This window comes from Gavia stellata, chromosome 7 (genome assembly GCF_030936135.1).
Source record: "Gavia stellata isolate bGavSte3 chromosome 7, bGavSte3.hap2, whole genome shotgun sequence".
Lineage (NCBI taxonomy): Eukaryota > Metazoa > Chordata > Aves > Gaviiformes > Gaviidae > Gavia > Gavia stellata.
The window spans coordinates 23719376-23791464 of record NC_082600.1 but is presented as its reverse complement, the minus strand read 5'-3'; the positions used below and the strand labels follow the sequence as shown (position 1 = coordinate 23791464).

At 39.8% G+C, this 72089-nt stretch overlaps 1 protein-coding gene across 2 annotated transcripts; it reads right to left on the bottom strand.

Annotated features, from left to right (window-relative positions):
- Positions 1–18767: 18767 nt before the first annotated feature.
- Positions 18768–56192, bottom strand: SEL1L (SEL1L adaptor subunit of SYVN1 ubiquitin ligase). Of its 2 annotated transcripts, none has more exons than XM_059819607.1 (21): positions 56120–56192; positions 48840–48877; positions 48285–48507; positions 44471–44638; positions 43728–43833; positions 41809–41971; positions 39920–39973; positions 39780–39839; positions 39077–39158; positions 38616–38770; positions 37790–37846; positions 36700–36768; positions 33302–33379; positions 32735–32797; positions 31898–31985; positions 31491–31639; positions 30921–31086; positions 29247–29321; positions 27953–28125; positions 24212–24340; positions 18768–22778 (listed from the first exon to the last, which is right to left on the bottom strand). In XM_059819607.1, the coding sequence occupies exons 1-21, from the start codon at positions 56190–56192 to the stop codon at positions 22575–22577; spliced, it is 2373 nt and encodes a 790-aa protein (XP_059675590.1). In that variant the 3' UTR covers positions 18768–22574. The 2 variants fall into 2 exon arrangements, with proteins under 2 accessions (XP_059675590.1, XP_059675591.1); XM_059819608.1 differs by having other exon boundaries at positions 29247–29318.
- Between the last annotated feature and the right edge of the window lie 15897 nt (positions 56193–72089).

Genomic DNA, 72089 nt, shown 5'->3' with positions numbered 1-72089 from the left:
GAGGCAGCAAATCACTCATATTCTATCACACTTTTTTTGTTTTCCCTGAGGAAACTACAAGAGGAGCCACTGCAAGTCTGAGTATCAACAATAGGAAGAAGGACCAGTTGCACCTCACGCTCAATAGCATCAAATAGTTAATATCAATATCAAATAGTTAATACCAACATTATTGAATGGCTTCCATCAGACGCTCATCTTTTAATCTGACACAAATGCCCAGTTACAGAGCATTCAGGGTGTTGACAAATATGCAGTATCATACATTGAAATTCACATGAATCAGCTCCCATGGAGTGTGGCACAGTCCCCGCTTTCATAGTGCTTCGAATGGCTCAAACAGTCATTGCACCAACGCATTTGCGAGGCTATCAGCCACCCCATCATAAAACAGAATGATTAAGATTAAAAAGAAGATGTGGACAGTGGCTAATCACTCAATGGTTGGGGCATTATTGTCAAAGTAAACTGTCAAAACTGGAATAGCAGGGAGTACTGCACATCGGGTACACTGACAGAGCTGTGCAGACACCCTGGGGAGAGGGTTCCCCATAGACCAAACTGTTTGATGGGGAAGCCTATGCAATGGCAGTTCCTCATATGCCTGGCTGAGCCAGTGGTACACAAGTGCTACAGGTATATGTACTTGCACATGGTATACAGAATCTAAAACTAAACAAACTGCTATTTATAGGTCCCTGAAAAAATCTCCAGTTTTCACACAGAAAGAGGAATGTGATTTGATCTTTCAAAATTCCACGTTTTGAGGATACAGAATAATTTAGCTGGCTACACCAAATCAATACTCGAAGGAGAAAAAAAAAAAAAAAGAAAAACCTGCAGTGAGACATTTCACTATTATTTCCTTCTCAGACAACTAACGTTTCAGTTTCAAATAGCAGACATTTGCTTTATCATTAAATCATGTGAAGTTTAACTGCATTAGGTGACCAGCCATTCTATATATCTAGAAGTATGCTCTACTTACCTACACTTTCAAATGATGCATGTGGAAATGCAAAAAGAAAGATGAAAGCCACATGGTAAGACAAGTGAAGTCATGAACATAGTCAGCTCTCAATTAGACTTGGGTAGTGCAATACCTTGCCTCCCAAATTTTTACACAAGAATTTCATTCATGTTACATTTCTGGGTGCTGTCAGACATTGTGTAACCCAAAGGTAATTTTCTTTAAAGGAAGGCATCAGGTCTGGTTTACACATGACCTGTTGTGTGCTATCCATGTGCTTTAGTAGAGCAACAGTGTAAAAAAAAAAAAATAGCCCAACAAAACACAAACCCAAAAACCACCAAAAACCCCCCAACCCCAAAACTCCCTTCCCACCCAAGCCCCCAGAAGTTTAAGACAGGGTTACTGTTGCCTTGAAGACTCTGGAGTCTAGTCAGGAAAATAAAGCAAAAAGAACTTAATGAAGACTTCACTCACTTAATTGAAAAATCAATATAAAGCACTGCAGACACGGAGGTGGACGCTGGGCACTCAGATAATACTGGCAAGGCCTTTCTTCATTAAAAGGTTTGGAATGTGAATATCCTCCTCAATGCAATCCCTCCTCGGTTAAACACTACCACCAGTGCTGCACGTTTGACAGCACGGCTGCTTACTGTGCCTGCTCTGGAAATGGAAGCAATGCAGTCAGGCCACCACACCTCCCCACCCAACCTCACACAGCCATAGGCAACCATGGCTATTCTGCTCCTCAGCCCACGATACATCTCAGTTGCACAGCATAATGATATGTGGAAACACCAGTTCACGGCAACATTCATGCAGTATTAGAGCTCTCTGGGCAGCTCTGGGGAAGCCAAGTCCAGCTAACCTTTGGCAAAGACTGCCTTACTAAGTGGACAGGTTTTGGAAATGGGATGCAGACAAGCAGATTTTAAAATATTTGAGATATTTATCTCCCTCTTTCATAAAGGCACAGACCCACAAAGGGACTGGGACTCTGTTTCTGTTACCAAGACTGGCAGTGACTCACTGTGGCAGAGTTGTAAATTTGACACTGGCGTGATTCACACAGACACAAACAAAAGCATGTTACAAACTACTGAAAATTAGCTGAATTAGAAGAATTTCAGCTTTTTCAAGACAAACTTCCTGAAAAGAAGGGATTAGCACTTGAAAGTTAGTGCCTGTTTCAGTGTCACTGAAGAGCTTAATGCAGCTGTTTGGAGCTGCAGTTCCCAAAGGTCTGTGGTTACCACCCTCAATCAGACTTAGCTCGAAGCATGTTTGTATCAATAGCCTGAATTGAATACAGGGAGAATTTGCAATATTTTCTGGAAAAAGGTGAATTATGGTGCCAAACTCTGAGCACACATGTAGTGTGGTAAACTTATACAGAATCACAGAATGATAGGGGTTGGACCTCTGGAGATCATCTAGTCCAACCCCACCGCCAGAGCAGGTTCACCTAGAGCAGATTGCACAGGAATGCATCCAGGAGAGTTTTGAATGTCTCCAGAGAAGGAGACTCCACAACCTCTCTGGGCAGCTTGTTCCAGTGCTCTGCCACCCTCACAGTAAAGAAGTCCCTCCTCATGTTCAGGTGGAACTTCCTATGACCAAGTTTGTGCCCATTACCTCTTGTGCTGCCACTGGGCACCACTGAAAAAAGACTGGCCCCGTCCTCCTGGCACCCACCCCTCAAGTGTTTGTAAGCATTAGTAAGATCCCCCCTCAGTCTTCTCTTCTCCAGACTAAAAAGACCCAAGTCCCTCAGCCTTTCCTCATAAGAAAGATGTTCCAGTCCCCTAATCATCTTTGTAGCCCTTTGCTGTACCCTCTCCAGCAGCTCCCTGTCCTTCCTGAACCAGGGAGCCCAGAACTGGACACAGTACTCCAGATGGGGCCTCACCAGGGCAGAGTAGAGGGGGAGGATAACCTCCCTTGACCTGCTAGCCACACTCTTCTTGATGCCCCCCAGGATGCCATTGGCCTTCTTGGCCACAAGGGTGCATTGGTGGCTCGTGGTCATCCTGTTGTCCCCCAGGACTCCCAGGTCCCTTTCCACAGAGCTGCTCTCCAGCAGGTCAGCCCCTAACCCGTACTGATGCATGGGCTTATTCCTCCCCAGGTGCGGTACCCTACACTTGCCTTTGTTGAATTTCATAAGGTTCCTCTTTGCCCAACTCTCCAGCCTGTCCAGGTCACACTGAATGGCCTCCATTCACAGCTGGCTCCATTCAGAGATACTTGGATAGTTAAATTGCAGAGGTCAGAGATGAGTTATTTAGGAGGGGAAAGCGCAGATCTGCCCAATGTGTTCCACCTCAGTTTTATGCCCTTCAGTGACATTTTGAGATTCTCAGTGAATACCCCAAAAAAATCCATGCACCTATCAGCTGAAATCTTACTCCTCATGCTGAACTCACGTACCTTGTAATTTGGAATGAGATTTAGGAACATGCACCTGATGTTTCTACCATATATAATTTTTATACATGGGATATAATTTTTAGCCAGGTAAATACTTGAACTCTGGTGAACTGGAAACAACATAGCAAGGATCAGAGAGAAAGGTAGCAAGCTTCTGTCCTCAGGAGCAGCTAGCAATTAAGCAGCAACTAATCATTAAACTTCATAGGCCAAATTCTTCCCTACAGCTGTTCCATTGAAACTACTTCATTAGAAAATAAACTGGCCTTGTGCTGTGGAGCTTGACCAGCTCAAGTTTCAGTTATGCAGCTAGTAATACTTTTTCTCTTCAGAAATGCTCAGTAGTGCTTTTTCCATGTGTCTCCATCACCCACAGAACCGCAAAACCACCATGCAGTTCTGCAAAACGGTACCTTCTGTTCACAAGAGGCCTCTGGTTCAGATAGCAAGAGAATAAAATTACTATATCATATACACACCCCCATTTTCAAAAGTAAATTAAAGAAAATTCTTTCATTTCATTTCACAGCTGGCAAACCCAAGAGCCCACAGAGAGAATTAGTTTCTATAAATATTCATGTCTATAAATGCCAACTAAAACTTGGCCTAAAAGAGCATAATGAAACAAGAAACACAGCTCAGCAAAAAGACATCCTTTCTCTCTAGCTCACCAGGCAGGTCTGCTGCCCTTGGACCAGAAGCTCCGCTTTGAATCCCAGCTCCGGAGCACACTGCCTGCTCTTTGAATATTAGGATAGTTTTATACTACTGGAGCACCTTCACAGGATCCTGAAGCATACCGATCAGTTCTGTCCTGTTTCATGCCAAAGGAATTGTGCCGAGACATTTAGTTCAGTTACTTTAATAAACCAAGATGAATCACATCTCATTTAATTCCGGATGCCCAGTTAGAAATCTGAGATAGTCATCTGATGCTCTGTTGATAGTCAACAGAAGGAACACACCACCTCCAGAGGATCCTTCGTCTGATCTATTTTTGAAAGAGGTGAATCCCCCTCCAGAAAGACTATGGCAACTAACTTAGACTTGCATGTCTTTTTCACACCTAAATTAAGGCAACTGCATCACAGCCAAAAATAATGTTGTACCAATACTCTATTTCCCTTTTCACTGACATGCTGTGTTAGTGTAGATCCTCCCCCCTTCCAGGGAGTCTAATTCCCCAAACTCTACAGCACATACTTCTGATCACACAGGGCTTCTATGCAGGTATTTATTATTATTACTAAATAACCTACACACACTATTTTCCCATGCTGCTTTTTGCCTCCTTCCTTCATTACTTCTAGGGCTGCTATTTGTTTCTTCCAGGACTTTCCTAGGAGTTTCACTTAGTTCTGTCTTCCCAGAGGGAAATGTCTGCAACAAAGCTTAAAAACCACATTTAAAGATGAAATACTTTATATATATAATAAAACGTATCAGTAGGATCACAATCTGTCTATATTCCACGTTCCGGGTCAGTATCAAACACAGAACAACTGTCTTCCTCTGCAAAGAATGAACAAGAGGCACTTCAGCAGTGATTTGTTACTCAGAGATTTATTTCTCATTTCACATGAATGCCCCTGAGCGATAAGAGATGAAATCACCAAGAGCCGATTTGAAGTAATGGCACAACTAATCAAAACGTTCCTATAGCATGACCTCTTCCAATAAATAAAAGTGTAAACTTCAAGGAAGTCTTACACATATTTCTAGACATGTCACTGCAGTGGACTGATTAACCTTAATATATCACTGCTGAGACAATATTTGCAACATTTTGCGAAATATTTACTGTCAGAAAAGCACCTATTGAAGGATTTTTGCGATGGGTGAGGGCAAAAGCTCTTTCATTTTATGGCTCCCTTTCACCAACTGTATCTCTATAGAACTGATGTTTAAGAAACCTATACTTTTCCGTAACCTACTTCCTTTAAGAGTATTTTCTCTTAATAAAGCACTATTTGTTTCTATAGTTATATAAGGGACACATACATTGATGTCTTCTCTTAACTTTCTTAAGATTATGCTATGATGTTTATATTTGCCCTTGTATTTTTTCTGTAAATATATACTGAGGATTATGTTACATTTAAAAAATTGGTAACAAGTTGGTCAAGATGCTACATCCTAAGTTTACACGAGCAAGCAGTATAAAACTTACCAATAGGAGTGGAACTGTAGGGTGAAATACTCGGCATTAAGGGCATAGCTTTCACACTAATTTTTTGCAGCTTTTACTTCCAATTATCTCCAATCCGATCCTGTAGACTGAATTTGCATTAGCACTTGAAGAATATTAAATGAGCTCCTGGAGTTGTTCTGACTCAGTTTTACCCCAAACAAAATCAGTTAATGTGCTCTGAGATGGAAACTGAAGTGCAGTAAGTGCAGATGACGAGGACATTAATTTCAGAAGCGCATTCCTGCTCTAACTAATGCACTAATATATTTGCATCCATAGTTTTTCAAAAAAGAAGGGAATCCTGGAACCTAGATGCTTGTCCCTGGTATGTCCACAGGACTGCATTTTCTCTCTCTTTTTTTTTTTTTTTTCAATCTCTGAAATTTTACACTGTTAAGTTTTGAAAGAAATAGGATCTTCCACACCATCCACCTTATTTGCACATTTAAAAGACAGTGAAAATTGATCGCAGAATTCAATAGGGGATTCATGATCCCTACCTAGGAAGCAATCTTACCCATATAGACACCTTCAAATGGATTTCTGGCCCTGTTCAAGGTCCTGGCAAAACTTTCACTATCTACAGGGTGCAAAGATTTAACCCCTAATGTTTCCAGATGTATAAGCTAAGATTTAAGGCTTCTAATTGTGTTTCCTAAGACTCAAACTCATCTGCTCACAATTACAGCTGTAGTCCTGAAGACAACACATGCTCATACCCAACGCGTAGAAAGACAGGTGTCCATTCCTTCCTTGAGGTTAACCACTTGTGAAGTTATTACACCCATTAGCAGAACTCATAATCCTTTAAGAAACCATCCAGCATGGTTAGAATCACAGAATCACAGAATCACTAAGGTTGGAAAAGACCTGCAAGATCATCAAGTCCAACCTTAAAAAAAAAAAACCACCAAAAAAACAAAAACAACAACAACAAACCACAACACACCAAAAACCAACCCACCCAACACCACACAGCACCATGCCCATCAAGCTACATCCCACAATGCCACATCCACACGCTCCTTGAATACCTCCAGGGAGGGTGACTCCACCACCTCCCTGGGCAGCCTATTCCAATGTTTCACTACTCTCTCAGTAAAGAACTTTTTCCTAATATTCAGCCTGAACCTCCCCTGGCGCAACTTGAGGCCATTTCCTCTAGTCCTGTCACTAGTCACTTGGGAGAAGAGACCAACACCCACCTCTCTGCAACCCCCTTTCAGGTAATTGTAGAGAGTGATGAGGTCTCCCCTCAGCCTCCTCTTCTCCAGACTGAACAACCCCAGTTCCCTCAGCCGCTCCTCATAAGACTTGTGTTCCAGACCCCTCACCAGCTTCGTCGCCCTTCTCTGGACACGCTCCAGCACCTCAATGTCCTTCTTGTAGTGAGGGGCCCAAAACTGAACACAGGATTCGAGGTGCGGCCTCACCAGAGCCGAGTACAGAGGCATGATCACCTCCCTGCTCCTGCTGGCCACACCGTTTCTGATACAAGCCAGGATGCCGTTGGCCTTCTTGGCCAACCTGGGCACACTGCTGGCTCATATTCAGCTGGCTGTCAATCAACACCCCCAGGTCCTTTTCTGCGGGGCAGCTTTCCAGCCACTCGTCCCCAAGCCTGTAGCGTTGCCTGGGGTTGTTGTGGCCAAAGTGTAGAATCTGGCACTTGGCCTTATTGAACTTCATCCGGTTGGCCTCAGCCCATCCATCCAGCCTGTCCAGATCTCTCTGCAGAGCCTTCCTACCCTCAAGCAGATCAACACTCCCACCCAACTTGGTGTCGTCTGCAAACTTGCTGAGGGAGCACTTTTCTCCAAAAGAAAATGTATTAAGAAATCAGAGGACAAAAAAAAAAATCTGGTTTTGCCATTGAGTACTTTATGGATTATTTTTTTTTTTGTAATGCAACTAACAATTCACATAAATTGCTCAAGAATTGCCTTCTGAAGGCTCTCCTTTCCTAGCTGACTGCAGAGTGAGCTAAAGTGATTAGCTTACATACATCCAACTTTCAGATGGCCAAGATTACATTAGAAGATTGCTACCACCACATGAGTCCTTATAGTTCTATAGGTTATTTCCTGATGATTTTTTTTTTAGCTTGCCAACTTTCAAAGAGAAAGCTGACATTGTTACAAAGCTTCTGAGGCTAAAACCCTTACCTTCAGCCTGCCTTTAACAGGGCTTTTCAACAATTCAAAATTCACTTAGTCTGTTAGTTTATTGGCAAAGATCATGACAGGTGCTTTGCACAAAGCCCCAGTGCAATACCTGGGTTAAAAGCTGCATGAAGAAAGGGTACTACCAGGAGCAAAGTGTCAGAGCAGGAGAATCCACAAGCCGTGATCTTGTAGCTGATGCCACCTTGGCAACTGCCTCACTGACTGGAAAAGTCACCACTTCAACAGGGGCAACAGAAGCCTTGCAGAGCAGAACATCTTGAGAGATTTGTAACACACACATACCATTTCTCATCTTCATTTGCTGATGCCAGACTTGAGATAGCTGAAAATTAAGGACTCTATAAACATGATGTATTTTGCCCACTCACAATATGGTTCTAACCCCCACACAGTCTGGGTTTCTCAACCAGGGAACCGTACCAGCTGCCAGTTCTTAACAAGATAGCTGACAAGGTAGCACAAACAAGGACTTGAGATGATGAGTTGGCCACTACTGAGATGTAGCTGTTGCTTTTTTACCTTGCATTCCTTGGACTGTTATCCAAACCAACCACACAGCATAGTATTAATTATGCCACTGATGTAATGAGGGATCCAAGGAACTCGTGTAAAGGACAGATCTGCAGTTAAAGACCAAGGTATGCTGTTAAGTCCTTAATGATAATTAAGGACATGAATCATAAGAGTACAGCTAGTCCGAACTGAGATACAGTGCAACATGTGAGAGAAAAAAAAAATCTGACCTTTTCTCTTATTGGAAAGTTTAATGGTCATGCTCTTTATGACATCCATATTTTAAAAATCATTTAAAAGCTACAACTTTAAAAGAGCAGCGATCACTAAAGTTGCCAGCTGTATTCCTATATCTAAGGAAAAGGATATGTTAGATCTGCTTGAGAGTTATTTCTACTTGCTTTGTACTCCAGATCTCCATAGGAATATATAATGAAAAGCCTTTAATGTTATACAGAAAAAGTTAAAGATTTACCTGACAAAAGCATGATATAACAGATTAAACATAATTCACAGTGAATAGCGCTTTATGTTATAATCAATCAAATCTGAAAATTCTTGGAAAAGAGAGAGTCTAGCCATTTGGAAACTAAGTATTTCGAAAGTCATATGCATTGCATAATCCCATGTAAGACATCTCACTGGAGATGGGGGGAAACTGCTCTTCAAGCTTCTTTATGATAACACAAACTTTGTTTACTAGAATAAACCTGTTTATCTGGAAAATATTAAGGCACAGTCCAGAGCTCACTTGTCTGTGTAACACAAGGTATGTTTCAGTCATCTCAGCAGAAAAAAGAAAAAAGAAATCAGTCACGTGCCACAATTAGTGAAGACAAGCATTTTGCAATCAACCTATAGTTTGAAATTTACTTGCCCAAACTAGTAAGTTTACAAAACGCACGTTTCACAGAAGACATGAATGATTCATAGCTGATTCACAAGTAAAGAAATGCCAATGTTTGCCAAATTTTTGCCTTGACAATACTAAAAAATGCCCTCAAACCAATACGGTGAAGTTATTCTAAGGATAATTCCCAGCGAAAGGCACAACCAAGTACGGGAAGACCTGAGCTGTAAAGCATCGCCTGATCTAGTCAAGCAGTCGAGCATTTAACTCGTTTCTCCCTGAAAAACTGAAGTCTGAAAAAGGATTAAACCACGGGGAAAAAAAAAAGTCAGAAAAGTTGAGTCTGATTACAGCCAATTAGTCAACAAAACAATTAACAAAAATCAACAGAGAAAAGCGGAGCTGCAGTACAGAAAGGCTATTACCACCTGAACTAGGCAAATGTGCAGGGAAAGGGCTGTCTGGACTTATAGCAACATAAAAATCCACATGGAAATATGTAATTTGAGCTTTTTTAACCTATAATTTACATTGTGTATTCAAACGAGATGACAGAAAGATGAGTTGTGATTTTTTTTGCCTTGCAATACCCTAACCACAGAAAAACATTTCAAAAGCACCACAATTCAGTAGACTCAAGAAAGGAAAAATCCAAAACATGAGTAATTGCAGAGAGCAGCTGAGGGGTAGGTGGATACAAGCAGCTTCCACATGCTGCTGCTAATGACTCATTAACCCTTCTACAGACGCAGGGTAATAAACTGCTAGCACTTCGACAGAAACACAGCGTGCATTATTACAAGTAATAGAGGAGGGCACTCATTTGGGAGAAGATGGCGGGGGGGTTGCTAGGCTGCCTGGCATAAACAGTCTTCATCGTAAACAGCCACGAAGGCGGGTAAGGACCAACGGGGGACAGGTGAACCACGGTCCAGATGGTCACGGCTGGGAGCGGTGCCATGAGCCCGGCCAGGGAAAGGGGCTGGAGCGCCGAGGGGAAACTTCGGCTCCATCGGGGCGTGCAGCTGAGGACGTCCCCTCCTCCGAGTCGCAGAGAGGGTAAAGCGGCAGCGAACGCCCCGAGGGGGAGGCAGCAGCCCCAGCTCCGCCAGCGCGGCCACCTGCCTTCGGTTTAGGTTTCTGGATGTCCTCCGCCTGCCTCTGTACTAGCGCTCCCCGCACACCCGAGCCGCGGCACCCCTTCCCCGGCTGTCAGCAAGGGAGAGCACGGGGGCGCGCACCCTCCTCCCCCCGCGGGAGCCGGCCGGGCGGCCCCGGGCACGCAGCTCTCCCCGGCCCGCGCTCGCTGCCGGCTCCGCCGCTCCCCCGAGGCCCCGCGGACCTACCTGCCGGCGGCGGGCGAGGCGCTCCGCAGGTCGACGCCGCCGCCGCCCGCGCTGGCGGACAGCGCGCTGAGGGGAGGCGGCGGCGCGGCCCCCGTCCCGCCCCCCCCAGGGCAGCGGCAGCGCGGAGCCGCCGCCATTGGGCGCTCCCCGGCGGCGCGGGGGGCCGCGGCGCCGCATTGGCCGGGGGCGCCCGCCCCGCCCGGGGCCGGTGGCGGCCCGCGGGGACGGGCTGACCACCCTGTGCGAGCGGCCGCCCCCGAGGGCCGCGGGCGGGACGCGGGAGCTGCGGTTGAGGATGGGGTTGAGTGAAGGGCCGAAAGAAGCGTTTGCTTCCTTATTCCCGCAATTAGCCCATTTCAGTATTTCCAGGGCCTGTTTTTAAATACGGTTCCAAGTCACCGCGCTTTCCTGGCCGAGGGGTAGCCTCCTCTGCAGAAATGCAAAACCAAGTGTAAATGCGTAGGTAAAAAATACAATTAAAAAAAAAAAATCATTCTGCTGGAGGGCATTCACGTGGCCTTCTTAAATACGAAAATATTTATTTGTTACTGACGATTTTGTGTACCCACTTGTAATACAAATTAATAGGTGTCTCAATTCTTTTGTTAGACCCTGATGAATTTCACAGATCAGCAAATATCCCCATATTATGTATTAGGATAAAGTTAACTGCAATGTCTATGAACCAAATTGGTTTTAAGCTATTAAGTTGTAGCTGTATTACAGACCTAATAATATACATGTAAAATACTAATCTTATCTTTAAAGGTTTCAGATCGCAATTTGCATATCCAGATGTTTATGGAAGCCTTAATTTCTAACCCTAATACAATTTCAAGGCTTCTGATGAAATCCAAGTTACGGAAAATGACCATGTGCATCACACATCAAATGTGAGTGCAGATGTGTCTATATAGACCCAGTAGCAGATTCGGAGAATGACTGGAGAGCTGATAAAGTATCAAGTCACCAAAGAGCTTCCTAGAAAATTGAACTTTGCGAGCTGAGAAATGTTAATAACCTTAACATTTGCATTAAACATTATCATAACAGCCTTAATGAGTAGTGCGGACTGACTGAAAAAAAAAAAATTACACAAGTTTAACTCTTCTCCAGGGGAACCAACAGTTGTTAAAGTGCTCTTGTAAAACACTGGGAAAATCTCAAATGAAAAGTGGAAGATCACCACGCAATTATGATAAATAATGTTACGCTGGGCAGTTTAGTATTTCTGGTTCACCTGATTTTTTTCTTGAAGGAGCATTCAAAGAGGTTTGAAGGCTTACTATTGGTACACACTGATCTGGGGACATGCATTAAAAACGTACACTGCCACTCAAACAAAAAACCAAAGCCCTTGTGGTACAAGTTGGGGCTCTCCTCTGGCACAAAATGTCGCACGAGTGCCAGCTAGAGGTGGCTGGGAGAAAGTAACACACAACTCAAACATTTCTGAACAGTATGTGCAGATCATGCATAGTCTTATCCAGCAGTATAAACCGCTCATTTCCCAAACAAAACTAGTCATAAAAAAATATGTTTAGTTGCATATACTGCCCATGGGCCAAGACGGATTTAGGCAGGTAGCCATACTCATGCACATGTGTAAATGTTAACTACAACAAGGACACAGGGTAGTTCTGCTCAGGTCCAACTGGTGCCTTTGTTTCTTCTCAAAATTATTTCATGAGCCAAAAGAACTACAGATTAGTTTCCCAGTTGTTTCCCTCTATCTTCTCCACCTTTAATAAATCCAGGATCCAGAGTAACATCCTTGACCTCTGATGTACTGGCCTGGGAGAGTTCCTGACTAGAAAAATACTCCAAAGCCATCAATCCTTTCCTGGTTTTGGTCAAGTCCTGAACTCCATTTCTTCTTTTTCTTTTTTCCTTGTTTGTTTTCTGAGTAACAGCATCAGGAACAGCCATTATAGAGTAATTTTTCCCAACAGTACTATGAGCCTGTAGTCACAAAGGCAGCTACAAATGCTGTCACAAACAGTCCAACAGTGGCAGTAGTTGCTGTATCTTGCATTGCTAAAACACACAGCGTGAAATTTCATCAATCAGGTTGTAATGAAGATTCAGCACCAGAAATATAAGCTATGTTTTCCATCTTTGCTGTCCTTTTCACCCCCAAGCGTGTTTACAGATAGCCTTTAGATGATTTACAGGTTGAGGAAAGGGATGTTTCTTCATTTAAAAAATCATTAAAAGAAAAAAGGCTTGCATATAATGTCTTGCTCTTTTAGCACTTTCACCTCTTTTATGTAGATTGATTAAGAGGCTTAAGCTGGCTCTAGCAACAATTACTGTTTCTGGTATTAAGTAAATTGAAGTTCCTGTATTCAACATCCTTTTAAAATATATGGGGGAGGGAAGAAGATGATTTAGAACATTTGATTCTCTGAAACTATTAATTCCACCAAAGTTATTACACGATTAGCACAGCATCAGACAACTCTGTTTAATAGCATTATTCTATTTGGACTTGTAAGAAATTTTTACTTTTTTTCATTTCCGAAATACTTTTACTAGTAATATCTAGAATGAAAGGACTAGCACGTAACATACCTCTTACAGGTTCTTATGTTTTCCTGAGTCTTCTCAGAATTAAAGCCACAGAACAGTTTTGGTCAGCCCTGAAGTGGTCAGGCAGTTTGACTAGATGGTTGTTGTAGGTCCTTTCCAGTGAAATGGTCTATTACATCAGAGAATCAGAAATGAAATTACTCCATTTGAATAATTATACATTAAATTTCTGGCTGAAAACTGGTATTCATACAATAGAAAGAGAAGTTAGAACATACTTGAACTTCTTCCCCCCCCAAAGTAAGGAGGAAAAAAAATAATAAAAAACCCACATGCCAGAGAGTCTGGTTTGTCTACTTCAAATAGTTTGGGTTTGAAGAACAAAGATTATGTCCTTCCATTTTTCTAGAATACGACATAATGTTGCATATTAACCATAAAAATACAACATTCTATTGCTGGTATTCTGACTTGTGTTGAAAATGTATTTATGATGAGACTCTACCGGGTTAGAGCATGTGAGATCATAACTATAAACACATGTACTGAATAACTAAAAAGGCTAGAACAATTCCAATTCTAAATTATTCTGAATATACACATCACCTGACTTTTTGTTCTTTCAACTTGACAGATAATTAGGGTTTTTAATGTTAATATTTCATTATAAAGACAATATTAATAATTCATTACATCTTGGGAAACTCTTAATTATGCTATTTTATTCCAATATAAAACAACGATTCTCATGCAAGCTTTACTGCAGATTTAAGTGAATTCATCAGTTAACAGAATTAAATATACTTCATTGTATTAAATGAAGTGAGGAAGTGTGATTTAACCCTTGGTGATATCCAACAGAGGCCCAATTCAGAAGTGTACAGAAGCATTTTGAGAATTTTTTACCCATCTGGACCTGATTCCATGATTAAGTCAGTCTGTACTTCACATACTTCTTTATACCGTATCACAAAGTACAGACTCACAGGAGTGTTTGTTCACGCATGCTCCTCAGCACATGGGTTGATACTGACATGACACAAAGAGCAGTAAGAGAAAATAAATGTGTTTTGCCAAAAGACTGTTTGCTTACCTCGTACACATGTGGATGCATGTGAATGGCCTTTCCTTCAGCTGACACAGGCAAGCCTGAAAGATCATACTTCAGGAGAGACTTGTGTAATTGTATAGCTCAGTTATCGCAAGATTAGTTTAAAACCAATAGCTCTGGAACAAAGGTGCTGTTTCCAGCATTGTAGGCCATCACCTTCATTTCCCATTCATAGACCGGGCATTTTCCCCGAAGGGAAGAAATTGCTCGGGTGTCCAGGCACCTTTGTTTTGCCATGTAACAGCAAACCAAAGTAATCAGTAGCTGCAGAGCATATTCTGCCTGTGATTTGAACAAGTAAAGAGTTTGTAGAATAGCAGTGGAAGAACCTGGAAGCATCAAATGCTTAATATAAGCAGCACAGGGAGAGTTAAAGACTTAAACGTGTTAATTTATGTAATTTGAAAACTTCCTTTTCTGTAGCTGCAAGAAAGTCTTTACTATTTGGCATCTAGCAATCCTGAGGAGACAATGGAAATCACTATTTTATTTGTTGTGTTTAGATAAGGAATAGTATTTTAAATTGACACAGTCTATCTTTTGATCTAGCACCTTTCACAGTACCACAGAGAGAACTAATGAGACACTAGATTTGGAATGTTAAAAAAGGGATTTATTTTTAGTGTACTTTTCTATTGATTTCCAGTATTTACCATGGAGTTTTTCAGTTTTCAGCCAAAGGATTATTTGCAAACTGTTTACTCTAAACACAAGAGCTGTGTTTTATGATGCTGAACTAGTATCACCAGAAACATTTAAACATATTTCCTATCAATCTATCTTTTGGAGCTGAACTAAGAATGACAAATGTAGTGAAGAGCAAACTTCTGGGGGCTTATAAATTCAAACTTAATAATTAGGCCTCAAAACAAAACAATAACAAAGCAATTTTACACATGCAAGAAAAGTAAATATTTTTTGTATCTCTATGGAGCTTTCCACTAAATATGCAAGACACCAGAGCAGGTAAACATAGTTAATATACAGCATTGACTAAAATGTTTGTAAGTTGAGATATAACACATTAATGAAGAAACCCTTCTTTCTTGCTCTGTTTTGAGAAGTTCCTACCTACTTGCACTCTTTGCCTTCCATGGAGTAAAAGATCAGACTCCTAGTAGGAAACTCAGTAAGGATTTGTTTAGCAAAGGGGCAGAAAAAGGCAACACAGCTGCATGCAGTGAGATCACCACATTTATCTCACTGGGTCTGAATTCTCTTACGATAGTCACCTCCCTTCTGTGCAATGTTTCCCAGATTTCAACAGTCAAGTCAGACTCAAAATTATTTGTAAAAGATAGGAAATCCTTTCATTATCCTATTACAGATGAACATTTCACATTACAGTCTGGATTCCACAATAAAATAAATACATAGTTTGGTGTGGCTATTCTTCCTAATGGACTGTCCAGTCCTATAATCAATGTGATGAGAACCAGAGATGAAACTAAATACAACCTGAAAAGAATTACCTCAAGTCCTCTTGATCTCACAGCATCAGTAACAAAGGTAATCAGCTACTAGAAAACTCACCAAATATGTAGATTTTCAGGCCTTTAGCATTTGAATTCAAAGCTGGATGATTCTCCAGGAAGTATCCTTTTTATAATCCAAAGTTATGAGCCTCAAACTGGAACGTGCCACATATTTCTTTGGTAGTTTTAACATCAGCTATACTAATGACTTTAAAGTCTATTTGATTTTTTTCTCCACATGTCCATTTTTAATACTAGCAATGCAAGCAAGCTTTTCCTTTAAAATTGTTGTTGAATAGATCTGGGGAAAATTTCCAAATTAAAAAAAAAAAAATTCTTATTTAGAAGCACCCAAAATGCCATTAATTAATGGAATTTCAGTATATAGCAAAATCCAGAGCTTACCAAACTTTAAAGTAAGATTGGACAGAAACAAATACTGTAAAATATTGTAAAAGAGAGATTTCAAGTTATTTGGATAGCTCAACTATTTCACCAGATGGTCTTAGTGAAAAAGTGATTTTAAAAGAAATCTTCATCACCTGTTTCTAAACATTTTCACTTGCTTCAGTGGGAAAGAATTTACACTCTAAGAAAATCTGGATTTAACATTGCAAAAGTAGCCACTGTCCTCGAAGCTGTGCCCAACTAGTCCACATTTTATCTGTACCTAATATTCCAAAAGATGTTGCAAGACAGATTAGTACAACAGCAGGTTGATGGATATTAAAAAAGCTTTAACGGTCCAGGGAAGGTAATTCTTTACTGGGTCTTCCCAGAAGCTACAGTGATTGTTAATTTTGGACTTTTGCTCTACAGATATGACAGAAATAAGAGTACTGAATTACTTCATTTTGATAAGTAAGTTCCTGAAGCTTCTGCAACCAAACACTCTTTTCTCTCTCACACACACATATGTATGTGTAGATATACACACACATCCTCCATGATGTGACAGTGACTGAAAGTGTGGAAGTTACTTCTTTCCTAATCTTTGAGATATAAAGTATCTTTTAACAAGTCCGAGTAACCGTTTAATATCTGATGCCCCCTTGTGGCTGCAAACACCCCCCCCCCAGGTACATAACTTTTTTGGAGCAAAAGCAATTCATTAGAAGCAATAAAAACAGAAAAAATTTAGTTTGACTCTCGTACAGAAATGGACCCACATTCATAAATAACATATGGGAACTGGAACATCTGATTTTACAGTACAGTTTATGCCTGTGTTTAGGAGGAAGGACGAGTATGAAGAAAAACAACATAGGAAAAAAGTAAGAAAGGAAATACAGAAAATGCCTGATGGCAGAACTGGAGAAATATAATTCAAGTGTTTTGTGACACAAAAATTAATATTCTTCCAAGTTATTTTCAAAAATCTGAAATTGCAACCGTGTTATGTGGAAAGCCCAAAAAGTTGGGTAGCAAAAAAATAAAAATGTGAGCAACCTATCCCTTAAGTGGAGGTCTGCCTGAAGTCTGCTGCACTTAGAAAAGCTTACCAGAATAAGTGGCAGTGGCACCAATACCTTTTGGGGTAAAAACGTTCTGTCTGTGTCTCGCTACAGAATTCACTTACTGTGCTGTGGAAGTTAAATCATATTTACCTCTTGCTACCTGAAATGCAACTACAATGGTGCTTCATCTTCACTTATTTTTCCTCCTGAAAATGAAAATTAAGACTAGATGTTAAAGTATTCATTATCTGGATAGATGGTACACTGCCCTCCCTCAACTTAGCTTTGGAAGAAGTAATTTACAGTTTTCTGAATTATTTTTTTTTTTTTTTTTGCAACAAGTAGACTAGAGTGACTTCCCCCCCCCCCTCCCCCCCCCCAGCAGTTCTTTATAAAAATAGGAATTAAAGTCAGGATTCAGAAATGCCATTAAGCTCATGATCATTTAGAGATGAGGAAGAACATTTTGGCATTATACCAAATAACACATTCTAATGAAACAGGTGTTGCAGGTTTACAAACTATACTTTCTATTAATATTTTAATTTTAAATGAAGTGTTTTCATCTTAGACTGATGAGAATAAAGGAACATAAAGACAAAACCAACCAAGTCAGGAAACCAAAAATATACTAGTTTTCGATGAACATTATTCAGTGGCTCTTTCTTTACGAAAAAAAAACCACAACAAAACACCCACCCAAACACAAACAAAAAACCAAAACACCACCCCCACCCCCCAAACCCTCAATCATTTATATTCCTGGTACTCTATTTGCACCACAGAAAACAACTCCCTATTGACTACAGGCTACAAGTAAAATAAGGTATCTACACTTCTGATCCCATCTCACTTGAGCACATTAGCAATCACATCTCAAGCCACAGGCTTTTTTGGAAGGTGAAGGATAACCTCACTAAGCTTGAGCTACATCAGTCAGACTCAAGCTGGTTTTAGTACCAGCAGTTCTGTCTCCTACCTGCAACAAGTGCTGTTGGCAGCAGCAGGCAACATTGGAAGCCTCCAAATACTTCAGAAAATTACGTAACTTGGGCTGATGCTCGACACACCTATTGTTGCCTTCCACAGCCATTATCATTGCTCCCTCATTCTCCTTACTTTCCTTCTCCCTAATTGTTTTATTCCAAATGAATAAGCACATTGGAAAGCAAACCAACATAATACATTCACGAGGGAGGACTCAAGAGTCTCAAGACATGGAGCCCGAAGGGATGAGTGGGTCAAAAAAGGCCTGAACAAGCAAGCAAACTTGTCAACTTGAAGTAATCCCTCCCCCAGTATCTGTTTCTAGTCACTGTATTATCCCTGTATTAGTATTGAAAATGCAATAGTAATCCTAAAGTTACTGGTCACTATTCTGAAATCACACAGTAGTTCTGTGTCTGCCACACACAGTACAGATGCTGTATACACCGAAGAAAGCATCACACACATACACACACAGAGAGCAAGTTTCTAGCACAGCTGAAGATATAATGCATAATTCTCTATTCCCCTTCCTATGCCCCTCCTAAATTAACAGATATTTTTGTTTTTTTATTTTTTTTAAGAGGAATAGAAGTGAAAGAAGTCTGAGTATCCTTCTAGGAAGGGATGCATTTAGCAGTGGCATAGATCAGTGCATACGACTAACAACTGACATCCTCTGTTATCATAACCACTGTGAACACTGAGGGTAACCACACAGGTGGTATCTTTATTTCACAAGATTAAAGATACAGTACAAAATGAATCTGTACATCTTTCTATTAACAGAACTTGTTTACACAATTATATTACATTTGACCAGCCTTTATACTGATTTTAAATACAAAATAAATTTACAAAACTCCTACAAGACCCTTTAAAGAACTGCAGCTGATAAAAACATAGGGTTCCCCCCAATAGTCCCTATTTGCCATATGCATTTGCAGTAGTTCAAATCAAACTGAATCTTTAGTTTAATATTCTCTGAAACAAAAATATAATTTCAGTTCATTGTTGCCTATCTAAAAAGGAAGCAACTTGCAAAAGTGAGTGTGATCCCCTTTTATAGGCCAAAACTAGCATATAATAGGTGGAAACTAGATAATGCATAGTCTTAAAAGTCCTTTTACAATCCATGTTTTAATGTTCTTCTCCAAAAAGAATAACATTTCATAGCTTTTTTTTTTTACTTTAATAAGAGCAGCTGACTTAATGGAAGATGACTAAAAAGTGAGTAAAACTGTCTTGTAAGAGTCTCATTGGGATGTTTGTATCAAAGGCCTTAACTTCTATTACATTGTTGCATAATGTACAATATAAAGCAAGGAAAATTATTTCAACAGACAGCTCTGTGACAAGTTTCACCAGAGTGATGAACTAGAATCCTGTTTTCTCAACAGTTCAGCGTTTCTTTCAACCAGCGAGAACAGCTAGTGTGTTTGATTAATAATTTGAGATGGAGAACAATGTTTTTCCCCATATCTTTCCACAGTTTTCCTACATATAAGACTCCCACCGACAACAGTTACTACTCTGTAGTTCCATTCTCCATGCAAGGAGAGAAGAGCATGTGTCCGCGAAGGTCAAATGGGCAGGCTCTGGACGTTACTACAGACAAAGAATAAAATTTTTCCATTCAAAGCATGCTGAACATACCCAGAAAGGCTTCTCTTAAATCAAGTTTCCCTTCCAAAATACTCCTGCATAGAAACTGTAAGACAATCTGTGTGCTACCAAAAGGGAATAGTACTTCACTGCAGGAAACTGAGCAACCCAGCTCCCTTATGATAAAAGCTGCTTGATAAACTGCGTGCACAAGAAACATTGCTAGTAAGAGTTAATTAGACCTCCCTCAAATGCAAGTTTCAGAACAGAGTAGCAAGGGATTGTCACAAAAACTTAAGTCATGTTGTAGACAACTGATTTAGAAAACTTACTCATTTCTTTAATCCCTGAGTTAACTTGTCATTACTTGTGGGAAGTACCATTTTACTACTCCCACTTCATTCAAATGAATGTCATCTGAAAAAGTTAGCGGTAGTTAATTTGGTGGAAGGGAAAAAAGCAGGAGAAAGACTTCCTCATTGCTTCTTCAAAAAGCAGTTCTTTAAAGTTAAGTAACTTGCTGATCTTCAATTGTTTTCTTCTACTGATTTCTTGGGTGTAAAAATGCATCAGGTTCAGTGAAGGTCAGCTGTAAGACTGTCACATAGCAGCAATAATGAGAGATTCTCATGCAAATAGGATAGAGCTTTTAGAATTTAGTTCTAGTAGATCACACAAGCAAAATATTTTAATAATGCAGTAATAAAATTGTTAAACATCCTAAGAGACCAATACCAACGAACCAATGGTATTTAACTGAAAAACGTCTTCCATATAATCTTTCATTTATTCATGCCAAGCTAAAAAGAGATATTAAGTGACAGAGGCAAAAATACTTCAGAGGGAGTGTTCAGAAGTCACAGATATCTTAGAAATGCAGCTGGGGAGTGCTGTACATTTTAGACACTACATTAAGTTCAATACTGTTCCATCTGCTAATGATGATTAAGACTGAAGAAGACATTCCTCTATCACATGCTGCAACCCTCCAAACTAAAAGGAAAGATTTATCTTCACATAACCAGTATAAGCATTTTGAAGTACTGACAAGTTCAACCTTATGTTTTAATACTAGTCACCCATGACATTTCTGTTTACAAAAGAGTGGATTGCTTATCTTCTTTCCCAAACTACAGATCTATTGTGCAACAGACTCCTTACAAATGTAGTAAGTATGAAACCATACCAAAAATCTCAATTTTAAATAAAGTGTATTGATATGTTGTTGCCAATTGACTGGAAAAATATTTGCACGAAAGGAAGTCCTTAACCCTTTAAACACAACAGCTTCTGTCAGAAAGCAGCTAAAGCCTCCACAATTGTACTTCATTCAGCTTTAAGACAATATATTCAGAAGGTTTAATGTCAGCACAGAAACAAATATTTAACTGCCATTGGTAAAATGGAACAGAAACTTCCGTATTTCTTGCCTCTAAGCTACTCCCCCACTGCTTCCCACCCCCAAACCCTGAAATTATAGTTCAATGAAAATTGTTACTAAGTGAAGACTCCTCTTGCAGTGTAAAAACATTAGTCCACAGGTCATACATAGTCTTTACACTCATTAAAACGCCTTTGCACTGACCTGGTGGTATCAAGAAGCCATAAACCATTAGTCTTCTTTCTCTTTGGATTTTCTTGTTACAAGGGATCCTCAAGATGGCACAGCCAGAGATGTTATTTTGATTTTCTCATGTATGCCAGGTGCAAGAGAGGTTGGCGACAGCCAGAGCACTGCTGTTATCTAACATACGATTTTTATCAGTCAGCCAAACTTTGGAGTAGCATCATTGGCATAAGCCCATGCCCTTTTGTGAGAGTATGAATCTTTGGGGCCCTTTTTTGTAGACGTATTAAACAGATGTATGCATGAGATACCACATACATTTCCTTCCTGCAGTGCAGATCACTTACAGGATTGTTGAAAATTAAATACAGAACTTCCACCTCTAAAAAAAATAATATTTACGCTAACTCACTGAGATTTCTGGCTCTGTCCTTTTTTCAGCATCCACAATAATACTGGTGCTTTCTGCAAGCTAGACTCGGCCTCTTTGTAAGAGCAAGTTTAAATAATTTAGGAACACTACTGATTTGTTTTTATGTCATGAAGTATTGCAAAGTACACAGGTTCCAAAAATGTTTTCGAAGGATGCAAGATCTGGGCAGTGTGTGGATAGTTCTCAACTGATGAGCTTTACAGACCCAAGCTGTCCCAATCCGCCTCCTGGGCTACATACTGTCTGCTGAGAACTGTCTAGTCTAAGGGGAATGGAAGAAAATACTCAAAACAAAAAAGCACAAATGGAGAGTGGCATGTTTGCTGGCTTAGCTTTACAGAGTTTATAAATAATCCATGTTAAACCATCCAAGACAGCATAAAAGACTAAAGTGTAAGAAATACTAAGCAATAACAAAATAAGGATTGTAGAAATACTGGGATGCAGATCAGAATATAAGTTCCTACAGCTCTAGTCTTTTTAGAGTTTGAATATAGTTCAGCTTCTTGGGACTTAAATTGGCCATAAAATTAATATTATTACTTTTATATAGGGCAACTGCTATCAAGCAGGAAAAAACCTTCCAATGCTAGTCTTCTGCTCTCTCTAGGAGATGAAAAGGACTCAAAACAAAGAGGAACTAGATACAGCAGGCAACATTTTTGTAGTAGCACTCTTGTGTTTCCGTGAAAAAAGCCATAGTGTTATTCCATTGGCACTGAAATAACATTCAAATCAGTTTCAAAAGAATTTTCTTATCCCTGAAAAAAGGCATCATTCTAAGCAGCTTTCAGACTTTTTTTTTTTTAAACTTCTTTGCGCCTCTTTTGGGGGAGGGACCATTGATCCAAAGTCCTAAATCACAATGAAAATTGTTCCTTTTGGAAAAATCCAGTTCTTCCATTGAGGCTCTTGTTGCTATTGCGGTGGTTGATGCTCTGGTGGTGGTTCTTGTTGAGGCACAGCTGGCCGCAGTCCTGCTGGTCTGGGAATTGCCTGATGTTGCCTTTGTCTGTAAGCTATAATTGTTCCCAGAAGCAAGGCGATGATGGTCATAAGGTAAAGGTCCCACTCAGGCCCCAGCAGCTGGTCCATATCAATATGTGAGAATACCTCCCTTATCTAAGAAAGAAGAAGTCCACATCATCATGTCAAAGAGCAAGAATGGGACATTACTTTGATTTTCAATTTGACTTGTAATATTTTTCATGTACAAATACCAGTTTTAAAACTTCGATAGCTCTTGTCCTTTCTGAAAAAATAGTATCACATCAGTGACATTCTTAATTTCCAGGAACTGAATGCCAGTAAGACTAAAAGCCATACTATATAGGATGAGCTAGTCTATTTTCTGTTCTAGAGATAAAGGTTCTCAATATGTAGCTTTGTGGCTTTCATATGCAGAGCATTAAAGTACACAATTCAAAGCAGAACAAGGTATGTGATCATACTAGTTGTCTTAAAGAAAAAGGAGCAAGTACCTCATACACAGAGGCAGTGAACTGATCAGTCCAGCCAAATTGGAAGCCATCAGCAGACTACCATGAATGACAGAACATTAAGCCTCAGGATACTTACGTGGTACAATGCTGAGATTTGTGCAGATAAGGTACAGAGAAATTAAAGTGACTTACTTTCAGTTTTGATTGAACTGTCTTTTTATCAGACCTCCATTCGCATAAGGATTAGCCAACACACACTTTACACTTCACTACTGTATCTGGTGGTACTATAGAGTCATTGTCAATTTCAGTCTGCATCAGCAGACTTACAATTTGGAATATCCGTCTTCTGCATACTAGCTTCTGTGAGTGCTACATGGGTATTTCTTCAATTGATTTTTAGTGTATTTTGACTGTCCACTCCTGAAACTCCCCAGTCTCAAGACTATTAAATTTTGTCAAACTTAACTGGATTGCCTGAACTTGCATTTGCTAAGTGGTAATAACTTCAATACCATTTAAATTTATTAAGTAATCCAAAAAGCAGTAAGATGTCAGAACACTGAGAAATAGTTCAGACGCTATATGGAAAGAATTCACCTAAATTCCAGGCAAATATTTTTTTCAGTGCCATCAATCAGCAGAAACTCTGCACAATAGCTAAATTATCTAATACAAATAATAACTTTTCCCCCTAGAAATCAAACACAACTCAAGTGGGATTGTTACAGCTGAATATAAAATAGCATGAGAATAAGGGCTACAGAAACATAATTGCTGTTCGGGAAAGAAATATGTCATTGTAATCATCTGATTAACTTTGATAGCAGATGGTCATGGATAAGAACAGTCAAACAGGCTAGGGAAATTCTCTTCAAGGGAAGAACAGCACATAAGAGCTCTGGCTGTGCACATTTCAGTTTTACACAATTGCACAAATAAATAGGAATCACAGCTTCAGTAACTTCAATACGCAACATCACAAAACACATCTATAATAAGTTTTCAGAAGGCTCAAGTAAGAATTATACTTAAGTAAGATTACAACTCAAGCTTCTTTTAAAAATGGAAAACCACATTTGTTGTTTTTCCTTTTAATTCTGCGTTACTTACATTGATTTCTCGTACATACTGCAAGGAATAAATCACTCCAAGCTTGCAAAGTGCTAGGAAGACTGGAACCTGAGCATCTGGGCTTGCTTCAGCTGCCATGTCATAGAATCGTTTTGCAAGATGAATATCCTAAAGTTAAGAAAATACAAAGCTCAGTTTTGAAGAACTTGAAGAACTTGAAAAATTAACCATAAAATGTAGAGCTTTTTCTATAGGCTATTGGGTACTATCATTTGAATGCAAGGTTTTTGGTCAAGCTAAATGAAAACCATTCAGTAAAACTTCCCTTTTTTTCCTCTGAGGGATTCACCTTTGAAAAGACAAGTAAAAGGAAGCTTCGATCTGAGGATGAAGCTATCATAACTGATGCTAGAATTAAAGCTCACAAAGAGATTAGTATTAACATATTCAACCCATGCACTGTAAACTAAGGCACATATTTAGGTAACTAGTACACTCTAACATCTCCAACACCACACAAAACATGAAAGACTAAGGAAAACCAGTCAGAGGAGTACACAGCAGCAACTCCTCCCAGTTATGCTACAGTATGCCTGCTGCATAGTGCAGCTTCTAACCATTTCTGCACATACTCCCAAATTAGATTCTACTCCTTATCCAAAATGGACATAACTTGCATTAGTGAGGGCAGCCTGGCAAAAGCATGAGCACAAACATCCAGCAACTTTAGGAATGGCTTAAATTAGTGTTCTCTTCTGTGGTAGTTGGAACAAGAAGGCGACTGTAGCAAGAAGAACAGAGGATACATGTACCTGAATAGTTTAACTTTCCTTGTTTGTTTGTTTGGTTTTTTTGGCTCCGCTTCAGATACATACTGTGCGGTGTTAGGATACTTGGATACAAACTACCTATATTCACTCAGTGATGTGAAGGACAGGCCTGTGTAAGACTTACCTCTGGAAGTGTTCCAAGTTGGACACTTAAAATAAGAGAAATCTCCAGGCCTTCATTCCACATGTTCATTTTATAATTTTATCCTGATTGTGAAATACCATAAAGATTTTCTGCTCACTGATACAGCAAAGCTTAGTTCCATAACACATGTGGAAATAACAGTATGAAAATCAACACATTATGTTAATGAGATGTACTAACTCACATTTTAGTATTTTAATTCAATAGAACAACTCTGAATACTCCTTGAGCCTGGAAAAGCTGTCTTTTGTATAACCATTTAAAAGAGTTTCCTCACCTCCTTTGTACCATGTTAGTATCAGTGTAGAAGCAGATCCTAAATCATGGATTATTTTAATTTCTAATTAGCAAGCACTTCATTCTGCTTATACATTCTTCACTCTTACCTGACAGGCAAGTAAGAACTGTAGGAGTATGAGCTTTAAACACACAAACAGCACTGAAATATCATGCCAAATCTTAAGGGAAGACCATGAGAAAATTAATTCAAGAAAATTAATGTGTTCTTATATTGAGCAGTACATAGGAAGTGTCTTCATTCTGATACGCAGGCTCAGGAATTGCACAACATTAAATCTACGAAAAATGTGTAACAGTGTACATGTGTGAGATTTCTACAAGGGGCTTAATATTTGGCATTGACCTGGCATGAGTCTGAAAATCATCTTTATACAGGAAGTATAGCATAGAATGCTGCATGTAAGAAAGACTATTCATTAAGTAAAGAGGGAATAAAGCAAAAGCTGTTTGGGAAAAAAATCCAGTAAGAAATACTGTATTTATTCAGGATTATCTAGAATGAACAGTGACCTGAATTGAAATTGTGCAGGCCACCTTATTGGATCATTCTCCCTAACTTTAGAGTGCTTGCAATCTTAATGAGGTGGACATAGGTGGGGAGAGAGTAAGAGTACACACCCCTTTCTTCAACAGACTAAATCCCCAATTTGTTAGATACTATAGTCCTAAAATCTTTGTATGTGTCTTCCACAGGCCTTCAGTGGAAGAACAGACTTTAGCAGCAGACATCACCTGCTATGTCAGGAAGCATGATTTTAACTATCAGTCATTTTCAGAGGTGCTCAAAATTCAGCAGTTTCCAGTCTGGAAAAGGAAAGCCAAAATATTTTTTTTGCTTCATTCAAAACTCAGTCTTAGCCATTTTCAGAATATCCTAGCCCCATGCCATCTTAGTCTTATCTAGTCAGTCCTAAATCTCCATCCTCTCATCTTACAGTTGTAAAGTTTTAGGACACAGCAAGCAAAGGACATTACACATCCAGAATTCCTAAGACTGGTTTTATATACAGAATTCCCTTGCTTAGACATTCTCAGTGCTTCTTTCCCATATCTATATTAACTATCTCCATTGCCCTTGCAGTTCAATTCTTCCTTTCATAATGGATCTGTACGAGAGGAAAATACTATTCATCTGCATAAAGCAAGGCTGCATATACTCATCGTGAGCCCCTGTGTACTCATTTCCGCTATCTATGTGTAGCCATCTCTGCTACAAATGATAGCATCAGGACTCATTTTTCAGCATAACTGCTAAGAATTTGAGAACGTGATGTAATAACATTTTCAAAGTTTTTATTACTTGCTCTAAATTGGGTTGTTTTCAAGGCAGAAGCAAAAGAAATATAAAAAAGTCCATGTCTGAAAGGATTTTTTTTTTTTTTTTTAAAAAAAAAAAAAAGAAAACCTCTCAACTTCAGAACAGTTGCTTTTAGCTGCAGGCTCATTTGCAGAAGTTAACTAGTTTTGAGGACTCAGTTAGAAAGAGAAAACAGTCCTAAAATAAAATTTGAAGATAAGCTTTAGAAATAATGCTGTTTGTGTACTGTATTGTCACTTCTGCAGCTAGGTCAGTAATCAGTTTTCAAATGTTGATTGCTTGCTGGTATCAAAGTAAAAATATTGACCTAAGACTTGTCCTTCACTGTTCTGACCTTTTGCCAAGAATTTAGCAAAAATTGGTCTTATAATAGACCAACATAATAATTAAAAGGTGCATACCTCAACAAAACCCAAATGTTGAAGCTCACTGGAAATAAGGAAAATGAAACCATTTCTTACAGTTTCAGGTAACCCAGAAAATATTACTAAATCCATACATTAAATTTCGTGAATTAACCATATTAAGGTAAGGTAGGCTGATCAAAATTAGCATGCAATTATTAATTACATTATTTTAACACATACAAGAACATGTTGCTCTGGATTCCATCAATTTTAGTTAACTCACTGACAGCCAGACACTGTAGGCTTCCTAAGAGAACCAGATATATTGCCTTCTTTTATGCAATGCAGTTTGTAAAGCAAATGGTGGCCTAGCCTAATTTGAAAAACCGTAGCTAATAATCAGATTGTTGTTGGCGCTTATGGTTTGTTACCGAAGATGCACGGAGCTTGTTTTCAAAATGTCATGATAAAGAAAACGAATTAACCAGCATTTCAAAGAATGAGAACAATCTTGTGCTAAAATACTCTGAACCTGGAACTGATTTGCATTTATTTCATTACACTTTCAAGTCTTGAAAACATTACTCAAGCATATGGCATTCTTTTTGCCAACCTTCACAATTTTGGGCAAATAGTTTTTTCCCTATGCCTCATTTCTTCACATAGGTAAGTGTGAAGTGGATATACTTATCCATTTGCTATTGAAGAATGTATTGAGACATATACTAATTCCTACTAAGTAGTTATATAGTGCCCAAAGCCCAGTAGTGGTTATGGACTTCATCTGCTATTAGTAAATGCACCGTAATGAAGCCAACTATCAGCCTACAGCTAACTCACCTGCTTAATGCCCAATCCCTTCTCATGCATGTAGCCCAGATTAAACATTGCTTGGGCACTGTGCTGTTGCTCTGATGCCAGTCGATAGTGAATAAACGCAGTTTCATAATCAACATCAGTACCAAACCCATAAAAATGGTAATCTCCAAGTTTAATTCTTGCAACAGTATACCCTGTAAATCAAGAAACAACAACAAAAAAGATAAAACAGCTAGGCAAAGAAAGCCTTTTAGTTTCATATGAAGATGCAATAAGGGCTTTAGTATTACTTTCCACAGTTTGCATGAACTGTCTCCCTTTTTCCCTCTCTCACATAAACAGCTTTTTGTTTTGTTTTTAATTGGGTTTAGCTAACCAAAACGCAACCGATTTCTATTTTCAGGAAAGTCCTTTTCCCAGTAAACCTACCAACATTTTTATTGCTATTTAGTGGCATCAGTTGAAAAGCTGTATCATGTTGCTCATAGTCACTTATTACAGAAAAACGTTTCATTTTTTATATGGTCATTAAGGACTTCAGATTTGTTTTTAAAACAGAAACACTGAAAACTTGAAAAATAAAGTCTCTCATGATCATTTGGTAATTGAATACTTAACCATTCCTTCCTCTCAATTTCCAACTTTCTACTAAAAGCAAAGTAGGTCTGAAGACAAAACTCTTAGGCTCCATTTGCATGATACACTTGCTCTTAAGTAAAAAGCTCATAGACAGACATTATACAGATGCACCCGTATGAAAGTTAGATACCTCACACTGAGATATTTAATGACTAAGTTTAGTTTTGCTTATTTTAGGATAGGATCACAAGCGCCAGAGTTTAAACTTGGGTTGGTTGGACATCAAGACTGCATTCTTCATCACTAAGCTTTGCTTGCTTTGATTAGTAAATTGCATTTCTTATAAATGATGGCAAGTACCAAAATCCTAAAGGGTACTTTGTATCTATTTTTCCAAGTGGATTTATTTTTAGAAAAGTCAGTGTAAACATTCTTAATGCTGTTTAACACTGCACTGTAATTCCATATGGAATGGCAAAAGAAACACACTGTACATTTGTGTTCTAGTCCTGTTAACCTTCAGGATCTCAGAATGGCTCAGAACTGCAAGTATATTGCAATGACATTATAGCTAACAGTGGAACAAAGAACAGCAACTACCCTATGTGGAATATAACTAATGTTGAACAGACGGAGGTAAGCTTTCCCTCCTTCCCTGTTTTATAGAAAACATGAAATCAAACATTAATGGCTCTACTAAAAATAAACTAATTGGAATTGTGAGGTACGGACATACCTTGAGAAGCTGCTCTATTCCAGTGAAGCAAAGCTCGAGGATAGGTTTCATTTTCTCCTACTATGCTAGCTTCTTCTAGAGAAAAAATGTAATTCAGTTAAATAGGAACATGGTATATGCACACAAGACCACAAAAATGCTTATATTCAGTCTGCTGAAGTGAATTAAAAACTTGAAGTAGTCTGTGCTATAGCACAAACAAGATTCAACCCATCTGAAACTTACAAAAACCCATTTCATTTATATGGTCTTTCCATATATCTGCCCACGTAAGAGCGAGGAACAACCTGTATCATTTAATCCTGAAATATTGCTTACCAAGTGTCTCTCTCATTCCTGTTCTAGGAGATTCTGAAGCATACTTGAGGAACGCCAGAAGATGCAAGTCTTAAGAGCACACAATTCGGGCTCTGATAAAGGTGCACTCAAATACAAGGCTAAATTACAATCTATTTTAGTTTGACCATCTAAAAACCAAGACTAGTCAAGTAAAACAAAGGCTTAAACTCCTTAACAAGCCAGAAACTGCGTATTTTACACAGCAATGCTACAGCTACTTCAGAACAGAAGTTATTTTACTTGTCCATGTCATAAACTGAGGGTTGCTGAAGTATTAGAATCCAGACAGATTTATAACTTTTTTCACTTTACTGTAAGTATGGTTTCAGCTATACTATCTCACAGCTGACATGCAGATTTTCTGTATAAAGCGTATAAAATAATTTTAAATTCATCTCCAGTCGACAAGCAGAATTTTAACCCAGGGAAAGATGCTATTTCTTGCAAGACTGCACTCCCAGCCAAGACCGTCATAGCTGTAGCTTACATAGAAGAGCCACTAAGGCACCTTTAAAAAACATTAACTGGAAATTAAGATGTTAGATTACCCTATCACCCAAACAGCTGATTTTTGTATTAAGATACAAAGCCCTAAAGCTGGTAATGAGACACCTAGATTTCTGGATTTGAGATCCAGAAAGTTTAAAATACTGGATTTTGTAGTTTCAAGAAAGATTTGTCACTTGTACTTCCATTGTTTCCCAATGACCTCAAATGCTAAGAAATCAAATTTCTAGCCACCTAGTTGCAATAAGAGACCTGGGACAAGTTTTTTCAAATCTAACCGAACCAACTGCCCAGCTTTTCATCCCTGCTTCAAGAGTAGTACGAGTAAAGTTACAATAAAACCCTGGGGGGCGGGGCGGGGCGGGGCGGGGCGGGGGGGGGGGGAAGTGCTGAGAAAAGACATTACAAGATAAAGAATAAAGGAAACTGAAGCTTGTATGCATAGTAAAGGCCAAAGGTAAAACTAATGCAATTCTTACTTTATAAACTTAAAAATAAAATGTTAAGGCTGTGTTTAGAAAGTCCAGGGAAGAAGATTTTCAGCACTGTGCAAGTTTCTAAAGCATTCTCTCCCTATCCCATTTTTTAAATCCTGTAAGTCAGAATTTAAGTGTATTCTAACTTTTAGGCCATAAGGCTATCCTCAGAGGTGAAAATTAAAACTGACTGCTTTCCAGTGTGAAGAGCAGGAAAGAGGACAAGAATCTCACTGAAGTTCTAACTGAACAAGAGCTATACAATTATATCCTAGAGCATTCTAGCTTTCTACTAAATGGGCTACTGCAGGCCAACTCTAAAAAAAATTTCAGTACAAATTCAGGTCCTTACTCTGATCAAGTATGAAAGCAGCATTGCTTTGTGCAACTTCGTAACCTTGTTCTGCCAGAAGAAGATATTGAACCACAGCAGAATTTGAATCACCATCTTTATAGCTGTTGTAGGCAGTCATCAGCCTTTCAGACCAACGCCCCCGCTCACATACGTTCTTAAACAACTGGGGAAGAAAAAAACAAAAGGGGGGAGAAGACTGGTTGTCAGGAACTTCAGAGATTTTGGTTTTGCAAGAGGTAAACCTTTAACATTCAAATGCCTGTTCAAAATATTTACATTTCAAAGGAAAAACTTGATAGACGAACTCACTGCTTAAGACAGGCTTACTTTAAGATACAGGTCACTAAGCAAATACATGGCAAGATTCAGATGCTTCCTCAGAATTATTCTTAGTATCAGCTTTTTTGTTACACTTAAACCCATGTCTAAATGAAGAATTCAGTACTTCCAAAATACTGATATTTGCTTTGGTTTTAGCTAAGACAAATTTCCTATACAAGCTGACGTGGTTATATCCAACCTTTTGTAAGTCAGTATTATTTGATCTTTATAAATGGATGACCTTACCTCAACAGCAGTATGACAGGATCGCATCACTCCAGTGCCAGTAGCATGCATCTGAGCCAGATTATAAAAAGCCAGGATGTGGCCACCCTGGGAGGCCAAGTTAAAATATTTCAAAGCTTGTTTATAGTCTCTCTTGACTCCAATGCCATCTAAAAGAAAGAATAAAATCATTACTATTCATTCCTCCTGAAAACCAAAGTTGTATGAAATGCAATATGTACTTACTCTTCAAAATCATTAAAGAAAAGTGTTGTGGAAGTGTTAGAAAAAAGCAGAACAACATATAAATTCAATGCAGTAATACCTCTCTACATGCAGTATATCTACACTTCTAATGCCACCTAGTGAACAGTTACTGAAAGGGCAGATGCTTACACTCGGCAAATCATCATTTTGATGCCACTTACTGTAATACATGGAACCTAGTTGAAGTTGTCCATCAACCCATCCCTGTTCTGCAGCCTTCTGGAAATACTTCAGTGCTAGCTCATAGTTCTGCAGGAAGATTTGGTCCAGTCATTAGAGCCTTGCAATACACCACAATTTAAGTAAAGAAAGAAAATACGCGTGCACGCATGTTTAAGTGCATGGACAGATCTATATTACAGAAAAATTACAGCGAGATGTTTTAGTGCTAAAATATTCACCCGGCCAAAATTTGGAAACAAAAAATAAAATGGCCTACAATGATATTACCATGTCTTAAGTCTGTAGCTATCTCAAAGCTGGCATCCATATACAGCATTGCTATGAATAGTTATGCTTAACAGAACAGATGCCCTGTTCTGTTTCTAGAACAATTATTTAAGTTATTTCCTCAACTTTGGGCTAATTCAACTTTTGAATATCTGTTTGCACAGCTAAATATAAACATTTGACAAGAAACCTTCTTGTGGAAAAAGCAACAAGGCAAATGAACTAACTAAAAGTTTCAGAGTGTTCCTCCATCTCACAAGTTACACAAAATGGGGACAGTTAGGATTTTTATTTCACAAGAAAATGAGAGCCAAGTTCAAAACTCCTACTAAAAATTCACACTGCTATGCATTTCTAACAGCTTCAGCAACATTTTCAAACTTAGTGAAATTTTTTTTATATTACAGATTTCCTCATGGCATTTTCAGTGTTAACAGAAATCTTCACAATTAAGTCTTCTACAGTACTTCACTCCACAGAAAAAGTTTGTTGACAACAAGAAGTTACACAATCACCTACGATTAGGAAGATGACTGTCAAAAGCTTACCACTGGAACACCTCTTCCGTAGAGGTAAGCCATTCCTAATCCACTCTGTCCAACTGGATTACCCTGAAAACACAGGAGAACACTTCTGCAAAGAAAGGCAAAATCTACAGCTACATCTTTCAAATTTGGTATGTCTTTAACATCACTTAAACAAATACTGCTTAAGATAGATTTGCTTTGTAACTTTGCTCCTAGTAAGTAATAGTTATTTAGGGAGAAAATAGCATCTTTGGTAATTTTTATTCAGTGACTACACAGGTTATTAACAGGAAAAAGAATTAACAAAATTGCAGGCTATTTAGGTGGACAGTTATTTCATACTGATGCCAGCATTCATAAGAGTTAGACTCCTTGTGCTGAACACAGCTTCATGAAACACCATGACCAGAACTGGAGGCAGTTTCCAACATCTTAGACAAGCAGGGTTTAATTATGGGCTAATCTGGGACAGAAGTTGGGAGTAGGTGTACGCACATGGAAGTGCACAAAAAGAAGCATGTGCAGCATTTCCAAGCTAATTAACTTTTTAGCGCATATGCTGTATTTCTAGCTTACAGGTAATCATACCATATCAGCGGCTTTCTTGAAATACTGAAGAGCTGTTTCATTGCTCTGAGGTACAACATCACTTCCTTCTGAGTACATCTGAAGGAAAAAGACATCATTGAAGAATAGCTGAAGAAGTTAGTTTAGCATGAAAATCATGAAGCATCTTCACTTTGCATATGAGAGGGAGTCTACTGTACTATTAGACTATTCTGACTATTGCATTACTGAATAATCATTAAAGAACTTGCCCAGAGGCAGAAAACACATGTCTACACTGTAAAATTCGGATTCAGAGGGTTTAACTTTCTAATGGAGAATGAACTATCCATAAAAATCAAAAAGTCTTCATGAAAATACCCTTCAATTTTTGAGTTCCACCAGTGTGCAGTGAAGAACACAATCAGGCAAAAATCTGGTGACACCAGTGGAAGTCAAACTATATTGGCAGTTAAAATACTTCTTGAAAACAAAGCAAAAATTGGTTACTAAACCCTGTTCATTTCAGCATTTATTAGATAGAAAACACTCAAGCAAGAACCTGCAACTTCTCGTGTCAGGTACCTTGACCAACACATTATGCTATTTTTTCATGCTCTAAGAACATGAATTTTGCATCCTGTACTGCAATGACACCCTGAAAAAGATAAGCTAGAGCTGCTGCTTATTGCAGCCTAACCTCAGAAGGTACTCAAATGGAGAAGCAAGAATTTAGCTCCTCACAGTGTGAAGGTAGCCTGCAACCCAGATCTCAGGCAAGTGACCTGAACTCCTTTCTAAGCAGTAACACATTAACATCAGCAATAGCAGCTTGTCAATCATGTTTTAGATTAAAAAAGGACTTAATTTTGAGAAAACTGGTACAGTGGCCCACCTTGCAGATAGACTCAGGGTTTGGTTCAGAGTAGATGCAGACCTATTGGCAACTCTGACTCAGATGCCTCAGTTCTCTACACAGAATAAGAATACAGATGTCGTTCCCCTTTCCTTCCTGAACTTATTTCCCACTGGCAAAATTCTGAGAAGCGTAGCTTTTCCCCCACACACTGTGGCCTACTCTGAGTTTTGAATGCCACCACAGAAAAAGGGCATTTAGGTATTTAACTACTTAATTTAAAAAAAAAAATAATCTATTTAAAGCACTATTTAGAAAAAACAAAAAGTTCCTAAAGTGAAGGAGCAAGTAGAAAGTTTAGACCAGACGTAATATACTACGACACTCAAATCTTGCAGGACAATTCAAAACAGTAGCAAAACAGAAGTACTTAGACTCCAGCATTCAAGTTTTAAGACTGCCTGATATCACAAGGTAGGAAATATCTGCTATTTTTCACTGAAAGGCAGTCAATTTCATAGAATCGCAGAATCATTTAGGGTGGAAAAGACCTTTAAGATCATCAAGTCCAACCGTAAACCTAATGCTGCTAAGTCTACCACTAAACCATGTCCCTAAGCACGTCATCCACTGTCTTCTAAATACCTCCAGGGATGGTGACTCAACCACCTCCCTGGGCAGCCTGGTCCAGTGTCTGACAACCCTTTCAGTGAAGAAGTTTTTCCTAATATCCAGTCTAAACTTCCCCTGATGCAACTTGTGGCCATTTCTTCTTGTCCTATCACTCGTCACTTGGGAGAAGAGGCCAACACCCACCTCTCTGCAACCCCCTTTCAGGTAGTTGTAGAGAGTGATAAGGGCTCCCCTGAGCCTCCTCTTCTCCAGGCTAAACAACCCCAGCTCTCTCAACTGCTCCTCATAAGACTTGTGCTCCAGAACCCTCACCAGCTTTGTCACCCTTCTCTGGACACGCTCCAGCACCTCAATGTCCTCCTTGTAGTGAGGGGCCCAAAACTGAACACAGGATTTGAGGTGCGGCCTCACCAGAGCCGAGAATAGGGGCACGATCACTTCCCTACTCCTGCTGGCCACACTATTCCTAATACAGGCCAGGATGCCATTGGCCTTCTTGGCCACCTGGGCACACTGCTGGCTCATATTCAGAAGGCTATCGACCAACACTCCCAGGTCCTTTTCTGCAGGGCAGCTTTCCAGCCACTCATCCCCAAGACTGTATCATTACATGGGGTTGTTGTGACCCAATTGTAGTACTCAGCACTTGGCTTTGTTGAAACTCATCCAATTGGCCTTGGCCCATCAATCCAGCCTGTCCAGATCCCTCTGCAGAGCCTTCCTACCCTCAAGCTGATCAACACACCTGCCCAACTTGGTGTCATCTGCAAACTTATGAGGGTATACTCAATGCCCTCAAGGAGACCATTGATAAAGATATTATCAGTTGGGCAAAGAGGAACCTTATGAAATTCAACAAAGGCAAGTGTAGGGTAGTGCACCTGGGGCGGAACAACACCATGCGTCAGTACAGGTTAGGGGCTGACCTGCTGGAGAGCAGCTCTGTGGAAAAGGACCTGGGAGTCCTGGGGGACAACAGGATGACCATGAGCCACCAATGTGCCCTTGTGGCCAAGAAGGCCAATGGCATCCTGGGGGGCATCAAGAAGAGTGTGGCTAGCAGGTCAAGGGAGGTTATCATCCCCCTCTACTCTGCCCTGGTGAGGCCGCATCTGGAGTACTGTGTCCAGCTCTGGGCTCCCCGGTTCAGGAAGGACAGGGAGCTGCTGGAGAGGGTACAGCAAAGGGCTACAAAGATGATTAGGGGACTGGAACATCTTTCTTATGAGGAAAGGCTGAGGGACTTGGGTCTTTTTAGTCTGGAGAAGAGAAGACTGAGGGGGGATCTTACTAATGCTTACAAACACTTGAGGGGTGGGTGCCAGGAGGACGGGGCCAGTCTTTTTTCAGTGGTGCCCAGTGGCAGCACAAGAGGTAATGGGCACAGACTTGGTCATAGGAAGTTCCACCTGAACATGAGGAGGAAATTCTTTACTGTGAGGGTGGCAGAGCACTGGAACAAGCTGCCCAGAGAGGTTGTGGAGTCTCCTTCTCTGGAGACATTCAAAACTCTCCTGGATGCATTCCTGTGCAATCTGCTCTAGGTGAACCTGCTCTGGCGGTGGGGTTGGACTAGATGATCTCCAGAGGTCCCTTCCAACTCCTGTGATATTAAACAAAACTGGCCCCAATACTGAGCCCTGGGGAACACTACTTGTGACCGGCCACCAACTGGATTTAACTCCATTCACCACAACCCTTTGGGCTCAGCCATCCAGCCAGTTTTTTTACACAGCGAAGAGTGCGCCCATCCAAGCCGTGAGCAGCCAGTTTCTCCAGAAGAATGCTGTGGGAAACTCTGTCAAAGGCTTCAGTGAAGTCTAGGTAGACTATATCCACAGCCTTTCCATCACCGAAGCGGGTCACTTTGTCATAGAAGGAGATCAGGTTCGTCAGGCAGGACCTGCCTTTCATAAACCCATGCTTAGTTTTGAGAGTGTTCATATCTTACCTTTCCTAGAAAGGCCATGGCATGTGAATTGCCAGCATTAGCTGCTTGATTGAAGTACTCAAATGCTCGCTGCAGGGAAGAAAACAAGTATTTTAGCCACCATGAGTATGATTTGAGTACCTTTTCTTGCAAATGGAGCAGAGGCAAGTAGGCTGTTTGTCAAGCTACCAGGTTTTTCTGGGGATAAGAGTTTTCAATCCCACCTAATTTAATATATGTAACAGGGTTCTCCACTTATAATTGGAGCATTAAGCAGCAATCCCTCTCAACAGTATATTCCAAAAACCAGAGGGAAAAAAATACTACAACAACTGCTACTACACACAAGCTACGTAGGTAAATCTTACTTCCTCATTGTACCTCCAAACCCTGTTTAGAAAAAGAGAGATCTGCCAGTTCCTACTCCAGTTTTACACAGAGCTTGGTTCTATTCATTCTGACCACTTGAGATCACCTCTGAACCCTTACAGAGGAGTCATTTTAAGGTATTTTAAATGTGATGACTATTAAATAATTTCTGGTTGGCAGCTGAGTCTGAAATAATCCTCAGGACTGCACATCCTCAGTTCTCCATTTTTTCAATACATACTTTAAGAAGAGGTTATTTTAACTTCTATAAGCACTAGCTAGGTTGGCTTACATCATCAGAAGTTCTATTTTCAATGCACACTTAATATCCTTAGTATTGAAAGTTGCACTGTTTTGTCTACAGAAGCAAAATATTCTTGCAAGCTGCATAAACTAGACTATCATCGCTAATGCGTGCACAGTGCGTCATGAAGATTCTACTACACGTATGAAAGCCCAGGCAGTTTCAAGTACTACTTGATAAAAACCAGGTCTTTGTTTTTAACTTCCTCATTTCTAAGATGATTAGCCTTGAAATAATTGTGTAAGAAAATCAGCTCCATGTACTAGTCACATAAAGATCAAGCTTTATTGAATCAATTAAGTTTTATTGAACAAGACTATTGAAGTCATTAAATACTTTACAGTGGTACATAAACACTTTTGCTTCACTGTGGTCTCAGCTATACTTTCTCCCGCTCCGCCAAGTGTAATATGCATCAGAGATATACAGAAAGGGTACCTGATGATTTTGCTCTACTCCTCTTCCTCCGTGCAAGTGCAACTGTCCAAGGCCAACCTAAAAATAAATTTTACATTGCAAATAAGCCACTTTTCCCTAGGGACTTTCTTATTCTAGTAATACAGATACCAGTGAGCTAATTACATGCACAAAGGCAGACCATATCAGAGTTAAAGATGCCACAAAGTCTGAAGGCGCAGATTTGCTTCTATGACTATAGTACAGTCCTGTTTTTCACATTAGCCTAAGTGGAAATTTATCCTAAATAAAAGTGACATGACTGTCCTAGATACAAAATAATAATTGTTCATTTGAATTCTGCCTACCAATTCTTAAGTCATATATGACCAAGCTGAATTGTGAGAATTTGCCTGTATTAGTGTTATCCCCTCCTGCACTGTGTGTAGAAGAGGTCCAGCCTGCAGCATGTTGAAGTCATGTAAGAGCAGAAGCAGCAAGCAATTAAGGTCCCCTGCCAGGGCCAGTTCTTTTCACCAAGGCTTCCTCCACAACATCTAAAGCTATCCTTAAACTAGTCTGGCTGGTTCCTAATGAAAGCCAAGATCCTCTTTCCTAAGATACTAAAGTTGTAATGGACTTATTTTCCACAAAAATTTGCATTTTCTGTCCAAATTTTCTGTCCTACTTTAAACACACTAAAATATAACCCTCCTCTCACAAAAACTAATCACAAAAACAGGAAATAGCAACCAGGTTGACTTAGGAGGAAGAAAAAACTGAAACTCCAACGTCTTCCCATATTTCATAAAGCTGTTCCTGTAATTCTTGAAAACCTCTGCATGCCAAAAGGTGAACTTAATCTTACCTGTGCTTGTACATCTCCTTTCTCTGCTAAAAACTGGTAATACTGAATCAAGTCTTCTTCTAGCATCCCACTTGCCATTCCCGGATTTTCTACCTCATCTGCTAGGCGAATTCGCTGAACCACTGTGCCACCAGTCAAGGAAATGTCACTAGCAACTGAAAAACAACATGAATTTTCAGACAGTTTTGTTCAATACAAATATTACACTGCAACTTAGTAAAAACAGATCTCTACAGAGCTTCAAAAAGTTACTCAGAGAGAATGAATTACTTTGACACTTTGACATTTCAATAGAGATAAAAATAGCATATCATGATTCAGAACCAAACAGATAACTTATTAAATAGCAGGAATTCTCTATTTTTATACTATTAGTGTTGATAGTACTTTAGTATCTTCTAGGTGAACGATACAGAAATACATAGAAGGTCAAGAATGTTAGCCTAATAAAAAGTTTTTACCGTGATTAGCTACAAGTCGGTAGTGAGTGAGAGCAGATTCACAACTTTGAAGGACTCCTATCCCAGCCCAATACCGGTAACCCTAGAAAGGAAAATATAGAAATATGGGATTATTGGTTATTTGACAACATACTGTTTGCCAGGTTACAAACTTTTTTCACATTACTTGAGCAAGACTTGATGAGACTATAGGCAAAACAAAGGCCACAAGTACATGGTGTCTGCATTAAAAGCAAGTGACTGATACCATTAAAGGTTAAGCATAGCCAGTATACTTCAGATAGTACTCAGGAAAAAAGCAAATAAGCAGAATGATACTTATGGGTGAAAACCTAAAGCCTTTTACTTACACATGTTGCACTTTATTTGTCTTAAATCTCACAATACTGATTAAAACAGCATCTTCTGTAAAGATCTCCGGCTTTCACAGTTCTCATTAGCCTATTAAAAGTCTGACACTTCTGCTTTAAGTCAAGAGATGTAAACATGGTCCATATAAATTCACAGTGGTATACAACTTAAAATGAGCGGACTTTTCCTTAAGTTAACAAGGAATAGCAGGGAAGATACTATTGCCCACCCAATGCATGCACGATGATCTAATATTTGGACAGTGTATTCACATGAATGCAAGTCTTACATTAAAAATTTAAGAGTGCAAAAAAGTTCTTGCATGTGTAAAGTTATTAACTATCTTACTTACCAAGATCATATGGGCGATCAGATTTCCTCCTAAAGCTCCAAAAGTGTAATACACCAGGGCCTTAAAACAAAATCATTGGTTATTTAACATCTGCCTCCAAGATAAAATACAGGAGTACACACTGAAGATTTCTAAGTTACCTTAGCTTGACTAGAATTGACTCCTAGACCAGATGCATATAGAAATCCAAGAGCCTAGAAATAAATAAAGTTTGTCAGCACATCCTTCGAAAAATCCAGGATCAGTTTTCCTGGAATACATAAGTATAAAGAAGTCAAACAACAATTCAAATAATATGCCAAGCTCTATCTCCACTTTGGTACCTCCTATATGTAGGCTCTTCCCTGCTGCTTTTAAAGTATGAAGTTTCTAAATTATTCAGTTGCCTAGGACACTAACACAAATACATCTCACCAAAATTCACTCTAGTGGATTGAAAGCAAGAAAACAACTACTACTTCCCTGAATACCAAATGCAGATCCAAAGGTCCTGAACAGTACAAGTATGCCAGCTTAAAGACCCTCAAGTGAAGATCAGCAATATCTGTCAGGTTATTCATGTATCCTATTTGTCTCATACATAGTGCAAACATACACGAACCATGACCTTCTCTAGAAGAGTCTTACTGTTTGATTTACTGTCTAACAGATCTTATGAATTTACTATTTTGCATCTGTTCTGCCATGGGTTAGTAGTTGCATTTATCACTATAAATATAAGCCATTAGAATGCACAGAGCTGTTTGGCTGGTTTCTTTTTTCCAAGTTATTTTTATTCTTAAAATTTACATAATTACTGTTCTATCTGTAACACCTGTTACAGCTGTGTGGCTCAGAGGAGAAACTAGTAGCACAGAAGATAACAGTATATATATGAAGGTGTCTATGTTTCACAGTGTTCTAAGACTATTCTAGGCAATTCTGAAAGCACACCAAAAAAAAAAAAAAAAAAAAATCACCTCATGCAGACAGTATTGAATTCTAGACCAAAAAAGTCAAGGTCTCCATTGAGATACAAAGTTTTTACAGAAAACATGTTCCTGCTTTCTATGGTAAATCAACACTCCAACATTAAACAGGGAACAGCAGGAGACTTGTTAGCCAAAGAGCTAAAAGAAACTGGGTAAGTCCTAAAGAAGCTGACACTTCCAAAACAAAAGAGAACTAAACAACAAGCATATGCAGATATTCAGACATTAAAATTGGTAACACCCACCTTTTATGACATTACATGTGAACAATTACATATAAACAATTCTATAATGTTGAAAGGAACATAGACAAAGTGAGTCCCATTCCACTAAACAGCTTTCAAGATTACTAGGAGTTTTTAACTTCCTAGATTATAAACTTGTGTTCGTATATCTACCTATCTCAAAGATAAAACTGCAGATGAAAAGCCACAACAAACCACAAGAAAAAAAAGTAACACAGAGTTTCAGAGAAGATTTGTTGGCTGGAATCACCTGTATCTATCTGTTTTTTGACTTCTACATCCAATCTAGTCAGGCATACAACAGATAAGAAATTACATTAAAAGACCACCACCATACTATATTACTGGTAGTTTAATGCTGTTTTTTTAAACTCAAAGAGAAGACCCTGTTTCTGTGTGTTTATCTTGAGGGTGCAGCTGCCATTTGTCACTGCACCCTCAGTAATGCTAGCAGCATACAGAAGGCAGGTAGAGCAGAAGCATTTGGAGGTCAATCTTTGAACCAAAGCAAGGCACTGGTGAAATTTAAAAAGGTAAAGGCAATGAGTAGTCAGGATTAGGAAATGCTTAGGCAAGCATTAATAAAATACAGATCCTGAATCAGAGCCTGAACCAAATGTTTTACATCAAGTTTTCAAACAGTTTAAAAAAGCAGCACTCTGTCTGCTATCCTTTTTAACTAGACAACTACTTACTGTTCTCATTCTATTCTGGATGCAAAAGCAATCTATAAAACCACCTCAGAATAAATACAATCTATAAAACAATTTATAAACCTATAAAAACTTCTGTAGACTCTAAGGACATACGTACCATTTGTCCTTTAGGAGAACCTTCTTCTGTTAGTTTTTCAAAAAGTTCTTTTGATGACTGGATGTTCTGCTTCAGGTAATCCCCAAACAATAAAGCATAAGACACTTTCTCCATTGCCTTGGTATGATTCATGTCAGCTGCTTTCAGAAGATATTGATATGCTCTTAAAAGAGAAAAATTTCTTAGTCACTTTGAGGCAAAGCAGCAGATTCTATTCATAAACCTGAAGATTCTGGGGAAGTGTTTTGTTCCTTTATTTTAGCCTCTATTTTTTAGAAATGCATCTACCTACAGTCATTTGTTCCAGCTCCAAATCATCCATCTATGCAACAACTCATATGATTTAGCTAACAGACAAAGTGGAGTTTAATGTTCCCTCTACTCCATATGCAAAGTAGTATGCATTTCCTCCCCTGTAAGATACACAGTAAGTTTAAGGTCAAATGATCATGTTTTTGTAGCACCAATTTCAAGTCCAGTACTAGGTATCTAGTAGGACCACTACTCTGACAGCTTCACAGATCATGATAGAAAAAACAAGCCTGAAAAAGACTGTGGAGTCTCTTTGATTTGTTGAGTACAATATCATTCCAATGAAAACACTAAGTGTTGGGTCCAAGACAACTGCATACATGATCAATTTTGTGATGAAACAGTCATGTTAACAATGAGAAAGTTCTCTGGAAACTTTCTTTCTATTTCAGCCTCAGAACTTACAGTAGCCCTCCAAAGTAATTTCACAGCAGCTGGTTTCACAGCAATTTAAAAAACTGTAACCTTAAACATCATAACACAGTACTGTCAAGAATGCTTCAGCTTGATTTCTCATGGACCTTTGATAGCATTCCAAGATTTTTCTTTACCTCTCCTTTCTATTCTTAGACTTGTTTTCTTTCTTTAGGACAGGCTGAGGCACACTTGATTCCTCACATAATTTCATCTTCTAAGAAAGCATAAGGTGTTCAAGAGAACTAAGATCTAATATTGTTTTACAATTCCTACACTATTTTATACAAAAGAATACTAGTCAAAGTCTAACAGATACTGTCTCCCTTTGTCTTTGCCAAGGTGTGATGGACAACCTCTAGCTGTGCTTCAGTTTCCCCGATACATAAATTAGAAATACGCTCCCTTATCTCCACAAACTATTTCAACGTGGTAATAGTGCTCACATAATAATCAGCAGCCTGAAGTCACCACTTACTGATGAAGTTGTCAACATGAGTACCAGGGAGTTCTAAATTAACATAGCTATTCTTAATTGTAGTGGTAAGCTGACAACTATTTCATCAGTAATTTGATATATACAGAGTAGAAAGTAAACAGACCAGAATGAACAGAACACTCATTTAATTCTTTTTTTTTGGTTTCATCTACAAGCATTACCTTTTTCTGTCATACAATGTTAATTACTAAAGTTTTGTTGAGGTTAAGTTTAATACTATTTTTATGGTGACCGAAAACATCAGAAAGCAGGAACAAAAACAGAGCAGGACAAGAAGTGCTGATTTTTCCCACTTCATCTTTGAAGCAGAATGAGAACCATACTGTAAGAAACATTTGAAAAAGGACAATTATCTTGTATCATGTTCTCAGTTTTTTGTGGGCAGTTGCCACATGTAAATTTTAGCTAGAAAACTGCAGCACCATCTTGTATTAAGTCAATGTTTTGACAACATCCACTCTTCAGAAATTAATATTATACAATTTTTAGTGGATTCAGAAGAAAGCAGGCATGAATTTGTTTTTCCAAATAACCTGAAATTACTATTTATTTTTAGTACTATCACTGCATAGTTTGATGCTAAGTCCAACAAAGTGCAAAGTCCCAGGTCAACTCATTTAAGTTATTTTTCAGTTAAGACGGAGTGACGAGCCTTGTCATCCTTCTCTTGTGGGGGTGGAAGAGGTAGACTTACTCTTTCTTCTGAGCCTTTTTACTGCTTTCGTTAAGGATTTTCATTCCGGTCTGATAAACATCCTCAGCTTCTTGCATCTGCCTTCTCTTATTGGACTGCTCTTCAGCTAAAAAAAAAAAAAAGAAAAAAAAAGAAAAGAGTACATTAAGAGCTCCAATTACAAAGCTCAAGGGTATTCTCTCAAAATTCCTATTGGTTCTAAAGGGAAAATACAGCCAGAAATATGTTTCTGAAGACCAATAAACAACCCAAGCAATTACAAAAAGCTGTCTGAAGGAGGTGTTGGATATCTTGGTAGGCAGTTTCTTCTCATGTGAAGTATCTCACATACAACTTTGCTGTTAAAATATTCTTTTCATTGCTCCAAAGCAAGCTGTGCTAGGAAGAAAGGTTCCTCCTTCAAGAGAACATTTCCTAGAGAAGGGTTGTCTTTGTGCAACAAATCAGTGAGTATAACAGGAAACACTGTCAAACCCCTATACTCCTACAGCCTCAGAAACTAAGAGTTTTATAGATGTCTTCACTGCAAGATTTCCCAAATAGCTTTGGGAAGTGGCATTTGCATTATAATATTTTCCATTATGAGAACTTTGCCTTTATAATTACTTGTGTATCACAGTATAAAGTCGCCATTAATATATGACAGGGACTTCTACACCCTGAAATAAAGGGCATTAAGAGGACTGAAAACACTAGCTTAAGAAAGCATTCCTTGGACAAGAACAAGACATCAGGGTACTTACTTTCACAGAAGCCCCACTTTTGATCTTTCTTGTAATCATAGGTTGTTGCACACCAAAGTCTGCCATCTTCCCTCCCGTCTGCAGTGCACTCTGCATACTCCTTCTCCATAAACAAAAAGGGGAAGTGGCAAGGTTCACCATCTGCAGTGCCTCCAATAGCTGTCAAAACTGAAAATACATACCCAGGAATTAGACTGCTTTCCTTTATTCCACAAATAAAAGTCATCTACTACATATAGGAAAGCCCTCCTACGTTGGCTTTAATTTCTATGAACTGCATTTAATCAAGTTTTCAGTAAAATTTCTAATTTACAAAAGCCTGAAAAAGCAATTATTTTTCTAAATAGCACTTGAAAAAAATTATTCTTATTTTTAATTAGGAAATAAAACAGGAATATAAGAAACCACATACCTTCATAGTTCTAAGCAAAGAAAGTATTTTTGTTTAGATTGGAGAAGGCAAATCTCAGTTGCATTTTTATTAACTACCAAAATAAACAGCCCTTCCTTTCACTTTCTTTTCTCTGAACTCCCTTCCTCATGCAAAACACTACGCTCAAAGTGCATTCCAGCACATATATTAATTTTAGCCTCAGGGTTAGAAGTAATCATGACAGAACCACTCACATTGCCAAATGTGATACTGAAATTACTTGAATATCTGCAAGGAGTACACTTAGAACATAAAACTGTAAGAAAAGACCTAAATAAAATCACTATGAGTTCAGTCATTTTCTATTGTTGCATATACATACATTGAAAACTTTGACTTCACCAATATATTTAAGTTGCATTCAAAATTACTTTAAACAGCATGATTTATCATTTCTCATGCGTTAGAATTTCAAATGTTATGATTCCAACACTGCAGTATTTTTAAATAAAAATCAATCTTCTATGAAGACTAAGAATTATCTTTGTTTTTTGAAAATGAAATTATTTCAATTAGCCTTTTATAAAGGTTTTTCTCTTTCACTAAGCTAAATCCAGCAGATGAGTTCAGCTTAATTTTAAGACATTTGCAAAGTCATGCAATTGAAAATGTCAGTTCAGCTTCATTTCAAGACATTTGCAAAGTCATGCAATTGAGAATGTCAATTATATGGTGCTTTTTCAAGTTAAGTTTGTAATTCTTGTGGTTATAAAGAAAGCTTGTTCTTTTTTCTAGTTCTTTTTTCTAGGGTCTATAATTGTAAGGCCTAGAGACCATACTAACTTAAAAATTTCATGTTGATTTTTTGAAGCATAAGGAACTCTCCAGGATTAGTTAGCCTGTTCAAATTGCTCTTCATAATTTGATTCCTTGGCAGATGTTCCACCACACCACTCCAAGTTAATTATCCCATAACACACAAGGAAAAAAGTTTTCAGAAATTGCATTCAAAAATAATGTGTCTAGATGCAATTAGCCTGGAATAATTTTAGACATCTGTTAACCACAGAGTAATGCACAAACTCATGCTAAGGGTACGTATTACTACAACTGATGGGACCTCTTATTACTGTCATTTGAACAAACTCCAGGTCCAGGATACTAACACTACCTGAGAACCTGAAGTTTTACTTGCATTGTTTAGTACCTCGTCTCCTGCATTGAAAGCAATTGAACACAAACCATTTATGCAGTGCTCTGCATGACAGTTAGCTGTACACTAAAGCTATGACATTACTCTGCCCCAGTCCTCCCCCTTGCCTTTTTTTAATTCTAAATTCAATCATAATGCTGTTTATCCCTCCAGATAGTAACAAATACTAACCCATAAAGCAACACAGCAATGTGATCACAGGATAAAATGCTCACCACAGTTATTTTATCATGTACTTAAGGAATGATAAATACAAACAGGCAAATAATTTCCGCAGAGGATAAATTACTTTTTGTCAAATTGAGTGTGCAAGTAGCAATTTACGTGTTTTAGTATTTCTGAATAAAGTAAATGGTATTTTATCATTATATTTTGTCCTTACTTACTTATCTCTTATCTCATACTCTATGCTGCAGGAAACTCAAGTACAGATTACTTATAAATATTGGTTACATTACTGTAAGATTCCTCCAAATAGGAAAACAAATGCAGCAGGAATTGCCTGGTAGTTTTCAGCAAAACTGTTAGTATGGAACGTGATTGTTACTAAGACATACAACACAAAAGATAAATAACCAGAAAATACAATTTTCTTTACACACAAGACCTCCTCACTAATCAGAAGAGAGCAGGACAACTTCTTAGAAGGTTAAAAGCCTTAGTAATACTAATTCTAAATTACTGAAGATGAAATTTTTTTCCTGCTCAATATCCTGCAAAATACATGTGGAAACTTGAAGAATATTATTTTTTTCCATGCAATCTCATGACTATGCACAGGAGCCAAACTGTATTTAGAAAAAGCTTTAAACTCCCTTAATGCAGTCTTGTCACCAGTAACTTGTTCAAGAGATGAAACATCTGTACCTGAGATAGATTTCTGTCCTGCTCAGTTAAAAAAGTTTGCCAGTAAAGTTGTCCTTTAGCAGTTTTTTTCCTGCCAGAATACAAGTACTTTTCCTTCAGAATTGCTTTTTAGATAAAACCAGTAACCCTCTATCCACATCACTTATTTACTTCATAAAAGGTTCAAAAAAATGCGCAAGACTTAAGTTTACGGTTTTTGAAAGTCACTTGCAATATTTTGACAGATGTAGTTAAAAACCTTAGTTGCCAGGGAGCAAGCCATCTGGTTAGATCTTTCTAATATGAGATTAAAATACCTTAAAGTTTACTTTTGAAATAGACTGCACTGACTAAATATGATGCTTAGCTCACCGTTTTGTGACAGCAAGCTATATACCTTTTTCCTGGACAACACCACACCTATCAACAGCAATACTTAATCCTATTACTGAGTTTTTACAAAATGTATACTAGTTTTGCATTAATAAGGAAGGCTTATTAGAAAACAGTGAAAGTTAGTATATAACGGTGCTCTTTTCATAACTCCTGCCTTCTTTTGACATTCAAATCTTAGTTGAGAAGATAGACAAATACTGATATTACCATGTAACTATATTTTTTCAGTGAAGTTGAAGAGTTGAAGTCCTTTTTATGGGCAAGTGAAAAGGAAGTCTTTGCTGCATAGGTTAGGGTATTCAATTGTGTCATCTAGGTTAGGGTACGCAATTGTGTCATCTAATTACCATTCACTACTAACTGCAAGTCAAAAAGCCATATTAAATTTATATTTGTATTAGTAGTAAAAAAGAAATACTAGAATCTCCTGGGAACTTGGGCACAAGGACATAAGGTTTTACCTATATTTAAAAACTTACTGACGTTTACATGCAATAAAGATGTTGCCCTAAGGCTCCCAATGCCATCCTCGGAAGCTTGTCTTTGCACCACAATTTGTTCCTTCTCTGTCAACTAACTCTCCAGGCAAACAGCCAGCAAGCTGAAACACTAATGCAATTTCTCCTTCTATGGTTGGTATACATACACACAGTGTAGTATGTATACTTGAGTCCTATTTGAAGAAATCAGGGCTTTCTCCATTTGATAGTTAAAGCTTTCTAAGAAGATGGAAAACAGTAATAATTATGGAAAGCCCTTTCAAATGCATCTAAAAATATAAATTCAAAAAATTTCAATCACAATATATTTGAAAACTTTCTGATGTTGCTTTCTAAAGAAAAAGGCAGCAATTACCATTCCATTCCAGAAAGGTTAAGACACTAGTTATTTCATATGTTCAAAATTACTATTTGTGTTCATCAACATGACAAAGTTACTCAGACGCATCTTTCTTGCCACTTGTTCAAAAGTCTGTGAGCAGTTACCTGGACTCTGTATTTCTGCATCTTCCAAATCCTTATTTAATAGATCTGACATTTCTAGAGAGTTCAAATCTTCCAGCAAATTCTCTTTCTCCTCCTCTTGACTGTGAAAGTTCTCTTCATCCTCTGATTGAGAGTCTGATTTCCCTGATTCAATGAAGATCTGACCTGCTACCACGCGAGTTCCTGTGGAATGGTCCTTTACCTGGTCCTCTGCAGATAAAGTCTGAAGGAAAGCAGCCACATAATTTAGAAGATTAGAAACTGAACAGCAGCAGCAGGCAAAAAAACCCCATTACTTTTCAAAGATATGATTAATTAACATACTAAGTTTAAACAGTAGCATCAAAAGTAAGTTGAGCTACTGTCAGCTCTTATTGACTCTCTTTCAGTTCTCTGAAAAAAACCTTTTTTTTCAAAGGTAAAGCACAGAAGAAATTAATGAGATAGCAAGAGCTACAGAACAGTTTAAAAAGGAATCAAATCCTAGTTCTGAATTTCAGATCTTTGCTCTCACTCCACAAGAAAAACAGAGTGACTAGAAACTTATTTTCTCACCTTTGACTCCAGTGATTCATCTTGACTTCCCTCTTCATCTAGAATAGATATTATAAGTCAGTAAAAAGCTTCTCCATGAGTAATTTTCTCAAAAATAAAAATAAGTTTAGCTGTAATATTGTACCATGGTTCTGAAATATTCTAGTGTACTAAGTTGACTAATGCACTTCAGAAAGACCTTGTTAGTGTTGTCAGGAAGAATCAAATGTTTCACACATGATCTTCTTCCTTAAATTATGCCAACGCAACTGTGTGTCCAATACTGGAAAAAAGTGTGGAATTTTTATTTTTTATTTTTTTAAAACCAACTCAATCCTCTACATTACTACACAGTCTGAATTATTCCAGTCCAACTAAACTACTTAAAAAGGTACGCATCAAGTGAATAGGGCCTATAGAACCTAAGGTTTTTAGTCACCAAATCAGCTTTAGTGTGAACAGCTTCAGTAGCAACCAGAAAGTTACATTAATACCACCCCACTTACAATGAAACATTGTTCTTTATAAAATGCCAATTAATTTTTCCTGACCAGCATATTCAAACCTTTATATATGCATGTCTCTCTCTTCAGAACTGTGAGAAATTAGTTTGTCTCTAAGATACTGTTCAAGAGCTGCAAGCCTTATTTAACTGTCATCTTTCTTGTCTGAATGGGCTATAATATGATATTGGATTAGAAAGATTGGGAAGGGAAGAAATGGTAAAGAAGAAAGGCTATTAGGCAGAGACCTAAAGACATAGAGGTGAAAAGGAGAGAAAACATAATCAGAAAAGCTTATTTATGACAGTTTTACCATTGTTTTACAGAATTGTGTCTCTTATTTTCTTTGTTCCTGTAACTTAAATGGGCTACACACTGTGCTTTGAACAACTTGGTTTGCACTATCATCTCGACTGGAAGCCTCTAAAATTATCACAGCTGAAATGTTACTGCTCCCAGTCATCAGTATCTGGTACCACCTCATTTAGGTAAACAACCCCCATTGCCCCCTTTTGAAAGAAGATGCTACAGGCCTCCCTCTCTTCAGTACACAATTCACTTAAACCAAAATAAAAGCTCAAAATATAAACAGATGACTAAGGAAAGCTGCCACTAACTCCTACCACATTTAAAAATCCTGCTCCCCTTCTGAGACTCTGGGGTGTGTAATGCCCTGTAGCAGTGGTAAGGAATTGACAGGCTTGAGAGCTGCACTATGACTAGAAAAAGTACCTAAACTGATAGAAGTTAGTGCCCTGTACATGAGATAGGCCATTTAGTATGTTACAGTTAGCTATTGAAGACTACCTGCACAAATAACTGAATGACAACAAAACTCTCCAGAAGTTTACAGAACTCTGCAGACTTTCTGTAAGCATTTGAGGCAAGCAAAACTTGCATACTTTTCATCCTCGTGCAAATAAAGTGTCTTACCAGAGTTCATGTTTTGAAGACTATTACTGTAACAGAACAACTGTGTGTATTTCCAATGAAAGGGCTAATCTTGGAAGCCAGATTCCAGAAAGCAATTTCCACATTGTTATTTGAAGTATAACCTTTGATTAGAACAATTAAGTAAAAAGATAAGGATCAACTTTAAGCTGTAACAGCATAATAGAAATAAAGAAGAAATGCTAAGACTCGTAAGTGAAGCTGCAAAACTAAGGTGATAAGAAGTTTGACAGTGCAACTGAGACAAATAGATAACAGTCTGCTGAGCACACTGAAGAGGATGTAAAGCTCAAAATGTTTGACTGCCAGCAGACACAGGATTAAAAAGGATCTGGAACAGTCAGTGTGGATAAGCAGCTGTACCCTACAGGTCCAAAAATGAAACAATGTAGAGGGCTTCAGAAAAACTAGTGGAGACTGCAAAGAGCACTCCAGATGAAACAGACCCCCCCAAGTAGCAACCAAGACAGCATAAGAACAAACACCAATTTGGAAAAACACCAAAAGAGGCATAAGAAAAAACAAAGCTAGCTGCATTTTTGGCAGAGACCACAGTGGTTATCAGCTTGAGGAATCTAACAGATAAGGCTGATTGCGGTAAGTCATAAGAAGTTCTACTGCTGAAATTCAACACTTCAGATCACCATATAACAGTTGGTTTTTAAATACAGTAAAAGTATGTATGCATTTAGGATACTTGCTGGTCCTTTCTATTTTGAAACAATGAGACAAATTTGAAGTTACCATGTTTCCCACAAATTACATTCTACTATCCTAAATAATTTTGATCTTAAACTAAATGCCACCCCTACAACTTCAAACTCCAGAGCTTGTCAAGAGATTCAGACAGGCATCTGGAGTGGGAGAAAACTAAGACAGAGTTAACCTACCCAGTAGCTTGTATGCCGCTAGTAATATATGCAAAGCACTTATACAGTAGCTGGTACTACAGTAATAAACATGTTATTTTTAACAGCTGTACCAGTTAGGGTGTTTGGTTTTGTCTGCTCAAAATCAGCCTACGTGCCTGAAAGCACTAGACCATTCTAGCTTTTTGGTAAAGGTTTCACTAACTGATTGTACTTTGTGGAAGGTTGACTTTACAACAAAAGACTACACAAGGTCAAAAATAAATAGGGTACACTATCTATGCACGCATATCAAAGAACAATTTTATTGTAACTTCACATGCAAAGCAAAAGTTTTACTAAATTGAAAGGCAAGAGACATCGGAGCAACATAAGGCAGAGCTCATTAAATGTTTGCTCTTCTTCCTTGAAAGTAAATAAACCTATTTCATTTCTATTGCATCATTTAAATTCTCTCTGAAGGAACCTGCTCTGTTATTAAGAAGTTGTACTTGAATAATTGTTTTCAGAACAGTGGTTCCAGAACAGCACTAAAGCAACAACAAAATATTAGTTTAACTGTTCTTAGCTTTGGGACTTCTTTTTAAGTCAGGCAGATGAGGTTGCAGCGATGACCGACAATGTAACTAGAGGAGGGATCACTTGCAGCCTTGTTATTTCACAGAACTGCTGACTAATATGCACCCGCTACTCATAGAAGTGTGTCTACTTCTAAGAAACAGTCAAGAAAACTATTCTGAAAGTGTTAATGAAAGATCTATAGAAGGTCACAGTTTGACCTAAGAACAGCTTGTTAGTCAAGGCTCAACTACTGAACAAAGTCACAGATGTCACGTTTGTGCACCTGCTTCAGAGATTAAAGCTGATAGTTTAGTTTGTTTTTCCACAGTTAAATTAAAAAACCTAAACTTTTTTTTAAAATTTGGGTCTGTTACTAAGGCTGCCTAATTCTATAAATGCCTTCTGAAAAGGCCAACTGGAAATTAATCCTACCATTTGTTAAACAAATTAGGGAGATGCAATGATATATTAAAAGGAAAAAGTAGGCAAAAATACTTGTGGCTGAAACGGGCAGCTGACAACGTTGTACAGAATGCTTCACTTACAAACAGTGCTGACCCACAGACACTGCTGGGTGCTCTCATGCCCAGCTAGGACTCCAGAGCACTTCATACAGCTAAACACTTGTTTCAACCACCCACCAATTCCTATACAATTAACAGCAGCTTTAAAATGTATTATTTTTTCCTCAATTAGAGAGACCAGTGTTCAATCAGTCTATTTAAATACAGCAAAAGTACTCTGGCAGCCTATGCTAGATAAAAAGATCCTACCATTTTGTGAGAATTACCATTTTCAAGAGAGCACTGTGGAGAGAGGGGCAGAAACAAGAAAAGCTATGCAGTGTGATTCAGCAAAAAGAATGTCATTAGCCTGAGGGAGCCCAACAGTTCCAAAGCTTTGCTGTATTAGAAGAACAAATCAACTGACAGCCTATAAAGCTAAATGACTGCTACTACCAGACAAGAAATACTATTAGTTTCAACATTAGAATGGTCATTCACCTTCAGGAAATAGCCAAAAATTCTGTAAGTGCAAGCAGTTGGCAATCTCCCAAAACTCTGATGAATGCCCTAACTGATCACTGTAGTCAGTTTCCTTCCAGTTTTTACCAAGCTCTTCAAGCTTCAAACACTATTACAACAAAGCAACTAGTAAGCGTTTGCATGCTCTAGAGCAGTGATCTCCAAAGTGGGGTATGTACACCCCAGGGGGTGTGCTAGCCAACCCACTGGGGGTGTAGGAAGAAAATACTTTTTGTACCAGTAATAAATAAAAATTTCCTTAATATGGTGTTTGTTTCACCTTTATTTCTTTTTTGTGCACGTTTTATGATGTACATTATGTTAGTACAGTAGTACATACATGTATTTTTTCAATAAGTTAAACATGCATGCTCAAAAATTTTTTTACTGAGAGGGGTGCGTGAACAAAAAAGGTTTGGCAATGGCTGCTTTAGAGCATCAATCAGAGATTTTCTGTGGTAGTTTTAGTTATTTCTTCCAATGTCCTTTTTGTGCAAGTGACTAGTTAAACTTTGAAAGAGAATGCAAACCTGTTTATTCTATTCTTGCAGGAAAAAGGGAAATCATAAGAAAAAGAAGTTACCTCAGATTGCTTCTCATCAATTTTTCAACTCTTAAATTCAGCACAGAAACAGACCACAGCATAGATACTATTCCTATTGCATGAACCTCTAAAACATGCAATGAATTAAGCAAAATCCTTAAGTGGCATCTATTCAGCAAGACTAGTTGCAAAGTATCCTTGGCAGCAAGGAAATTGATCCCAGCTACAGTCTGTGCAGTGTATTCACTTTAGTGCAACTACAAGATTAAGACACAGGTCAACCCTCACCCTGAGTACAAATCTTTTTTCCAGTCACCTTGGAATTGCTGGCTAACTATTTACAAAACTTACTCGCCAGCTGTTCCTCTGTAGGAATTGAGTTTCCCTATCAGGCAACAAGTTTAGGGAACTTTTTTCAGTTAGGTAAGTAAAATCAGAAGGGTCAGGGAAAGTCGTTGAGCTCTGTCTTTTGACAGAATAGGTACAGAAGTTTCCTACAAGTATACGACTGTGCTCATTTGTCCTACCAGTTAATAAGACAGCATGAAAGCCTCTGCCTGTCACTGAAGTTAGCCATGGAAGGTGCAGGATAGTCAGAGGAAGAATCACTTCCTCTCCTCAGGCAGAATGAGAGAATTTCTCTCTCTTAGTCTGTGAACAAGGGGGAAAACCCCCAAGAATCAAATAATATCGGCAATCAGAAAAAAAGTAGGATTTTTTTCAATGTTCTTAATGAATGATCAACAGAAGCAGCAGAAGGCCATCGCTGCTGTGATGAGCGTAAGATAGCCAGCTTCAGCTGGAACACACACAATTACCATTTTTTAGCTGCTTTTGCCAATTCCCCATGGACTCCTTAATATTCTTTCCCCAGCCCCCAATGTTCAATGTTCAACTGTATTAATACTATATCTTTAAAAAAAAATAGCGCCCATTTCTTTAGGCCTGAGTTTTCTTGCATTCACCTCAAGTTTTCAATAAATGTATTTAAGCAAATTTTATGACTATAGAGTTAGGGTTTAAAGCTATAGGTAAAAGAATAACTACAAAAAAAAATCCTCATTAAAAACTTCTTCTGAAGTCAGGAAATGTAATACTTGAATCATTTTTACTCATCCTTCTTAAACCCCCTGCCCCCTTCAATGTACTCACATTCCAGATGACTGTTTCCAGACCAGACATCAGGAATGAACAAGTATTCAAGGAAGCATTTAACACAGTCTCTAGGCTTGTACCAGACTCTACTAGAGAAAGTGGTATGCTACCGTAGGAAATCAAAACATCAATGAAGTGATGACATTTTCTTTCAGAATCATTCTTGACAAAAATTGGAGCAAGAAAGGTCTTCCTGTTATAATGTGCTGCCAAAAGCTGGACTCCAAACACCCTCTCCTAATTAGTTCTGGATATTAATGAACAGTTTTACCTCACAGTAGTGATTTAAGTTTGGCAATAGCTCTTAATCCTTCATGTACTGTACCGTGTGCTTTCTTGTGCCTACCAATTGTATTAGTTCAATTGACTCGAAACATGGTTTTTAAAGGCTGAATTAAGCTATCAGAACTTCATATTCACAAACACAACTTTGTGATAGTGGAAAAGCAGTCAAGACAGAAGAGTTGCATGCTAGCACAGCCACAGATGCACACTTGAACAGCCCTTAATTTTATCACCTAACTTCCATGTATACAACAGATCGTTCATCTGACATGAACAGTCTCATCTCACCTTAGCTTTTTTCTTTATATACACTATCAGCGGGAACACATCATTCAAAGTCTGGGTACATCTCTCTGGCTTCACAGAACTTGTATGTACCTTTTCTACACCTTGGGAAGTGCTCTGCTGGCTTATAACACTACCTACAAAGCTCACGTAACTGTGCTTGATATCTAATCTGAACTCCAGGAACATAACTTAGAATTTTAACTTCCTACTGCATACATGAAAGCGATCCCCAAACCACAGAACTTACCTCTAAAGAAAATGTTGTTACTTTCCTGAAATATCATTGACAGCCTAAAAGCAGATCCCCAGTAGCACTGGATAAGGTTGTCTATTAAAGGAATGCTTTCTGGCTTTAGAAACACTACATAAATAAATGCATTGCACATTCCCCCCACCCACCCATGGTGGAAAGAAGGGTGTGGGAGGTAGAAACCCCAGGAAAGGAAGTAGATGACAACATGAGAAGCACACAAGGCCCAAGCTGCATATTAACAAAAGAAGCAGGGAAAAAAGTATTATAGCGACATAATGCAGGCCCCAGAAACGCTCTCTATATATTTGCATGCAAAAACTGTTCTGATAACGGTAACATCAGCATTATGAGCTACTCAGAAAAAAAAAATATGCGTACTAAGGAAGAAAAAAATGTCTCATGTCGGTTTTGAGCAGAGCAAGCATTACAAAGAAGGCTCCTAATGAGCTGTTTAAAGGCAGCAGCCAGGCTAAACAATGTGTTCACCCCCATCAGGCCTACCGAACAGCCCCCCGTTAGGCAAAGCCAGCAGGCACAGGGTGAGCACTGGGGCCGCCGCCCCTCGGAGAGCCCGGCTCTGCCACCCCCACCACTCGCGGCCACGCAGCTGACAGAAACCCAGCTCCCTTCCTCTCCTCTGCCCTCCGCCGCCTCAGCGCCCCGAGAAGGACGGCGCTGCCCCCACGCACCCCAAAGCCCCAGCGAGGACACAGGATCCCCTCCCCCGTTGCCGCCGCCTCCGCGCGCCGGTGTGGGGGCCCGCAGCACGCCCCGCCTCCCCCACAGCAGGCCATGGGGGGCGAGGCCGCCGCAGAGTTCAGGCCCAGCGGGACGCGGAGAGGTGGAGCTCTAACCGGTGGTACTAACCGGCCACGGCCAGTCCTCCAGCCCAGAGCGCCGCAAGGAACAGCACCAGCCCGAGACGCGCCCGCCGTCCCATCCCGCCGGGCTCCTGAGGGGCCGCCGCCGAGGGGCTCCGAGTCCGGCTTCCTCGCCCCGCCCACCGCCCCGCCACCACCAATGCGCTGGCCGCGCTGACGACCAACTACCGACTGCTGGCTGCAGCAGACGCAGCCCTCCGGGGAACGGCTCGCTCTACATGGCTCTCTCCGATTGGCTCGGGGGAGGTACGGATCGACGGTCACGCCCTCTTCTTGGCCAATGGAAAAGCAAAAGAAAAGCACGTGCCTCAGCGAGCGCGGGCCACGCGAGCGCGCCCTTCCAAAATAACGGCGCCGATTGGCTCGCGCGCCCGTTCCTACAACGCCCACAGTGCCTTGCGAAGACCATCGCGCAGCCGGTGACCAGAGACTGCTAGCGGCCCATGGCGGGGCAGGGACTACGTCACCCACAACCCCCCGCGCCAAACTGCGCAGGGAGCGGCGGTGCCGCCCGCAGCCCGCCGGCGCGGCCGTGAGGTGTTGTGGCCGGCAGCCGCCCCGGGCCGCCCGGAGATCCGTGCTCGGCCCGGAGCTGGGCGCCGGGGTCTGGCCGCGGCGCCGCCTTTCCCATTTGAAGCCTAGAGGCCGGCTGGGGAGCGGGGCGGTGGCTCCGTGCCGGGGGGCCCGTCCTGTAGGCGAGCGGCCTCTCGGTGGCCGTTTTGTAGCGGTCGGAAACGTGGGGGCGTCCGTGGGCGGTGAGGGCCGGGTAGCGTCACCTCCGAACGTGCGGCTTTACCGAGCCGTAGGGGTGTCGTGAGGAGCCGGGCGGGGAGGGAGAAACTCCCTGGCCGTGACTTGCAAACCTGCCTCCCTGGGGTGGGTCTTTGGGCCCGCCGGGCTGGCTGCAGGTTTTCTGACGCAGCGCAGGGCAAAAGTCAGAGCCGTACCTCTGGCCTCTCTTATGGGGCACCTGGAAAGGGAAGCTAAAGGTTTAGCTTGATTTAGTAAGTCTTACTTTTCTTTTCTTAGAACATTTTTATCTTCTGTCAATAGGTTTCTATAGCAACCTTTTTTTCCCCAGTGGAAAACTGTAGGGTTTATGACTTCAGTTTGCTTCTAAAAGCAACAGGGAGCCCTATTTCAGACAACAGAATTCCAGGCAGCTGAACACACTTTCTTGATGAGGTGTATGGGAAGCAGCAGTAAATTCAGTATCTGTCTAAATCCGCACAGCTGAAGCACATGGAACTTGCAAAGGATGTAATTAGTTGAACTTTCTCTTTAGAAAGGTGTCAGCTCTGGGAAAGGACTGAGTACTGTGGGACACAACTCTTCGGTTCTTGTAAGAATCACATCTTTCTGTAGGTCAGTTAAAAAGCAGTAACAAACGAGGAAGGGGAACCAGTGTCCTAACCTGTAATGGGCTGAAACGTGACTGGGGAATAAATGTTACTGCGTCACAGGACCGTGCTATTACACAGTGCTGTGCTGAATTACAAAATGGATTTGGCACACACTGTCTAAATAGCGTTAAGCCATCTCACCCTTACAGCTCTACAGTTGTGGTCTTTGCAGGGCAAGAGTAGCTCCCAGTGGCCATGTTTTTTCCCATGGGAGAGAACCGCAGAAACCGTGGAACATGCCTGTACTGCTTCAGCTAGGGGGATTCTGAGTAGCATGGAAGTGCCTTGCACGGATCTAATACGTAGTTCTGATTCTAATTAGGAGAATGCTCAGTACTAGTCAATTTTTCCCTAGCTACGGTACAGCTGTAATAGCATCCATCTTAGGCAGAGACAAGCTGCGCTAGGCTGCGGGAGCGCTATGGTTTCGGCACAGGCCGGCAGGCTTTCACCGGGGCGCTTCCCTGCGCCTGGATCAGGCCGAGGTTTGACCTCTGACGTGCTCAGTGGCACAGCGTTAAAGCCCGCCTGCTTGTGAACGTCGCTCCCCGGGGCGGGGCGGTGTCGGGGCCGGACCGCCTGGCCCCGAGGGGGCGATACGCTGCCGTACCCCCGCCGGGCGGGGGAGCTCGCGCGGGCCCGCCGCCCGGGGAGGCGAGGCGAAGCGACGCGAGAGCTTCGCCCCAGCGCGGGAGGCCGCTGGTGTCCGCCCTGCTGAGGTAGGGCAGTAGGGTAGAGGTGCGAGGGTGTCCCGGAGGCGCTGGGGCTGGCCCTGGGTGCGGCGGTGCCCGCGTTCCTCTGACTGAGGGGTGTCGGGTGCTGGGGCGGGCTGCCGGAGCCCGTGTGGTGTTCCCAGCCCTGGAGGCGTTCGAGACTTGAGTGACCAAATCCCTCCTCAGGCTGATCTAACCAGCCCTCCTGCGGCCCGCGGTCGGACTAGGTGACCTCTGGAGGTCACTTCTAACCGATTTTATTCTACATCTTAAAGCTGGGGGGCAGGTGTTAAGTGAAATGGAGGAGCAGGAGGAAAAATGTAATGAGGGAAGGAGATACTTCTTTTCTGAACTAATTAATCACCGTCCAAATAAAAGAAATCAGATAATATTGCAGACTAAGTTAGTTCCAATTAATTTACTATATGCTGAACTCTAAGGGTGTGGTAAATTTATTGCTGCCTTTCCATTTATGTGTGCAGCAGCCATAAAATTCCCATTACTTTTCTTAATCAGTTTTGCTTTTTCTTCTATGAAGCTTTGAATGGAAGCCTAGGTATTTTTGCTGTGTTTCTCCTCTCACAGAATCACAGAATCACTAAGGTTGGAAAAGACCTGTAAGATCATCAAGTCCAACCATTACAAAAAAAAAACCCCACAAACCCACACCATACAAAAACCACCCACACCACACAACACCATGCCCATTAAGCCATGTCCCACAATGCCACGTCCACACGCTCGTTGAATACCTCCAGTGAGGGTGACTCCACCATCTCCCTGGGCAGCCTGGTCCAATGCTTCACCACTCTCTCAGTAAAGAAATTTTTCCTAACATCGAGTCTGAACCTCCCCTGGCGCAACCTGAGGCCATTTCCTCTTGTCCTGTCGCTGGTTACTTGGGAGAAGAGACCAACACCCACCTCTCTGCAACCCCCTTTTAGGTAGTTGTAGAGAGCGATGAGGTTTCCCCTCAGCCTCCTCTTCTCCAGACTGAACAACCCCAGCTCCCTCAGCCGCTTCTCATAAGACTTGTGCTCCAGACCCCTCACCAGCTTCGTTGCCCTTCTCTGGACACGCTCCAGCACCTCAATGTCCTTCTTGTAGTGAGGGGCCCAAAACTGAACACAGGATTTGAGGTGCGGCCTCACCAGAGCCGAGTACAGAGGCACAGTCACCTCCCTGCTCCTGGTGGCCACACTATTTCTGATACAGGCCAGGATGCTGTTGGCCTTCTTGGCCACCTGGGCACACTGCTGGCTCATATTCAGCCGGCTGCCAATCAACACCCCCAGGTCCTTTTCTGCGGGGGAGCTTTCCAGCCACTCATCCCCAAGCCTGTAGCGTTGCATGGGGTTGTTGTGGCCAAAGTGCAGAACCCAGCGCTTGGCCTTGTTGAACTTCATCCAATTGGCCTCGGCCCATCGATCCAGCCTGTCCAGATCCCTCTGCAGAGCCTTCCTACCCTCGAGCAGATCAACACTCCCACCCAACTTGGTGTCATCTGCAAACTTGCTGAGGGAGGAGCACTCTATCCCCTCATCCAGATCATCAATAAATATATTAAACAAGACCGGCCCCAAAACTGAGCCCTGGGGGACTCCGCTTGTGACCGGCCGCCAACTGGATTTCCCTCCATTCACCACGACTCTCTGGGCTCAGCCATCCAACCAGTTTTTAACCCAGCGAAGAGTGCACCTGTCTAAGCCACGAGTCGCCAACTTCTCCAGGAGAATACTGTGGGAGACAGTGTCAAAGGCTTTACTAAAGTCCAGGTAGACAACGTTAACAGCCTTTCCCTCACCCACTGGGCGGGTCACCTGGTCATAGAAGGAGATCAGGTTGGTCAAGCAGGACCTGCCTTTCATGAACCCGTGCTGGCTGGGCCTGATCCCTTGGTTATCCTGCACGTGTCCCGTGAGCGCCCTCAAGATGAACCTCTCCATAATCTATTTTATGCCAAAATGTGGTGGGCTTTTATGCACCAGTCCAAGTGACCAGACAAATAGTAAGGGCTCAAATTGCATGCTTTGTGTTTTATGTATACTTAGGTGTAGTTTCCCAAAGTGTTATTTAGTCTAAATTTTCAAGAGGTTTTTGAATTGGACCTGTTTAAATACTGCCTAGTACTTGTATGGCATGATGCAACATCAGTAATTTTCCAGGTAGGAAATCAGGGAAGATGATCAGATATGCTGGCTTTCTGACAGATTTTTCTGACAAAAAGAACACACCTTTCCTTTTTTCTTTTCTTTTTATTAGAGTGCAAAATACATAGTTTTAGACTAATTTTCATAGCTTTTTAATGATTTTTTTGCTTTTCTTTGCTTTATTATGTGTTTTTAAAGTTTCTGGACAGTTATTTCTGAGGAAACAATTACAAGGAGAATAATATTCTGAAATCTCCAGTGTTCATGGCTGTAGGAGGGTTATGATTCTAGCAAGGGCCATACGCAAAGTAAGAGACACAATACAAATGTTAATTAAGCAACGTGAGGGAGCAAAGGTGAAAATGACCAAGCTTAATATTATGTGATCTGTGTTAGTCAAGTGCCCAATCACTGGGAATGTGGGAGAGAGAAGAAGTGATGGAGAGAGGAAGGAACATGCTTCCATTTTGTTAGAAAATAAGTTGTTGGCATGGCTTTTGTGAGAATTCCAGTCAAGAAGAACAAGAAGGATGTAGCTCTAAGAGCTGTCTGCCAGTCTAGACCAGTAACAAATTGTAGAGGTTAATTAGCTGACATCATGAACTACCAACATTCACATAAACAAAAATGCAGATAGCCCAATCCTGTTTCTCCTCTCCAGCTGGTAAGGGCTGAAGCTCATTAGTGAAAACATCCCTTGCTCTCTAGCTTCCCAAATACATCCACATTCACAGATCTCTCTAATATTAGTGTGGGCTCTAACATCCATGCCTAGACCCTTGGCCCTTACCCAATATGCAGGGCCTCCCCTCCTTACCAGGTAGTCTGGCTTGATGTTCAGTAGCAAAACACGTGCACACACTCACGTACTCTTCTCATATGCACCCCTTGCTCCTGCATCCCTCAAATATTAGATCACCAGGTGGTGATCTAATGTGCATGCATAGAACCTATGTCCCTTACCTGGTTACTGACTCAGACCTGGAGTCTTTCCAGATATAGGTCTTCTACTTCCTGGCTAGTCCAGCTTAAGGTTTGCTGGCTAAGTATCTGTATGTGTACACATACATGTACACACAATTAAATTCCCTAGGGAAATACAAACAGTCTGGTCTCTCCAACTGCTGGCGCTTAGACCTACGGGCCCTGTGAGCCACAGTCCCTGCTCCAATGGCTGGCGCTTAGACCCCAACAGCATGCACTGCACTCTCAGTGGTGCAAGATCCCTTCCCCAGTTGCTGGCACCCAGATCTCTGCTGTATTCTGGTCTCTCTATTGTTGGCACCTGGATCTACAGGCCTGGTGAGCCATGGTCTGTTCTCCAGCTGCTGGCAGTTGGACATTGTAGCACTCGCATAGGATAGAGTGAGATTACAAAGGCAAAATCAATAATAGGATTTAATAAGAAGTTAGGATACACTGTCTTGATCAGGCTCAGATGAGTGTCCCATGTTTGTTCCTCTGCTATCTGTCCTTATCCCTCACTTCCCTTGCTTTTGTCACTTCTTCTAAAGATCCCATCATTTTTACATAACCCCACAAGTACTTTCTATTATTCCATGGGTTTGGTACAGTCCCACAACCCCCCTCATGAAAATCATGATTTCCCCCCACCCCAGACTATGCCTGAGTAGTTCCTTTTAACAGCCCATCAATTAGTGACTGAAGAGTTCTGGTCTTTGTCTGCCTTATTACCTGCTCATTAATGTTTGTGTGTCTGTTTACTTTATCGCTTTCCTTGTTGCTTGTTATTTCTATTACACTGCATAGTCCTTAACCAGATAGCTTAATGAACCAGATTCTCTTACATTCTAGGTACTCTTAAATAGTGGCACAGAGAAAAATACTCTTGCTTGTTTCAGGTCCTGGAATCAGGCTGCTTTTTGTATTGGTTCTGGTTTTACCTCTGCTATTGAGTTACTGCTATCACTTGCTTTTTTTACTGCTCGTTTTCTCAAGGGAAGAGCTCCAGTTATCTTCAGTGAGATTTCCTGTAGGTTTTAATGAAAGTTGAGTATTACATGCTTACCAGAGTTGTAACATTACAGTCCCAGGGGCATGAGTTACTTGCTTGTATAGATTTCTTATGTCTTTGAATAGCTAAGAGCTTCAGCTCTCTGCCTAGCGTGGAAACCTTCTGGCAAGCACAGTTGGTGTGCTTGCACTAAAAATAATGTTATCCAGCTGGCTGTGTGCTCAAGGTCCTGTCTTTAGATGACAATGAATAGCAAACACAAATGAGTTTGCAGTGTGTTACAGCATAACAAACACCAGCCTGCTCTAGAGATAAAGGCTAATCTGTGCACAAGTCTGGTGAAGAGTATTTGCGATTTAAAAAACATTTTAATTATTGAAGTAATGCTGTGTAAAATCAGTAGAATTTTATTCTAGCCCCTAAATTTCAGAAGGAGGACAAAAGGAGGAAAATTATTTTTGTTTAGTTTAGTTTAGGTTTTATTTAGAAGAAACGTAGTCTAACAGTTAAGGATCTATAATCGGAAATTGCAAGAGGTAGTCTGTTCCCTTTCTGTACTGATGCACATACATGTGAATTTAGGTATATTAGAGTGTCTTTGACGTGATTTCCTGAGAGGTCTCTCATGATTTGCAGTGCAGATGCAGAAGAAAATTAAAACTAATGCTGTCCACAACCTAAAAGTTTCGTATGCTTTGCACTTCACTTGCACTTACGGATGTGGCAGTGTCAGTTATATTAATGGAAATTTCTAGAGTAACCTGAATTACTTTAAAGTAAGAAAAACTCAAAGGGACTGAAAGCCTTCAAGGTAAAATAGGACAAGATAACTAGTACAGCATGGAGATGGGTTCAGGGGTAAGTGGGACCTGGATGTGATGTTTTCCTTTCCAGCTTGTGAGTCCTGTTCTTGAAACTTTCTGTGCTGACTGCAGGCACAGCACCAAAGCAAGAGCTCTGGTCGGTGATCAGGTGAGCAGGCAAAGATGCATGCAGGATATTCATCATGGCAATAGGGTTGGGTATTAACTGGGAAACATCCCCAGAGCTGTAATTCTGGGGGCAACACAAAGCCAGATAAAGAAGAGTGCATCTCTGAGAACATCTTTATTTTGCTGTATTGTCTGTCCCCTAGCCTTTTGTGAACTTTTGGGTGTCTAATTTGTGTTTACATTGTGGCAACACTGTTACTTCTGGGGCTTTTTTAGAGTTAGCTCGTAAGTATGGCTATTTACTATTCATAACACTTCGCTTAGAAAATTTGAGTCGTTCAGCTGGAAAAACAGAAAACAATTGCAAGGTTTAAACTGTCAATCATAAATAAACAATCTTAGCACTCATTCAGGGCGTAATTTATTCAGAAAAATGAGTCAACAAACCCTTGCAAATACTGAACATGCTTGGGGGAGTAATTTTTTTCTGATGTTATTTGGGAACAGGAAATGGTAAAAACTGATCAGCTGTATATATTTAGAAACACGTATGTAGAAATAACTTACATCTAAAAGAACCTAAGACTTGATAGAGTAAGAGGTCAATATTCAGGGTAGATGTCAGCCCACCCAAGATTGTTTGAAGTGCATTATCAGAGAGCTAACTCAGGGTGTAAAAAATGGGACTGGTAGGAGGTTGGGACTGAGGTGTACAAATTGGGCTCTGCTCCTCAGGAATGGAATAGCAGCACAAGTTTTGCCAAGAGATATTCGGAAGAGTTTTGAGAACACTTCCCAATGCAGGATTAGGCTGTTGACATACCTTGATTCTGTAGCTGCCATGAGTGAGGTGCTGTAACTAGTTGTGTGCCCATGGGGCAGAATGGGCCCCTGGACTTTGAAGAAGGCAAGATGAAAGTCATTGGTTGCTGGCTAGATGTGCAGCCTTATTTCATTTTTTCCGGCAAAGCCTGCACCGGTCTTTCTTACCTTGCCACCAAATGATATTGTCACATTGATTCACACAAACTTTATCCTGTCATCAGGTTGTCTTTCTCTTCCATGTCAGGCCCCTGATGCACTAACAAGCTGGCCTGCTTACAGTATTCAGACGTGATTCTGGTGGTAAAAGCATGTGGTAGGGAGCAGGGAATAAAATCAGGCAGAATGTTACGCTTTTTTATCTTTGTTTTGGCTCTGAAAAATCAATGTTCAGTTTTCTGTAAGCCATTAAAAAGACATTTCTCTGATCAAACATCTGAGACTTGAAGGGAAGCTGGACTGTTGTCCTGGCGGGAAATGGGTTAGTGATCAGATGTCTAGCGAGAGAATAATGGAAGAGTATCAAACCTATTTTATTTTAAATATATTTGCTTTGGTGAAAAGGCTGTTTTCTCTAATGGTTTAGCTGCTCCTGTTTATGGTTTAACTGTAGTTACAAGTGTAATCTGCAGAGAGGGTTTTGCACGCAGTGTGTGAGTGAACTGTGGTTGACGTTATACTGAATTTGACGTTCATGAATTCATATAATGTAATACAGGCCTAAGTGACTTCATTTTCACTGCATGCTGCTCATATGCTTGAAAGATAATTTTACATACTTTTTAATGAAAAAAGTCTCATGGGAGAGAAATAGAAGGCTCAAGGACAAAAGAGAAATCAGTAATTGAACAAGGAGATGAATAAAGGAAACAGTGAGGAAAATGAGAGCAATAATTAAAGTGTTTGGTAAAAGAATGTGGTTGAGGAATGATTGCAAGAGCTGGTACAACATGGGGGGAGATCTCTGTAAAAAGCTGATGTAGCAGAGACTGCCCACTTGTTTCCATGTGCAGATTTGAGGTATTGGTGGGGAAGATAGAGAGGATTTACAGAAGCTTCAGTGTTTCACTGCTTGGCATCAGCAAGGGTGCCACAAACCCCTGTGTTGCATGGCTTGGCTGTAGCCCTACAACAATCTTTGAATTATCTTTGATAGTTCTCTAAATATGTCAGTTCTGTGTTCAGCAACACTAAGGCAGATTGAACATTCAGAATTCCTGGGAAAAGAATAGAACATAAAAGGGAATGTGTGTCCAAATCTTTACACAGTTCTGTTCACCGTATCTTAAAAAAGGATGTAATAGGACTTAAAAGAAGGTACACAAGCATGAGGATGTTCAGAAAGATGGACCAACTTCAGTGTGAGAGGAAACTAAATGGACTGGAACTTTTTGTCTTGGGAAAGAGGCAGTTGAAAAAAATTGTTAAAGGTTTATGAAATCACATGTAGTATGGGGAAGATATGTAGAGAATGATTACTAACCATTTCTAACACAGGAGTTCAGCAGGTACCCAAAGGAATGATGGGCAGGTTTAAAACTAGAGGAGGGAGTCCTTTTTCACCCAGTGTGAAATTGAAGGTTAATGGAAACTTTTTTTCCCCATGAGTTTTTGTGACAAAGTATGAAGAAGATTGTAAAGAGCAGGTCTGTTGTTGGCGATTAAACTTGATGACCTGGATCTGTTCTTCACCATAAATAGTACACACTTCTCTGATCATAGAAGGCTGGAAATGACCAAGAGATGCTCTATTTCTGATACTTCATTCCTTAAGCATTTTGTGCAAGCCATTGCTGAGGATGGGATATTGACCTCCGTGAACAGCTGACCTTGCACAGTATGGTTCTCTGTATATTCTCAGCGTGTTAGTCTGTTCCAGATGATTCTCCTTGACAGGTAAAGATTCTAATGCTGTAGAACCATGTGCACATAACCAAGAGATAAAACCACTAAATGCCTTAGTGAAACACTAGGTGAGGTTGGGGCCTGGGGGTTGGGAGGGTTGAAAGTAGTCACAGGTAGCGTATAAACTGAAAGATTTTAAGTACTGTAAACCTGAGAATGATGAAAGACTTCAGTAATCCCTGTTTGTTTATAATCAGATAGTGCTATAATGACTGTATTTCTCAGTAAATATTGGTCTTAAAGACTTTGAATTGGCAAATTTCTTGAGGTTGATAGCAGTGTGCCCACGCAGAACTTCAGTAACTCTGCAAATGGTAGCTGGGATCAGCATTATAACTACCTTCTGAACAATAAAAGCTGAAAGAGTAACTTGGTAGTGGAATATAGTCCACTACCATGCTGTGGGCTGTGCCACAGGTGCAATGCTTCTCTTTCAGATTATTGCAGTAGATAATGTTTTTGTAACATATGGATCCCAAGCATAACCAAAGCTGGGTATGTATGTTTTTGGTTTTGCATTCATTGGAGTATAGACACACTTAAGAGTTGGTTTGATTTTTATTTTTATTTTTTTTTTTGGGAGGGTTGTTCAGATCCTGCATGGAATGTTCAAACCGGCTTTTGGTGAGACAAGCTGCCAAAAATGCACGACCATAGCTTAAAATTAATGATACTTTAAAAACATAATTGTGGTATCATCGCTACTTGCTTTTTGGCCCTGTGGAATGATTCATAATGTTTTCAAGCTTTGCTGTACAGCTGCTGTGGTTAGAAACTTCAGAAAAATTAAAATAAATTCAGGATGCTAATGTCAGGTTTCCAGCAGCTGGAGATCTATGATACACAATTAATCTCTTCAGATTCTGATGTTTAGGAATAAGTTGGAATCCTGAATCTGAACTTCTGGTGAAAAAGGGAAAGGAAAGTTTGAGCCAAATTCTCTGTCTCATGTTTCTGATACTATTTATATTTTTTTGCTAGTGAAGGCAATAAAAGTTGCCAGATTACTAATACTGGGGAATAATGATGTCCTGCATATACTTATAGAAGATGTATATGACCTTAACTGTCAAAACGTATTTAATTGGAGGAAGTGTAATTAATCTTCCTCTGTTATTAATAACAATTCTTTCAACTGCCAATTGCCTGATTAAGTTTAGAAGGATCTCCTGTGCTCATGATTTCCCCTGCATTCTGCAGGGACTTTATGCTTATTCTAATATATTCTAATGTAGGTCTCTCTACATCTTGGTGTGAAAAAAGTCTTATTAGGCACAGAGCAGGTCATTCTAAGGTATGTGTTAGCTTATTAAGGCTAAGCGCCCAGTCTGCCACCCCACATAATCTGGAGAATTTACAAATTCATGCCTCAGTGAAGAAATCCAGTATCTCTGGATAAAGTAGGGAAACGTTCATTTTGTTTTCATTTAATGGGCTTCCATTAGTGTCTGAATAAGGTAAATAATACACAGATGTTTTTGCCTACTGGAGGATCACAACTGTATCCCCTGCCAAGCAAATGAGTGACAACATTAATATGTCCATGTTGCTGGTCCATTTTAATGTGCTGTATTTTCTGTAACAATCATGTTACTTTTGACCGAGACAGAGAATTGCACCAGTGAATCAGGCTCATTTTGTATATTCAGCATGCTCTAAGGAGACAAATTAAAGCCAACTGAGATGTGGAAGACACATAACTCTACCATTATAACACTGTTTTCGGCTTTGTAAGTATGGCCTTTAGTGAGGTCATTCTAATATGGTTATACAGCTCTTGGTGTATAAGTGGCTCATATTTCTGTTTTTCAAGAACAGAGTTAGATGCTATGTCTGTAAGAGACAGTGGGGAAATAAGTTGGAATTCATTTTGCTTTTTGCTGCATGCCACCTCATAAAATTTTGGGCCTTGTTAAAGGACATACAGGTGTCAAAAGTAGCTTTAGAGTTATGGCGGTCAGGTTAAGGTATCGCCAGTCAGGGATGATTTAAGACAGGTTATTCATCTCTTGCTCCTGGAATTTGAGCTTGCCTAAGATTCAGCAGGGCAAGCATCCATCAGTTCACGCAGTGGATAGATGGGTAATTCTTACAGTGGGAAGGAGTACAAACTGCACTTCAGATTTTTTTTCTCTGGTGTCATTTTGAGTTTTAAAGTCTTTTCTGACTCGATAATGTTCCCTCAGGACAGTTGCATTGGTGGTCATCTTACTTCTGTCATGACCTTGGTTTTTGTCTGGTAAGCTGCTCTGTAACCCACAGCACATAAACAGTTTTGATGGAGCTCAGTATTCATGTTACAAACTTCAGTACGCGCAGCTATAAACTGACTAGATTAGAGATCCAACTATCCATTTGTTGTGCAGGAGGAGCATTACAGTTTAGGTTGAAGAGCAATTCTCACTTCAGCAGAAAGCTGTCTTTACTGCTGCTTCTGCCACACGTGTCACTTTAAGATTAGTAATTGGGTGTCTTTCCTCAGCAGTGCCTGTTCTAAAGATTGAAGTAAAATCTTAACAATTTAAAGAAACTCGCTTGGGGTGTAAATTGGATTTGTCCTGAATTATAGGGGGGTCCTCTCTACTGAAGTGCTCACTGAAGTTTCCTGTTAGGTACTAACCTAAAATATCCGATTCCAGGTACCTCAAAGCTTATGACAGCTGTGAAAGTTGGACACCACAAATACGGTTTGAAGGTGCTTTCTATTATATTTATCTGTAGCATAGATTTCCTCCCCGGCGCTGCTGCGTACCCGCCTGCGAGGGGCGAAGTCACTTGCGCCTCCGGGAGCCGTCCGAAGCGGTCGCCAGCCGCTAGATGGCGCTGCCGCCTTAGCTTGGAGCTGCCCGGCTCTGCCCGGGGAGCGGATAACGCCGCCTGGGTAAGGACGTCTTGGTGATGGTTTTACAAGCATCGACATAGTTAATGGAATCAGAAAATTGCTGCACAGAGAGGAAGGGTTCTGCAGATAACCTCACCTAAAATTCTGAAAATCTAACATTTTTTGAGGGGTTGCCATTGTCGATTGTACTTACCAAGTAGATCCCGTTTTGAGTGTCTTAAAACATCTTGAACACTACTACTGTTAAAGATTGCAGAGTACTGTAAGCTTCAGCAAGGGTACTGCTACTTAGTATCCCAAAAAATAAGAGGAAAAGCTTGTCTGGTTCAGAGTCCACTTTTTGAGAAGTCTTGCCTTAATCTCTCAAGACTTTCATTGCTCAACTGTGAAATGGCATTAGTAATGCATCCCTTGTTTACTGAACAAGAACTTGCTCGTGGAGTGATACTCAGATATTTTAATAATAAGGGTATTTAAATCTCTAGGTAAACAACACAAAGAAAGAAAAGGCAGGGCAAAATTGACTTCGGTACAGTAAATAACGTGTAGCATCATTGTGCATAATCTGCCTCATCGAGTTGTGGAATAATAGCTGTTTTCTTCACAATGATTCAGAAACATTTCAATCTCTAAACATGTCTGAAATGTCTTTATCTCACTTCTGGGACTGGAAAGTATTTGCATCAAAGACATGGGGCACAGTTTATGCTTTTGTGGTTCTACACTTTTTCTTTACTTTGACTCCTTTGTTTAATCCAGATGGGACCTACTTTGGTAACTTTGTTTTCACTTTTGAATTCTGAGTAACTTATGTCTCAAAATAATTTTATGTTGAAAAAGCATGCTTTTCTGACTTGGGGCTGAAAAACACATGAATGTGTAATTTTTATATAACACGTTCCAGACTAACTGTTGCTAAGGCTTGCTGTCTAATTTAAAACTGGTCTTTCAGACTTGCTAGAGATGTAGCTGAAGGTTGATGTTACGAGTTCGTTCAATTTCAGTTTTGCAATGATTAGTGTTGGTTTTTATCTCAAGTTTATGTCTTTGTTCCTAATTGTTTATTGACTGCTGAAGTGAACCAGTATGTTGTGAGGGCAGAAATGGATCAGCATTTAACCCATACTGTTCCTGCTGAAGAAAACGTGCAAGGTTTTTTTTTCTTTAAAAGAAGCTATCTACACTGAAAGGCCTGTATGTGCTGCTCTTTTGCATGTGGAAAGCATAGTATGGAGCTTCAAATTAAGTAAGCTGTATGAACACTTGTTGGCTATTTTTTTCCATACAGCTCTAGTATGTTTTCAGTTCAGATGCTGCAAAGAACTGATTCTACACCTAGCACCACCTGTCGCAGCAGTGTCTGATTTCAGCTTGCGTGTCATCCTTGGAGTGGAATTTTGGATTACTGAGATTTTGCTGATAGATGTTTTAGAGGAAAGATTGAGGAAGGGAAGAAAGCTCTGTATAATGTAGGTGGTCAGTTCCCCCTTTCCTGGGGAAGGATTCCTTCAGAGTTTCTTGCACCAATAAGTGGATGGATGAGCAATGAAACATACAATCAATTAGCATGTGTAACTGTGTAATTCTTTACTACTTCAGCATGCAAAAATGTTGGGTTCTCCATTGAACAAACAGAAAAGAAGAGAACAAGACAACAAAAGATTACAGTTATATGGAGACTTCCTTTATATATAATGTACTTCATGCAGATACCTGTGGACAGTTGCATATGTGCATGTTTTATGTTATTTTTTTATTCTCTGTCTAGAGAGAAAGAGAAGGTTAGCAAAAGATGCTGTGACTTTAAAGAGAAGAAATAAACTGTAATCTCAAGATAGCACTATTATTTTATATGTATTTTCTAGACTATTTTATACTGTGGAACAATAAGGTAGAGATACTGATTGATACATTATATTAAGTGTCTCAAGAGGAGAAGCAGTTCAAAGATTAGAGTGTCTGGGCATAAGTATTATAATGATACATTTTAAAAAAAGAGAAAGGGGATTGGAAGCAGCCCTAAATAATTAGGGCTGTATAATTAAATGTCTGCAACTGCTGCATTACAAACATGTCCTATGCTTTTCTGGATCTAATGGACTAGAGCCACTTGAGTTTGTTTTCTCTACCATGCTGAGAGTTTGTGCCTGAAAAATAGTGTAGTCTGCTGATTCCCTGCTTTAAACTCATTTTCCCAAAGTTTGTGGAGAAAAACCTCAGATCCAGGATTTGTTTTTTAGTTAGTATGAAGTTAATGAGATGAGCTTTGACTTCATGCTTGAATTGAGAGTGGCTTTTTTTCTATGGTCTGATTAGCTAACCTGAATGTATAACATAATTCCAAGGCCCGGTATTATGAGTTAACGGGTAACCTCATTAGATCAGAAGCCTATATCCTTCCTTTCAGTCTGACTTGCAGACCAAGAAGCTATTAGCTTCATAGTCAGACATTGGTCAAACTACTAAACAGATACCCATTTCTTCCTAAAGTCTTCCTGAGGAGTGGACTGCCATTACTACTTACAAGTAGCTTAAAGCAAGGGCAGAGCTGCCTGTGTAGCAGGAGCGTTGTGTTAAGTGGTACATAATTAGGGTGTCATAAACCTAGTACGCTTACCTAGTTTATATCATTCACAGGAAATAGCAACATTACCTGTTTGTTCCATTCTTCTCTTGTGGAAGTATGTAAATACATAACATATTTATGTATTTATAACATATTTAGTCCAAGTTTAGCAATGATGATAGTTAGAGTAAGGTATTTGGCCACACAGGTTCCTATGATATCCATGGACTAGTCATATACACCACAATTTCCAAAAGTGGGCTCCTATAATTCTTAGCCTAGCCAATGGATAGGTTCCTAAAAAATTGTCTTGATATTCAAAGATCCTGAGTACATTCAGTTCTCAATGTGAATATAGTCATCTGACTATAGGACACCTGATTTGAAAATGTCAGTTATGTCAATCTCCCCATCTGTAAAATGGAAATGTTAATTACGTTAAGATTAATACATTTGAAAGAGACTTGTGATCTTTGAGTAATCTCATGGAAATATAATTATTATAAAGCCTCTTATGCATTAAAAAATCTCTTTATAGCTTTAGAAAAGTAGATGTTGCTTTCAAACAATTTTTTTCTTATGCTGATGTGTTTATTTTTACTGTTGGCTAAGAAAAAATAAATAACAGACATCCCACTTTGTAAAATA

Bases quoted from the DNA above. Each gene is read 5' to 3' on its own strand.
- SEL1L (XM_059819607.1), bottom strand. From the start codon at position 56,192: ATGGGACGGCGGGCGCGTCTCGGGCTGGTGCTGTTCCTTGCGGCGCTC. The intron at 39,840-39,919 runs GTAACTTAGAAA...TTTTGTTTTAAG, and splicing joins TCAATTCTAGTCAAGCTAAG to GCCCTGGTGTATTACACTTT. The intron at 32,798-33,301 runs GTATGATTACCT...CTGTGTTTTCAG, and splicing joins TCAAGAAAGCCGCTGATATG to GGTAATCCAGTTGGACAGAG.